General features: G+C 44.5%; 4 protein-coding genes across 5 annotated transcripts; all 4 read left to right on the top strand.

Moving 5' to 3' along the window:
* The first annotated feature begins 35,382 nt into the window (after positions 1-35,382).
* LOC109759767 (aquaporin PIP2-5) lies at positions 35,383-38,059 on the top strand. 2 transcript variants are annotated; one of them, XM_045233190.2, is made up of 4 exons: positions 35,417-36,225; positions 36,735-36,875; positions 37,395-37,481; positions 37,617-38,059. In XM_045233190.2, exons 1-3 carry the CDS (start codon positions 35,611-35,613, stop codon positions 37,470-37,472), a joined length of 834 nt encoding a protein of 277 aa, XP_045089125.1. In that variant the 5' UTR covers positions 35,417-35,610; the 3' UTR covers positions 37,473-37,481; positions 37,617-38,059. The 2 variants fall into 2 exon arrangements, with proteins under 2 accessions (XP_020174194.1, XP_045089125.1); XM_020318605.4 differs by lacking the exon at positions 37,395-37,481 and having other exon boundaries at positions 35,383-36,225.
* Positions 38,060-43,722: 5,663 nt separating this feature from the next.
* Positions 43,723-46,960, top strand: LOC109759768 (uncharacterized). The gene is made up of 2 exons (XM_020318606.4): positions 43,723-44,269; positions 46,636-46,960. Exons 1-2 carry the CDS (start codon positions 44,020-44,022, stop codon positions 46,674-46,676), a joined length of 291 nt encoding a protein of 96 aa, XP_020174195.1. The 5' UTR covers positions 43,723-44,019; the 3' UTR covers positions 46,677-46,960.
* Positions 46,961-51,390: 4,430 nt separating this feature from the next.
* LOC109759766 (uncharacterized) lies at positions 51,391-53,538 on the top strand. The gene is made up of 2 exons (XM_020318604.3): positions 51,391-51,946; positions 53,205-53,538. Exon 1 carries the CDS (start codon positions 51,502-51,504, stop codon positions 51,937-51,939), a length of 438 nt encoding a protein of 145 aa, XP_020174193.1. The 5' UTR covers positions 51,391-51,501; the 3' UTR covers positions 51,940-51,946; positions 53,205-53,538.
* Positions 53,539-53,906: 368 nt separating this feature from the next.
* On the top strand, positions 53,907-56,851 carry LOC109759765 (IAA-amino acid hydrolase ILR1-like 5). Its single transcript, XM_020318602.4, has 5 exons — positions 53,907-54,311; positions 54,587-54,712; positions 55,130-55,444; positions 55,688-55,816; positions 56,305-56,851. The coding sequence occupies exons 1-5, from the start codon at positions 54,003-54,005 to the stop codon at positions 56,674-56,676; spliced, it is 1,251 nt and encodes a 416-aa protein (XP_020174191.1). The 5' UTR covers positions 53,907-54,002; the 3' UTR covers positions 56,677-56,851.
* Positions 56,852-71,872: the final 15,021 nt, after the last annotated feature.

Below are 71,872 nucleotides of genomic sequence, written 5' to 3'. Positions count from 1 at the left end.
TCTTCTTAACTCCATCCTTTGATAAAGCTGTAAGCTTAAACAATCCACAAATTTCATTTATATAAATTAAGTGCATATCAGGATGTATTGTTTCATCTCCTAGGTAGGGATTAACAAGTAGTTCTTCCATAATACCCGAAGGAATTTCATAATAAATATTTTCAGTAGCTTCAGTTGGTTGAGGAGCGGCTCTTACCACTTCCGTTCGAGGTGAAGATACCCCGAACAAGCCCCTCAAAGGATTACTTTTCATAGTGACAACTAACAGTAAATTTCAGCATGTAATAAAAATGTATCCTTACCAAAGGCGCTTCACTCCCTGGCAACGGTACCTGATACGTCTCCAGTGTATCTACTTTTTCTCATGTTGTTCCTCTTGTTTTGGACTCTAATTTGCATGTTATGAATGAAACTAACCCCGGACTGACGTTGTTTTCAGCAGAACTACCATGGTGTTGTTTTTGTGCAGAAATAAAAGTTCTTGGAATGGAACGAAACTTTGCGAGGATCTTTTATATCAATAATAAGAATTTCTAGAGCCAAGACCCACCGGCGAGGGGCCCCTGGGTGGGCACAACCCATCAGGGCGCGCCCCCCTCTCCTGGCGCGCCCAGGTGGGTTGTACCCACCTGGTGGCACAGTAGACGATCCCCCCTGATACTATAAAATCACATATTTCCAGAAAAAAATCAGGGAGAAAGAATTATCACGATCCACGAGACAGAGCCGCCGCCAAGCCCTGTTCTTCCTTGGGAGGGCAGATCAGGAGTCCGTTTGGGACTCCAGAGAGGGGGATCTTCGTTCTTCGTCATCACCAACCCATCTCCATCGCCAATTCCATGATGCTCCCCACCGGGAGTGAGTAATTCCTTCGTAGGCTCGCTGGTCGGTGAGGACTTGGATGGGATTCATCATGTAATCGAGTTAGTTTTGTTAGGGCTTGATCCCTAGTATCCACTATGTTCTTAGATTGATGTTGCTATGACTTTGCTATGCTTAATGCTTGTCACTTTGGGCCCGGATGCCATGAACTCAGATCTGAACCGTTTATGAATTCATCATTATATCCATGTTTTAGATCCGATCTTGCAAGTTATAGTCACCTACTACGTGTTATGATGCGGTAACCCCGGAGTGACAATAACCGGGACTTCTTCCGGTGATTATCGTAGTTTGAGGAGTTCATGTATTCACTATGTGTTAATGCTTTGTTTCGGTTCTCTATTAAAAGGAGGCCTTAATATCCCTTAGTTTCCAATATGGACCCCGTTGCCACGGGAGGGTAGGACAAAAGATGTCATGCACGTTCTTTTAATAAAGCACGTATGACTATTTACGGAATACATGCCTACATTATATCGATGAACTGGAGCTAGTGCCGTATTGCCCTAGGTTATAACTATCACATGATGAATATCATCCAACAAGTCACCAATCCAATGCCTACGAATTTATCCTATATTGTTTCTGCTAAGTTATTATTGCTATCGTCACTGTTACACTTGTTACCAAATTACTGCTATCATTGTTACCATTACCGTTACTACTATCAAAACTATCAAACTACTTTGCTACTCATCACTTTGCTGCAGATAATTAATCTCCAGGTGTGGTTGAATTGACAACTCAACTGCTAATACCTTCAAATATTATTTGGCTCCCCTTGTGTCGAATCTATAAATTTGGGTTGAATACTCTACCCTCGAAAACTATTGCGATCCCCTATACTTGTGGGTTATCAAGACCTTTTTCTGGTGTCGTTGCCGGGCAAGCATAGCTATATTTGTTGAGTCACTTGAGATTATTATCATATTATCACTATGAAGAATCTGAAGGATCCAAAGACTAAGATATTTCCCTCAAAGACGAGGGGAGGTAAGGAACTGTCATCCAGGTCTGCTTTAGATTCACCTTCTGTTTTGAGTAAACTTGCAACACCACCACATGCTATTAATTCTAATATGTCACATGTTATTGATGATTCTACTTCTACTATGAATGATGCTTATGATGATGCTAGTACCTTGCTTGATAATGATGATGTGCCACTTAGTGAATTCCTTGATAAACAAATTGCTAGAGTAATACAACATGATGTTGTTGAATCTGATGATGAGCTTGAAACTAAATCTCCTGAAACACCTGCTAGAACTAGCCTTCCTAGATATGAATTGCCTAAGGTACCGGAAGGTTATGTTATGAATGAGGAGACAACTAGAGATATTCTTGCTTGTAAGGATAGAGATGATCTAGAGAGTTACTATGTAAGTATAAAGAAAAATCTCTGAATGCTAGAATGAAATGTGATCCTAAGTTTGCTACTTCACCTATCTTTATTGATGATAAGAATTATGAATTCTCTGTCGACCCAGAGTTAATTACTTTGGTTGAATATGATCCTTTCTATGGTTATGAAACTGAAACTGTTGTGGCACATCTTACTAAGTTGAATGACATAGCCACCCTTTTTACTCATGATGAGAAAACTCGCTATTACTTTATTCTCAAATTATTTCCTTTCTCATTAAAGGGTGATGCTAAAGCTTGGTACAATACTCTTGCTCCTGGTTGTGTGCGTAGTCCCCAGGATATGATTTACTACTTCTCTGAAAAATATTTCCCTGCTCATAAGAAACAAGCTGCATTGCAGGAAATATTTAACTTTGTGCAAACTAAAGAGAGAGTCTCCCACAAGCTTGGGGGAGGCTTTGACAGTTACTTAATGCTTTGCCTGATCATCCTCTTAAGAAAAATGAAATACTTGATATCTTCTATAATGGACTAACTGATGCTTCTAGGGACTTCCTAGATAGTTGTGCTGGTTGTGTTTTCAGGGAACGAACTGTTGGGCAAGCTGAAGAATTATTGAATAACATATTGAAAAATTATGATGATTGGACTCTCCCTGAAACACTGTCTAAACTCACTCCAAAGAAGAGGGGTATATTATATCTTAGTCCTGAAGATATGCAAGAGGCAAAGAAATCTATGAAGGAAAAAGGTATTAAAGCAGAGGATGTTAAAAATTTACCTCCTATAGAAGAAATACATGGGCTTAATAAACCACCAATGCCTAAGGTGGTAGAGGTAAATTCTCTTATGAAGTTCAATGAAAATGATAATCCTCACAATATGCATCTTAGTCAATGCCTTTATGAGTTTGAACACTATATTAGAAAACAAGATCACTTCAATGCAAATGTTATGAAACAATTGAAATATAATTCTGATATGATTGCTCGCTTGAGTGACTTGTTATTTAGAATTTCAAATGATGTTAGAGGTGTTGGAAAACATGCTTCTATGGTTCAAACTCAGTTAGAACAAGTTGTTAAATCACAAAGAGAATTGCTTGATGAAATGAATCATAATATGCATGACTTTGCTGTTAGAGTTGCAACTAGAGGAGTTTACTCAGGAACCACTTTATCCTAAGGGACACCCAAAAAGAATTGGACAAGACTCACAACGAGTTAACAATAATGCACCTAGTCCTTCTATAAAGAAAAAGAAGAAGAAAAATGATAGGACTTTGCATGCTGCTAGTGAATCTGAAATAGAAAAACCTCCTGATAATGATAATGAAACTTCTATCTCTCATGCGGAAACTCAATCTGGTAATGAACACCCACCTAGTGATAATGAAAAAATAATAATGATGAGGTTCATGATGATACTCAACCAAATAATAATAAAGAACCAGATAATGATGTTGAGATAGAACCACCTGTGGATCTTGATAACCCACAACCTAAGAATAAAAGATATGATAAAAGAGACTTTGTGGCTAGAACACGGTAAAGAAAGAGAACCTTGGTTCAAAAACCTATGCCTTTTCCACCCAAGTCAACTAAAAAGAATGATGATGAAGAATTTGAACGCTTTGCTGAGATGCTGAGGCCAGTCTTTTTGCGTACCCGCTTGACTGCTTGAAAATGCCTCCTTATGCGAAGTATATGAAAGACATCATCACTAATAAGAGGAAAATAGCGGAAGCTGAAATCTCCACTATGCTTGCTAATTATACTTTTAAAGATGGAGTACCTAAAAACTTGGAGATCCGAGAATACCAACTATACCTTGCTTTATCAAAAAGAATTATGTGAAAACTGCTTTGTGTGATTTAGGAGCTCGTGTTAGTGTTATGCCCTTCTCTTTATATAAAACTTGACTTGAATAAACTCACACCTACTGAAATATCTTGACTTGAATAAACTCACACCTACTGAAAATACCGGAAGCTGAAATCTCCACTATGCTTGCTAATTATACTTTTAAAGATGGAGTACCTAAAAAACTTGGAGATCCGAGAATACCAACTATACCTTGCTTTATCAAAAAGAATTATGTGAAAACTGCTTTGTGTGATTTAGGAGCTCGTGTTAGTGTTATGCCCTTCTCTTTATATAAAACTTGACTTGAATAAACTCACACCTACTGAAATATCTTTGCAATGGCTGACAAGTCAACTGCCATACCTATCGGTATCTGTGAGGATGTGCCCGTTGTTGTTGCTAATGTTACTATTTTGACTGACTTTGTTATACTTGAGATGCCCGAGGACGACAACATGTCGATTATCCTTGGTGGACCCTTCTTGAATACTGCAGGGCCTATTATTGATTGCAACAAAAGCAATGTCACTTTTCATATTAATGGTAATGAGCATACGGTGCACTTTCCGAAGAAACAATTCCAAGTGAATGGTATTAATGTTATTAAAAAATCTCCGACAATCACTATAGGAAGTTTTCAAATACCTCTACCTACTATCAAAAAGAAATATGAAATGCTTATTGTTGGGGACATTCATATCCCCATTGAGGTAACTTAGTGATTTACGAAAGTTCTTCGGTTTCATGCTAATCGAAAGTGGTTGTTAATAAGACCTGATCAACCTTATTAATGAATCATTTTTGAGCGGTATGAAGTTGATGAATTTAGTAAGTACTACCTTCTGTCCCTACATTTTATTCTCTGTTTTTGTTAGTTAAATAAAATAAAATGCCATGTTTTGTCTGTTTTCTGAATTTCCAGTGCAATAAAAATGACCCAAAAATAAAAGTTCTCACAATGCCTTGAAAATTGAACATGATTTTTTCTGAATATTTATGAATTTTTGGTGCAAATAATACCAGAGGGAGGTGCACCAGGTGGGCACAACCCACCTGGGGGCGCCAGGTCCCCCAAGCGCGCCCTGGTGGGTTGTGGTCCCCACGTGGGCCCCTCACTTATCTCTTTAGCCCACATCATCACTTACCTCCAGAAAAATCTCCATTGCTCTCTCTCCCGTGATCTTGAGCTCAAACCCGCGGATTTTGATCTCTTTGCTCGAAGCCCCGTTTCTGAAACTGTTTCGAGGGATTGTTGTTTGGTATGTGACTCCACCGTTTGTCCAATTAGTTTTTGTTTTAATGGTTTATACTTTGAATAATTAGCTACTCTTGGTGTTGCTGTAGATGTGCTTGCATGTTGAATTCCTAGTGTTCTAAGAAGTTTGAATGCTTGCTATGGCCTCTATGTATCCCTATGACTAGTTGCTATCAATTTCATAAAGTTTCGCCAAATTTTTGTCACCCCAAAAATTTTATTTTCAGAAAATTGTACGCGGACATGAATATCTTCAGGAAGTTTGGCTCTAAGAAGAACTCCAAGGGTGTTATTGGGGAGTCTTCTGACAGCGATCTCCACCCTCGGAGGTTGGCGGAGGTACGGCCGTGCGAATGGCCGCACACCCCATTCCTGGAAGAGGTTGGAATTCTTCAGGAGTTCACGCAATACATTGCCAATGCCGGTCTCACCAACTTCATCGCAGATGAGTGTGACCAACACCAAATCCTCACAAACATCTTTGTTTAGAGCTTTACTTTCTTGCCTAGAAATAATCCTCCTAAAGTGAGCTTTGATTTATATGCTGAAAACCATCACATACCACTTACTGAGTTTTGTGACATATGCATGATCCCTTCTGATGGGAGCTTGGCTGAGCCTAGGCCGACTGGGTTTGAGGATTTTTATCGCACTCTGACAATGGGGGATGAGAGAGGGGTGTCAGCCACCACGGCTATTAGCTTACACTTTCCTGTTGTACATTATTTTGCTTTATTTGTTGCTAAGTGTCTGCTTGCTAGAAAGAAAGTAGGTGCGCTCAGCGCACCAGACTTCCCTGTTTTGCGCTGGGCACTGGAAGGTGACAACACTTATAGCTTGGGAGCTATTGTGACCCGTCGCTTGCATCTTAATAAATCCCAGGGGGAAATACATGGTGGGATTTTCGCTATTCGTTTGGCGGCTCGCTTCAATGTTGAGATACGCCCTCATGATTACCCTTTGACCAAGGTTTATCTAGACCGTGCAGCCATGGAACACCATCACTTTCTTGCACATGATCGTCCTAATATTTCCATTCCTTATAACCTGGTCTTTAGCGTTAAAACTCGTGATGTTATTCCCTTGCCTGCACCTGCTTTGTTTGATCCTTTTGCCAGGGGCGGATATAGGATTATGTCTGCAGACATTATCGCCTACGGGAACACTCACGCTGCTGCGGAGGCAGCACAGGAGGAGCCTCAGCAGTGGGATGAGTGGATGCCAGCTCCTCAGGATCCCTACTACCCTCCAGGCTACTGATTGATTACCAACTTAGGCCAAAAGCCTAAGCTTGGGGGAGTACGTGTTTCTCACCGACATTACATTTATGTCTACATATCATTCTATTTGTCGGTGTTCACACTTTTTCATTGTATCATCCATGCTTAGATTTATTTTCTTGCTTTCATCTTGTGTGTTTGAAAAACTTTAGAAAAAACCAAAGAAATTAGTTGTAGTAGTTTTACTTTCTATGTATGCTTAGTAATAGTATTAAAAAGAAAACCCAAAAAGATTTCCTTGTTCTTCTTTTGCTTGTTGGGAGCTTTCCCGTGTAAATAGTTTTTCTTATTTTTGCTTTTTATTTGCTTGTTCAAGAAAACCAAGAACTCCAAAAATATTTTAGTGTGTTTCTCTGAATTTCTTTTCTTTTATTCGAGTCTTACCGAGGAGAAGACCACGATGAAAATGTTGAGTGGCTCTCATAGGAATAGCTGTTGAACTAATAAGAGCACATTTTACCTTGTCTTCTCCTGTTGAATAAAATGTTTGCAGATTCCAGCTTAGTCCAAGGCACTCTTGCATTATCATTATTTTCATATCGTTCGATCGTGCAAGTGAAAGGCAATAATGACGACATTCGATGAACTGGCCGTGGCAGAGAGAAACTGGTATGAACTCGACTTCTTCTGTTTGTGTAAATATGTTTAACCTAGTATCCATGATTTAGCCCATTATGATTAAACATGTTTGCAATGACAATTAGAGATTATAGTTTCTCATGCCATGCATAAGTAGTTGGGAGTTGATAATGATTTATCTTGGATATCAACATAGCGTTAAAATGATTGTGATGTAGTATGATGATATGGTATCCTCCTCTGAATGTTCGAGTGGCTTGACTTGGCACATGTTCATGCATGTAGTTGAATCAAAACCAACATAGCCTCTATGATATTTATGTTCATGGTGTCCATGTCCTACTCATGCTAGTGTCCAATGTTACTTATGCATAATGCATGGTTATGATCGTTGTTGCTCTCTAGCTGGCCGCTTCTCAATCTAAATTGCTAGCCTTCGCCTGTACTAAGTGGGAATTCTGCTTGTACATCAAAAACCTTGAACCCAAAGTTATTCCAGATGAGTCCACCATACCTAACTATCTGCGGTATTACCCTGCCGTCCTAAGTAAATTTGCATGTGCCACCTCTAAAAACTTCTAAAAATTATCCTTTTTGTGTGCCTGGATCGTTCATGGAACGACAGGAGGTGGTCGATATCTTCCATGCTAAGCGGGTTATTCTCAGGTTGAGTGTTTATTCACTCGCCATTGCACGAGAAAATGGGCGGTAATAGGGATGCCCAGTCCCAAACTGCAAACATGAAAAAGAGTTCATCTCTTAAATAATCAAACAAAAACTCCCAATGGAGTCAAAACCTTTACTTTTATCGCTTGGGAACCGCCACTAGCGTGCTTAGCATGGAAGATGTTGATAACTGATGGTCGTGAAGTGAATAAGAAGGGTGCATGTCTCAAAATATCATTTATCTCTGTTTTAAAAAACTAAGCTCTGGCACCTCTGCAAATCACTGCTTCCTCTGCGAAGGGACTTTCTATTTACTTTTATGTTGTGTCACCACCTTCTAAAACAAGCGCCAGAAACTGAGTAGAGCACAACTGTCATGATTTATGCATTGTGTATAGCTAATGTTGGGTGCATCATGACTCGATCTTTTCTACCATGAATTACAATGTTTAGTCGCTGCTTGAACTTTGGAGGTGCTCTGCATTTATGTTTTGCGGTCTCAAAAAGGGCTAGCAAGATACCACTATTGTCATATTATATCATGATTGTTTTGACAACGTGTTGCCATTTGAGATATCTTATTATTGCTCGCTAGCTGACTATGTTATTGATATGAGTCATTATAATCTTTAAGAGTTATTGTCGACATGGTTAGTTATAATGATTGGCTGAAAACCTGGGTGCTGTTTAAGCTTATTTATGCAAACAAGAGCAAAAGAGTTCATAGAAGTTTTTCTTTCTCACTTTCAGTTTATCAACTGAATTGCTTGAGGACAAGCAAAGGTTTAAGCTTGGGGGAGTTGATATGTCTCCAACGTATCTACTTTTTCTCACGCTTTTCCTCTTGTTTTGGACTCTAATTTGCATGATTTGAATTAAACTAACCCCGGAGTCTCCAACGTATCTACTTTTTCTCACGCTTTTCCTCTTGTTTTGGACTCTAATTTGCATGATTTGAATTAAACTAACCCCGGCTGACGCTATTTTCAGCGAACTACCATGGTATTGTTTTTGTGCAGAAATAAAAGTTCTTCGAATGGAACGAAACTTTGCGAGGATTTTTATATCAATAATAAGAATTTTTTGAGCCAAGATCCACTGGAGAGGGGCCCCTGGGGAGGCACAACCCACCAGGGCGCGCCCCCTCTCCTGGCGCGCCCAGGTGGGTTGTGCCCACCTGGTGGCCCTGCAGACGATCCCCCTGATACTATAAAATCACATATTTCCAGAAAAAATCAGGGAGAAAGAATTATCGCGATCCACGAGACGAAGCCGCCGCCAAGCCCCGTTCTTCCTTGGGAGGGCAGATCTGGAGTCCGTTTGGGACTTCGGAGAGGGGGATCTTCGTTCTTCGTCATCACCAACCCATCTCCATCGCCATTTCCATGATGCTCCCCACCGGGAGTGAGTAATTCCTTCGTAGGCTCGCTAGTCGGTGAGGAGTTGGATGAGATTCATCATCTAATCGAGTTAGTTTTGTTAGGGCTTGATCCCTAGTATCCACTATGTTCTTAGATTGATGTTGCTATGACTTTGCTATGCTTAATGCTTGTTACTTTGGGCCCGGGTGCCATGAACTCAAATCTGAACCGTTTATGAATTCATCATTATATCCATGTTTTAGATCCGATCTTGCAAGTTATAGTCACCTACTACGTGTTATGATCCGGTAACCCCAGAGTGACAATAACCGGGACTTCTTCCGGTGATTACCGTAGTTTGAGGAGTTCATGTATTCACTATGTGTTAATGCTTTGTTCCGGTTCTCTATTAAAAGGGGGCCTTAATATCCCTTAGTTTCCAATATGGACCCTGCTGCCACGGGAGGGTAGGACAAAAGATGTCTTGCAAGTTCTTTTAATAAAGCACGTATGACTATTTACGGAATACATGCCTACATTATATCGATGAACTGGAGCTAGTGTCGTATCACCCTAGGATATAACTGTCACATGATGAATATCATCCAACAAGTCACCGATCCAATGCCTATGAATTTATCCTATATTGTTTCTGCTAAGTTACTATTGCTATCGTCATTGTTACACTTGTTACCAAATTACTGCTATCATTGTTACCGTTACCGTTACTGCTGTCACTACTATCAAGACTATCAAACTACTTTGCTACTGATCACTTTGTTGCAGATACTTAATCTCCAGGTGTGGTTGAATTGACAACTCAGCTGCTAATACCTTTAAATATTCTTTGGCTCCCCTTGTGTCGAATCTATAAATTTGGGTTGAATACTCTACCCTCGAAAACTATTATGATCCCCTATACTTGTGAGTTATCAGTACCAGAAAAGAGTCTTGATGATCCAAAAGTAGAGAGGATCAATCGTAGTCCTTTTGATAAGTAAGAGTGTCGAACCCAACGAAGAGCAGAAGGAAATGACAAGCGGTTTTCAGCAAGGTATTCTCTGTAAGTGTTGTAAGTAGTGATAATAGATATTGTAGTAAGGTGAACACTAACAAGTGACAATAGTTACAAGAGTGCAACAAGGTGGCCCAATCCTTTTTATAGAAAATGACAAGCCGAAAGTACTTCTTATAATGAGCAAAGTGTTCTCGAGGACACATGAGAATTCTCATCTAGTCACAGTTCATCATGTTTAGTTGATTCACGCTCACTACTTTGATAATTTGATCTGTGGGTGGACCGGTCCTGGAGTGCTATTCTTACTTGAACATGCAACCCTCTTATGATTACCCCCTCCCGCAAGCATCTGCAACTATGAAAGAAGAAACAAGATAAATCTAACAATAACATGAAACATATGGATCCAAATCAGCCCCTTACGAAATAACGTGTAAACAAGGGTTTAAGCTTCTATCACTCTCGCAACCCATCATCTACTTACTTCTCCATAATGCCTTCCCTTGGGCCCAAGTATGGTGAAGTGTCATGTAGTCGACGTTGTAGGATCGGTCTAGAGGGGGTGATTAGACTACTTGACCAAATAAAAATCTAGCCGTTTCCCAATTTTAAGTTTTCAAGATTTTAGCAACTTAGCACAAGTCAATTAATCAACCTACACATGAAAATCTAAGAGTATAGAAGAGGAATGTAAATCATTGCATATGAAGGTAAAGGGAGGAGTTTGGAGGGAGCAAACGCAATGTAGACACGAAGATTTTTTCCTGGTTCCGATACGTGGTGCTATCGTACATCCATGTTGATGGAGACTTCAACCCACGGAGGGTAACGGTTGCGCGAGTCCACGGAGGGCTCCACCCACGAAGGGTCCACGAAGAAGCAATCTTGTCTATCCCACCATGGCCATCGCCCACAAAGGACTTGCCTCACTAGGGTAGATCTTCATGAAGTAGGCGATCTCCTTGCCCGTACAAACTCCTTGGTTCAACTCCACAATCTTGACGGAGGCTCCCAAGTGACACCTAACCAATCTAGGAGACACCACTCTCCAAAAGGTAATAGATGGTGTGTTGATGATGAACTCCTTGCTCTTGTGCTTCAAATGATAGTCTCCCCAACAATCAACTCTCTCTCACACAGATTTGGATTTGGTGGAAAGATGATTTGAGTGGAAAGCAACTTGGGGAAGGCTATAGATCAAGATTCATGTGGTTGAATTGGAATATCTTGGTCTCAACACATGAGTAGGTGGTTCTCTCTCAGAAAATGAATGCTGGAAGTCTAGGCAAGTTCTGATGGCTCTCTCCATGACTGAAGAGTGGGTGGAGGGGTATATATAGCCTCCACACAAAATCTAACCGTTACACACAATTCACCAAACTCGGTGGGACCGAATCATGAAACTCAGTCAGACCGATTTAGATCAAAATTTAAACGTTAGGCTTTTTGGTGCGACCGACATGTCAACTCGGTGGGACCGATTTCATTAGGGTTAGGGCCTAACGTAATCTCGATAGGACCGATCACATAAACTCAGTGAGACCGATTTCTGTAATAGGCAAACAGAGAATTGGTCAGGCAAACTCGGTGGGACCGAATCGCTCATTTCAGTGAGACCGAAATGTTACGAAAGGGAAACAGAGAGTTTGCATTGCGAACTCGGTGGGACCGGTCGCTCATCTCGGTTAGACCGAAACGTTACGAAGGGAAACAGAGAGTTTGCAATCCCATCTCGGTGAGACCGAGATCCCTATCGGTGAGACCGAGCTGATTAGGGTTTCTGGCAGTGGCTATGTCAAATGAACTTGGTGGCGCCGGATAGATCAAATCGGTGGGGCCGAGTTCGACTTTTGGTTTGGGACATATGTGGAAATGAGAAAGTGGTTGAGGGCTTTTGGAGCATATCACTAAGCATTTTGAGCAAGCAAGCCATTAAGCAACACCTCATCCCCTTTAATAGTATTGGCTTTTCCTATGGACTCAATGTGATCTTGGATCACTAAAATGAAAAAGGTAGAGTCTTGAGCTTGAGCCAATATGTGTCCTTAGCATTTTGAGGGGTCCACATTACTAGTCCATGCCATGCCAATCATTGAACTTTCTGAAATGATCATCTTGAAAGAGCATTAGTTTAATGAGCTATATGTTGTTAGGAATTACCAAAACCACCCAGGGATAGTTGCACTTTCAATCTCCCCCTTTTTGGTAATTGATGACAACATATAGATCAAAGCTTCGACAAATGATAATAAGATTGAAATACATTGTCACTTTGAGAAGTATGTGATAAGCAAGAGCTCCCCCTAAATTTGTGCATTATTTAAAATTTGCTTTTGAATGCAAATGCATAATCGATTAGGATCATGTGTTACTCTTCCATGTCACATACATCTTGGTGGAGCGCTCAAAATGATAGAAAGTAAAATATGCACTCATCACCAAGGCAAAGTGAATGATCATATAAGAGAGATAAGAGATAACATCATTCAAGCATAAGCATTAAGGTAGGATATGATCAAACACGTGATCATACAAGTAGCTTACACACATAAACATAGAGTATCAAGCAAGCACACAAAGAAGTATCAACCAAATGACAAAGAAGACAAAAAGAAGCAAAGCTCTCTCTCTCAAAGCCTATGATCTATACACTTTCTCCCCTTTGGCAACAAGTTACCAAAAAGCTTGAAAATGCATAGTGCTATGCGTCTCTAGGCTTGATCTTCAGCAGGAGGCATTGAGAGGACTCCAAGGATGAATGCATCTGCGGAAGTTGTTGGAGCTGGTGGAGTGGCAACTGGAGGCGGCACTGATGCTGTGGCTGCAGGTGCTGATGTAGTTGCTCTTGTGTCAGCCATTGGTACTGCAGCAGATCTCTGACCTCTCGGCACTCTTTGAAAGGCATATGTGGTAGCCTGCCCTTTCCTCTCCTCAGCTTCTTCTTGGAGCTGCTCAACTGTTGTCTGCATCTCTGTCACCTTTAAATCAAGATCATAAAATTTAGTCTCAATGATCCTTTCCAGGCTCTCTTGGTTCTGAGTCAGGGTGGTCAAGCCCTTCTCAATCCTCAAGTTGGCTTGAATCAGATATCCAAGTTGATCTTGCTTAGTCTTTAGAAACACTTGAGATGCCTCTTCAGCACTTGGCATCTTTGCAGTTTTCTCAGCCTTAGCTTTCTCTCTCTCTTCTCTTGGGCTTCTACAGATGTGGGATCATCTTCATTCATAACAACAGTGTTATACTCAAAATTTGGTCTCAAGGGTAGATATTCCTTGTCCAAAAGATATGTGCATGTGCCCATCTTATAGTTGATGAGAATTTGAATGTGTGGAGCATACCCACATGACCTCTTCTGATCTGCAGCTGTCCTCTTGATTGTCTCTACAATCAGACTCATGACTTTGAACTTTTGGGGCACATCAAACAACTACAGCAAGTTGATGGAGTGGCCTCTGATCATTCTTTTTTTTTAGAACCGGGCTTTACCCCTTTCCATTGCATAGAACGGAAATACAACCAGTTCCGAACATAGAAAACAGGATGAGGGAAAGAGGTAGAGCGAGTTCCCGCACTACCAGGAAACCCACCGCACTCACTCGCCATCGAAACGAGTGCTGCGGGGCAAAAACTGAGTAGCACAAATATAGAGTCTATCCTATTACAAGCTCAAAAGATCAAGCTAGATCGATCATAGAGTTTTTGCCAGCCTGGTAGGAAACATCTCCAGGTAGAAACGCCAACAGGTAAACGGCTCGAGCCATCCATCTTCTTCAACCGCAGCACCTTGAAAGCATCAGGCGCCCTAGATTGTTTGCTTGGTGGCGTCGCACATCTTCATCAGCTGCATTGTGCTAGCCCTGATCATCTCTACACCCGTACGCAGCTCCCTGGCGGCATCCCCTTGTTGTAGACCTGTCCAGTATAACAGAAAGGAGCACAGAGAAAACACAATCTCAAAAGGAGTCTTGATTTGTTTTTTTCAAAAGTGGCCCGATTGCGCGCCAACCATATAGCCCAACAGGTGGCCGCCAGGCCCACCGTGTAAAAAGACTTCTTCCCAGGAAGAAATTTGTGACTCCACACGAAATAATTCCAGTAGTTTTTGGGGCACTTGTCAGTGCCCAGCACCACCCCGATGGATCGCCATACTACCCTGGCCACAGGGCAAGTAAAAAAGATATGTTGGGATGTCTCCAGCCCTTTACAGAAGGAGCAACACGGTTTTCCTGGCCATTTTCTCTTTTACATGACTTGCCTCGTAAGCACCGCGTCTTGTGATAATTGCCAGAGAAAGATTTTCATTTTCAGAGGGATTTTGGCTCTCCAAATCCACTTGTAATGGCATCCACTAAGAGGTCTCTCCAGCATCTTGTAGACTGATTTGGTCGTGAACTTGCCGTTTTGGTTTAGGCTCCACAAAACTCGATCACTATTCTCAGTCAGAGGAATGTTTTTAATAGCAGTGCGCAGGGCTTCCCACTGTTCAGACATTTCAGGGGTAAGCCTACGCCTGAAAATAGAGGTGGACTCAAGCTCATTTCTCTTGTCCAGGGTGCTATCCGGACGGTTGCAGATCTCAAACAAGCGTGGGTATTGATCCTGCAATGGGGTCAGCCCATTCATTGGATCTTTCCACATTCTAGTTAAGTTTCCAGCCCCAATCTCAATTTTCCTGCCCATCATATAGATGTCTTTCACTTTAAGCAGGTTTTTCCAGCAAGGCGAATCAGAGAACCTGGGGGTAACGTCAGCAACAGATTTGTTGCGGAGATATCTGGCACGGACAATTTCTTGCCACAACCCATTCTGGGTCTCTAGCTTCCACCACCATTTAACCATGAGACTAATATTTTGTTTCCGGAGGTCTTTTATACCTAAACCCCCTTTGTCTCTGGATCTACAAATCCTACTCCACTTGACAAGATAGTATCTCTTCTTTTTGTTACACCCTTGCCAAAAGAAACGGCGTCTGTGTTTGTCTAGCCTTTCAATGAAGGTTTTATTCATTAGCCACATCGACATGTGGTAAAGGGAGAGTTGTGTGACAACCGAATCAAGCAGGGTATGTCTCCCCCCATCGAGGCAGCATTGCCAATCCAGGCATTGAACTTTTTCAGGTACTTGCTAACGATGAATTCCCAATCAGAGGTTTTCAGGTTAGCATAGCTGACAGGCATGCTGAGGTATTTAAGTGGGAAACTGCCAACCTCACAGTCAAATATCTCAGCATATTTATTGACAACAGTCTCATCTCCACCTACAGTAAGAATTTCGCTCTTCTGAAAGTTAACTTTCAGGCCAGACATCATCTCAAACATGTACAGCAACCTCTGATCATTCTATGATCTCCAGACTTGGGCAACAAGGTGTGCCTCAAGATAGTATTGATTTTGATCAAACCCAGACAACAAATAGTAGACAGAGCCCATCTTGTGAGTTTCCAAGGCTTTGTCAGGAATCTCCTTATACATATTTGCCATGGAGTTGTGATCCTTCTTCTTCTTTGAATAGACATCTATGTCATCCTCTTGCTCTTCATGGGCATTGATCAACTTGACCCATTCATCAACTGTAGACTGGTACCTAGTACCTTCAGACATCCAGACAATTTTCCCATTAGGATAAAAATGTGTTGTGGAGTAGAATTGCATGATTAGTTCATCATTCCACTTGGTCAACTTCTGACCCACAAATTTGTCCACTCCACATAGCCTGAAGCTCTCATGCACTCCTGGAAAATGGTCTTCATTGTTGTCAATGTATTTCCAATCTGCCCACTTCATATCACAAACAATTGGCTTCTTATCAAGCAAGATGGTCTCATAGAAATCCTGCTGCTCTTTGGTGTGAAACCTGTAATCCACAGCAGTCCTTCTCCTCACAGCATATGGATCAGATTATCTCCATAATTTGAGACCTGCATCCTTTCTGATCTTCATATTTTCTGCCACTGGATGATTGTCATCATGGTCTGGAATCTTGGGTTTGAGTTTCCTAAGCACTTGGGCTTCAGCATCTTCTTCATCAATCTCAGTTTCAGACACTGGGGCCTTGTTCTTCTCAACAGCTGGAATATTTCTTGTGCTCCTCTTTGGTGCAGTCTTTTGAGCTGGAGCAGAAGCTTCGGGGGCTGTCTTGGGCTTAGAAGGGGCAGCCCGAGACTTGATGGCATCCCCCATTAGATTTTGAGACTTTGATGCTGGTGTAGCATCCTCTTCCTCTTCTTCTTCTTCATCAGATGAGTGTCTCTCAAATTCTGCCATGGGATCTACTTTCTTGCCCATCTTCCTCTCTTCCTTTCCTTCTTCTTCTTGCCCTCACCAGCAGCCTCTCCACCAGTTGATTTGGAAGTTTCAAGAGTGGAGGCTCTGTCCTTAGACATGGGAATTCTCTTGGCAGGTGTCTTCTTGTGCAGTCCTGGCTTAGTTGCAGCAGCAGCATATTCCTTTTTTGCACCTTCTTCTTGGAGCTAACTTCTTCCTCAGCAGCAACATAATCCTCATCTTCTGAGTCAGAATTTCTCTTCCTCCTTGTCCTTGTAGCTGCTTTGGGCAAGTTGCCTGGGGTGCTTCTGCTACCCTCATCATAGCTGCTAGAGGGACTAGTGCCCTCACTCATGTTCACCTGCTCTTCTGACTTGTTTTGGCTATCACTCTGATCTGACATGTCTGACACTGCAAGCTGACAGCTGACCCTGTGAATAGTTATGGATGAGATAGAGTGGATGAGCACCACAAAGTGCAGAGATTTTGCAAAACAAATGAGTCAAAAACTTAGTTTTAGTTTTCCATAGAAAGCATTACGGAGCCACCGATTTGTTAAACTCGGTGACACCGAAGCAACTTTTGGAGTCTAAACTAGTGAAATCGGTCAGACCGAGACACAGTTCGGTGACTCCAAGATTGCTAGGGTTTCACTGAGAGTTGAACTCGGCCGCACCGATTTGCAAGTTTCGGTCAGACCGAAAAGTGCAAGTGCAATGGCCTAAGCCAAATCGGTGAGACCGATTTCCACAACTCGGTCGGTCCAAGATGAGTTCAGCGGAAACCTAACCATACATTTTCGAATCGAATCTAATCTAAAGGATGTTTTTGCTGGACAGGAAGATTTCATACATGGTAAGGAACATGGCATTTGCTTTGTGCTAAGAATCGGAGTAAACAACAGCACAAAGATTCAAACTCATACCCTAGTTCGGTGATGAGCTCGCTACGGCGGCAACGGCGGGGTTGAATTCCGTTGACGGCGACGGAGACCAGCGGCGGGAGGTCGCTGGCGATGAGAGGACGATCCGGAGACCCGAGGCGGTAGAGCAGGACACGCGCGAGCTGAGGTTTTGGAGGAATTTCCAAATTTTGACCCGACGGTATATATATCATGGCCCTGTCGGTGTGACCGAGTGGAACAACTCGGTGGCACCGAGATGCAAAATCGCAAGCGGTTACTGCAACTCGGTGTGACCGAAAAGTTCTAATCGGTTGCATCGAGATTGAAAACCTAGATCAACTCAGTGAACTCGGTCAGACCGAAAAGGATGAATCGGTCAGACCGAAATGCACAGAGAGGTTTTGGAATTTTAAGTCTATGACGAATCGGGGACTCCGAGTGCTCCTCACACGGAGTGTTCAAATCTAACTTGATCAAACTTTGTGATGTAGCATGAATAGAGTTTGAGACGAGGAAAGCATAGATAGCTAGAGGAAGTTCTTAGGCATTCTTGTCCATCCATTTGGCAAAAGAAGAAGAGCCAAACAAGCAAAGCAACAAATGGATGTCCTCGAATGAGAAAAATATGCAACCAACAAGCTCACACAATAAAATGGAAAATGAAATATGTGACAAAGCATGCACAAACACTCTAGCATCTATCAAGCAATTGGCGATGACTAGGTCATCTATATATGAGTATATTGACTTAGGAGTCAAATGAGAACATTTGATCATAGGTCATACTCATCGTTTAAGCACAAGTGGGGTTACCACTTTTACATAAACCATTATTGTGTTCACACCATTGGAGTTGCTTTAGCTCAATTTTTAGAGTAAAGCTCCCCTAGATGTGATATCCCCCCAAAGAGGGATGAACTAACCTTGGGTTTTGTCGATGATGACTTCATGTAGATGTTGAAGATGTGGATGCTCAATATTGATGTAGATCATTTTGAGCAATCCATTGGAGTGAGTTGTACTTTCAATACCTACACGGATTAGTCCCACAAGGAACAAACAAGGATATCCATAGACATAGAGTGAAGTACACACAAGATGATGTCCATGAAAGCATTAGGTTACCTTGTCCCTTGTCTTACCAACAAGAGGGTTTGTGACTCCTTGAACTAGTGCAAGATGTGGAAGTTGTTTGCACTTGTCCTCGCCAAGATGATATGAGTGAAATATGTTGGCGGAGTCACCCTCAAGAACTCTCTAGTTCTTCTTCTTCGGGATCCACATCATCTTGATGGGAATCCTTGGAGTTGTAGTCGTACTTGATGAAGTAGAACTTGATGTAGTCTTGGGAACCCACTTGACCAAGGCCTTGGGAGCTTCTTCAAATGCATCAATCTCCTCTTGAAGCTTGTCCTTGCCTTTTTGATTGTGGTCTTGTGGTGGAAGATCATCTTGAGCTTGTGTCCCCTTGAAAGAAGTAGGATCATACTTCTCTTGTTGAGGAACAAACTTTGTCTTGGGGTATTGATCTTCTTCCCACTCAACTCCATTGGCATTTAACTTCCGTTCAAAACCAACACCTTGATTCTTCTGGTGCCTTCCTTGCTTGCGTGCAATTTCCTCAAATTGCTTACTTCCGGCAAGGCTCTTGTAGACACCTTTCTCTATAATTCCCTTCAATAAGCTATTTTCTTGCTCAAGTGTAACTTGGCTAAGAGAATCATTAGTGGAATCAAGAGAACTACTAGAAGCAACAATATTGGATTTAACAACTTCCGGCAAGGCTCTTGTAAACACCTTTCTCTATAATTCCCTTCAATAAGCTATTTTCTTGCTCAAGTGTAACTTGGCTAAGAGAATCATTAGTGGAATAAAGAGAACTACTAAAAGCAACAATATTGGATTTAACATGATTATTGTTACTACTAGAAGAAGAATCTTTCTTGTTCTTGTTGCTAGACTTTACTTGTGGCATGTAAGTAGACAAGAGTAAACGCTTGGCAATGTAAGAAGAACTTTTCTTGCGAAGATCATCATTGATTGCTTTTAACAACCCATGCTCTTGCTCAAGGTTGAGCTTTTCAAAGTGTAGCTTCTCATGAGTCTTTAAAAGCTCTCGATGATCTTCCAAGGTAGTTTCATGAGCTAACTTAAGAGTGTTTAGTTCTTTAGTTAGACGCTCAACCTCCTTCTTATCATCATCATTCATTTTATCTTGATTAGCATGATTAATAGCAAGTTCATCATAGTTTTCATCACTAGAGTTGTCAACAAGTAAATCATCATCACCTAGCAACTCATCTTCATCACTATTGAATTCAACATACTCGGGGTGTGATACCTTTGGGCCTTTAGCCATGAAGCATCTTCCAATTCCTTCATTTGGTGAGTCAAATATGTCGTAGGAGTTGGTTGACACAAGTGCTAGACCGGCAACACCTTCATCTTGAGTATATTCGGAGTCGGAGTGCTAACTTCTCTCGGAGTGATGGTCGGAGTCGGAGCCGGATATCCATTCACCAACATGAGCTTGATGTCTTCGTTTTGTGTAGCTCCTTGAGGACTTGTCCTTCCTTTCCGAATCCTTGCTTCTGCTAGAGGTTCTTCGTTCATAACGATCATCTCTACTCCTTCTCTCTTTTGGAGGTGATTCCTCTCTTCTACTTCTCCTTTTAGGTGAGTCTTCTCTTGTTTTGTAGGGAGCCGTACACTCATTGGAGTAGTGTCCGGGTCTTCCACAATTGTAACAATTACGCCCACGACTCGAAGATCTTTTGTCATTGTAGGACCTTGACTTGGAACTTATTTCTTTGCTTCTACTCTTGTAGAACTTGTTGAAGTTTTTCACCATTAGGCTCAATTCCTCATTGAAGGCTTGTTTCTCACTTGATGATGCAGGAGCATCACATGAGGATTTGTAAGCACCACTTGACTTGTTGTGAAGCTCTTCTTTATCCTTGAGTGACAACTCATGAGCAACAATTATTCCAATGACTTCCGTTGGCTTGAGATCTTTGTAATTGGGCATCATTTGGATCAATGTGCACACGATATCATATTTTCCATCCAAGGCTCTTAGGATCTTCTTGATGATGAATCTATCGGTCATCTCTTCACTTCCTAAGCTGGCAATCTCATTTGTGATGAGAGCAAGCCTAGAGTACATTTCAGCGACACCATCACCATCCTTCATTTTGAACTTGTCAAGCTGACTTTGAAGCACATCCAATTTGGATTCCTTGACGGAGTCGGTACCCTCATGCATATCAATCAAAGTATCCCAAATTTCCTTTGCATTCTCAAGACGGCTTATTTTGTTGAATTCTTCGGGGCACAATCCGTTGAAGAGGATATTGCAAGCTTGAGCTTTGTATTGCAGCATCTTCAACTCTTTCGCGCTAGCTTCACGGTTTGATTCTCTCCCATAAATAATTCACCTTGCAAGCCAATACACACAATAGCCCAAACGGCGGGGTTATGTCCAAGATTATGCATTTTCATCTTATGCTTCCAACTAGCAAAATTAGTACCATCAAAGTAAGGACCTCTACGGTGTTAATTTCCCTCGCTAGACGCTATACTCTGCTTGGTTGTGAAACCAAGGCTATGATCACCAAAACTATGGAAATAAGGCAAATGGAGACCAAAGCTCGGATACCACTTGTAGGATCGAAAGTATGTCTAGAGGGGGGTGATTAGACTACTTGACCAAATAAAAATCTAGCCTTTTCCCAATTTTAAGTTTTGGTAGATTTTAGCAACTTAGCACAAGTCAAGTAATCAACCTACACATGCAAATCTAAGAGTATAGCAGCAGAATGTAAATCATTGCATATGAAGGTAAAGGGAGGAGTTTGGAGGGAGCAAACGCAATGTAGACACGAAGATTTTTCCCATGGTTCCGATAGGTGGTGCTATCGTACATCCATGTTGATGAAGACTTCAACCCACGAAGGGTAACGGTTGCGCGAGTCCACGGAGGTCTCCACCCACGAAGGGTCCACGAAGAAGCAACCTTGTCTATCCCACCATGGCCATCGCCCACGAAGAACTTGCCTCAATAGGGTAGATCTTCACGAAGTAGGCGATCTCCTTGCCCGTACAAACTCCTTGGTTCAACTCCACAATCTTGACGGAGGCTCCCAAGTGACACGTAACCAATCTAGGAGACACCACTCTCCAAAAGGTAATAGATGGTGTGTTGATGATGAACTCCTTGCTCTTGTGCTTCAAATGATAGTCTCCCCAATACTCATCTCTCTCACACAGATTTGGATTTGGTGGAAAGATTATTTGAGTGGAAACCAACTTGGGGAAGGCTAGAGATCAAGATTCATGTGGTTGGATTGGAATATCTTGGTCTCAACACATGAGTAGGTGGTTCTCTCTCAGAAAATGAATGTTGGAAGTGTAGGCACGTTCTGATGGCTCTCTCCACGACTGAAGAATGGGTGGAGGGGTATATATAGCCTCCACACAAAATCTAACCGTTACACACAATTCACCAAAATCGGCGGGACCGAATCATGAAACTCGATCAGACCGACTTAGTTCAAAATGTGAACGTTAGGCTTTTCAGTGGGACCGACATGTCAACTCAGTGGGACCGATTTCATTAGGGTTAGGGCATAACGTAATCTCGGTGAGACCGATCACATAAACTCGATGAGACCGATTTCTATAATAGGCAAACAAAGAGTTGGTTAGGCAAACTCGGTGGGACCGAATCGCTCATTTCAGTGAGACCGAAACGTTACGAACGGGAAACAGAGAGTTTGCATTGCAAACTCGGTGGGACCGATCGCTCATCTCGGTTAGACCGAAACGTTACAAAGGGAAACAGAGAGTTTGCAATCCCATCTCGGTGAGACCGAGATCCCTATCGGTGAGACCGAACTGATTAGGGTTTCTAGCAGTGGCTATGTCAAATGAACTCGGTGGCGCCGGATAGATCAAATCGGTGGGGCCAACTTTGACTTTTGGTTTGGGACATATGTGGAAATGAGAGAGTGGTTCAGGGATTTTGGAGCATATCACTAAGCATTTTGAGCAAGCAAGCCATTAAGCAACACCTCATTCCCTTTTAATAGTATTGGCTTTTCCTATGGACTCAATGTGATCTTGGATCACTAAAATGAAAAAGGTAGAGTCTTGAGCTTGAGCCAATATGTGTCCTTAGCATTTTGAGGGGTCCACATTCCTAGTCCATGCCATGCCAATCATTGAACTTTCTAAAATGATCATCTTGAAAGAGCATTAGTTCAATGAGCTATATGTTGTTAGGAATTACCAAAACCACCCAGGGATAGTTGCACTTTCAGACGTTCACATAACACCACTAAAGGAAGAACACCATGCATATCATCAAAATAATGAACGAATACCAACTTCACATGATTACTTGTAATAAGACTTATCCCATGTCCTCAAGAACAAAAGTAACTACTCACAAATCATATTCATGTTCAAGATCAGATAAGTATTGAATAGTCTTAAGGATCTGAACATATAATCTTCCATCAAATAAACCAACTAGTGTCAACTACAAGGTGTAATCAACACTACTAGCAACTCACACGTACCAATCTGAGGTTTTGGGACAAAAATTGAATACAAGAGATGAACTAGGGTTTGAGAGGAGATGGTGCTGGTGAATATGTTGATGAAGATTGGGCCTCTCACGATGAGAGGATCGTTGGTGATGTCAATGACTTCGATTTTCCCCTCCCGGAGGGAAGTATCCTCGGCGGAATCACTCCGTCAGAGAGCAAAAGTGCTCCTGCCCAGGTTCCACCTCGAGACGGTGGTGCTTCATTCCGAAAGTATTCTCTTATTTTTTTTTAGGGCAAAAGGCCTCATATAGCAGAAGGAGGGGACTAGAGGGCTGTTATGGGCCTCACAAGGCATTAGGGCGCACCCTGGGGGGGTAGGCGTGCCCTGTTGCCTTGTTAGCAACATCTGGCCCCCCTCTGGTGGTTCTTCGTTCCAGTATTCTTTATATATTCAACAAAAAAATCTCCGTGAATTTTCAGGTCATTTGGAGCTTCGTAGAATAGCTATCTTTGTTGTATCTCTTTTAGGTCCAGAATTCCAGTTGCTGGTAATTTTCCTCTTCATGTAAACCTTGCAAATTAAGAGAGAAAAGGCATTAGAATTGCATCATAAAGTGAAATAAAATGACCAAAAACATTACAAATAAGAGTAGGAAAACATGATGCAAAATGGATATATCAGCTATATGGCTAGTTATATTGAATTCAAACAATGTTGTTTCCTTTGCTGGGCCATCCTTCCATGTACATATAAATGCTACATGCTTGGCCCCCATGTCGCTATTCTCGGGGCGGCTTGGGTAGATCCAGGTCCCGCCACCATCGAGCCCAAGTCCTCGCACGACTCCGCTTGCCACCGCACGCCGCTGCAAGGTCCCAGGAGGCAATGTTGGGGATCGTAGCAGAAATTAAAAAAATTCAACGCATCACCAAGATCAATCTATGGAGTAACTAGCAACGAGAGAGAGGAGAGTGCATCTTCATACCGTTGAAGATCGCGAGACGGAAGCGTTGCAAGAACGCGGATGAGGGAGTCGTACACGTAGCGATTCAGATCGCGGCAGAATCCGATCCAAGCACCGAACAACGGTGCCTCCGTGTTCAACACACGTGCAGCCCGGTGACGTCTCCCACGCCTTGATCCAGCAAGGAGGAGGGAGAGGTTGAGGAAGAAGGCTCCAACAGCAGCACGACGGCGTGGTGGTGGTGGAGTGACAGTTCTCCGGCAGGGCTTCGCCAAGCACACACGGAGGAGGAGAGGTGTTGGGGAGGGGAGGGGCTGCGCCTTGGATGTGGTGCTGCAGCCTTCCCCTCACCCCTCTATTTACAGGGAGAAGGGGGAAGGGGGCCGGCCCCTCTAGATGAGATCTAGAGGGGGGCGGCGGCCAAGGGGGAGGGAGCTTGCCCCCCAAGCAAGGGGGCGCCCCCCCTTTAGGGTTCCCCCCAAACCCTAGGCGCATGGGCCCTAGGGGGGTTGGCGCCCAGCCCACTTAGGGCTGGTTCCCTTCCACCTATAGCCCATAAGGCCCTCCGGGGCAGGTGGACCCTCCCGGTGGACCCCCGGAACCCCTCCGGTGGTCCCGGTCCAATACTGGTATACCCCCGAATATTTCTGGTGACCATATGATGACTTCCCATATATAAATCTTCACCTCCGGACCATTCCGGAACTCCTCGTGACGTCCGGGATCTCATCCGGGACTCCGAACAACATTCGGTAATCACATACAAACCTTCCTTATAACCCTAGTGTCATCGAACCTTCAGTGTGTAAACCCTACGGGTTCGGGAATCATGCAGACATGACCGAGACACCTCTCTAGCCAATAACCAACAGCGGGATCTGGATACCCATGTTGGCTCCCACATGTTCCATGATGATCTCATCGGATGAACCACGATGTCGAGGATTCAAGCAATCTCGTATACAATTCCCTTTGTCAATCGATACGTTACTTGCCCGAGATTCGATCGTCGGTATCCCAATACCTCGTTCAATCTCGTTACCGGCAAGTCACTTTACTCGTTCCGTAATGCATGATCCCGTGACTAACTACTTAGTCACATTGATCTCATTATGATGATGCATTACCGAGTGGGCCCAGAGATACCTCTCCGTCATACGGAGTGACAAATCCCAATCTTGATCCGAGCCAGCCCAACAGACACTTTCGGAGATACCTATAGTGCACCTTTATAGCCACCCAATTACGTTGTGACGTTTGGTACACCCAAAGCATTCCTACGGTATCCGGGAGTTGCACGATCTCATGGTCTAAGGAAATGATACTTGACATTAGAAAAGCTTTAGCAAACGAACTACACGATCTAGTGCTATGCTTAGGATTGGGTCTTGTCCATCACATCATTCTCCTAATGATGTGATCCCGTTATCAGTGACATCCAATATCCATGGTCAGGAAACCGTAACCATCTATTGATCAACGAGCTAGTCAACTAGAGGCTCACTAGGGACATGTTATGGTCTATGTGTTCACGCATGTATTACGATTTCCGGATAACACAATTATAGCATGAACAATAGACAATTATCATGAACAAGGAAATATAATAATAACCATTTTATTATTGCCTCTAGGGCATATTTCCAACAGTCTCCCACTTGCACTAGAGTCAATAATCTAGTTACATTGTGATGAATCGTACACCCATAGAGTTCTGGTGTTGATGATGTTTCACTCGTGGAAGAGGTTTAGTCAATGGATCTGCGACATTCAAATCCGTATGCACTTTACAAATATCTATGTCTCCATTTTGAACATTTTCACGAATGGAGTTGAAGCGACGCTTGATGTGCCTGGTCTTCTTGTGAAACCTGGGCTCCTTGGCAAGGGCAATAGCTCCAGTGTTGTCACAGAAGAGAGTCATCGGCCCCGATGCATTGGGAATAATTCCTAGGTCGGCAATGAACTCCTTCATCCAGATTGCTTCATGTGCTGCCTCCGAGGCTTCCATGTACTCCGCTTCACATGTAGATCCCGCCACGACGCTTTGCTTGCAACTGCACCAGCTGACTGCCCCACCATTCAAAATATACACGTATTCGGTTTGTGACTTAGAGTCATCCAGATCTGTGTCGAAGCTAGCATCGACGTAACCCTTTACGACGAGCTCTTCGTCACCTCCATAAACGAGAAACATATCCTTAGTCCTTTTCAGGTACTTCAGGATGTTCTTGACCGCTGTCCAGTGTTCCATGCCGGGATTACTTTGGTACCTTCCTACCAAACTTACGGCAAGGTTTACATCAGGTCTGGTACACAGCATGGCATACATAATAGACCCTATGGCCGAGGCATAGGGGACGACACTCATCTTTTCTCTATCTTCTGCCGTGGTCGGGCATTGAGCCGTGCTCAATCTCACACCTTGCAATACAGGCAAGAACCCCTTCTTGGACTGATCCATATTGAACTTCGTCAATATCTTGTCAAGGTATGTGCTTTGTGAAAGACCTATGAGGCGTCTCGATCTATCTCTATAGATCTTGATGCCTAATATGTAAGCAGCTTCTCCAAGGTCCTTCATTGAAAAACACTTATTCAAGTAGGCCTTTATACTTTCCAAGAATTCTATATCATTTCCCATCAATAGTATGTCATCCACATATAATATGAGAAATGCTACAGAGCTCCCACTCACTTTCTTGTAAACACAGGCTTCTCCATAAGTCTGTGTAAACCCAAACGCTTTGATCATCTCATCAAAGCGAATGTTCCAACTCCGAGATGCCTGCACCAGCCCATAGATTGAGCGATGGAGCTTGCATACTTTGTCAGCATTCTTAGGATCGACAAAACCTTCCGGCTGCATCATATACAATTCTTCCTTAAGGAAGCCGTTAAGGAATGCCGTTTTGACGTCCATTTGCCATATTTCATAATCGTAGAATGCGGCAACTGCTAACATGATTCGGACGGACTTCAGCTTCGCTACGGGTGAGAAGGTCTCATCGTAGTCAACTCCTTGAACTTGTTGATAACCCTTAGCGACAAGTCGAGATTTATAGATGGTAACATTTCCATCCGCGTCCGTCTTCTTCTTAAAGATCCATTTATTTTCTATCGCTCGCCGATCATCGGGCAAGTCTGTCAAAGTCCATACTTTGTTTTCATACATGGATCCTATCTCGGATTGCATGGCTTCAAGCCATTTGTTGGAATTTGGGCCCGCCATTGCTTCTTCATAGTTCGAAGGTTCACCGTTGTCCAACAACATGATTTCCAGGACAGGGTTGCCGTACCACTCTGGTGAGGAACGTGTCCTTGTGGACCTACGAAGTTCAGTAACTTGATCATGATCGTCATCATTAACTTCCTCTCCAGTCGGTGCAGGCACCACAAAAACATTTTTCTTGTGATGTGCTACTTTCTGGTTCGAGAGGGGTCATCTCATCAAGTTCCACTTTCCTCCCACTTACTTCTTTCGAGAGAAACTCTTTCTCCAGAAAGGACCCGTTCTTGGCAACGAAGATCTTTCCTTCGGATCTGAGGTAGAAGGTATACCCAATGGTTTCCTTAGGGTATCCTATGAAGACGCATTTTTTCGACTTGGGTTCGAGCTTTTCAGGTTGAAGTTTTTGACATAAGCATCGCATCCCCAAACTTTAAGAAACGACAGCTTAGGTTTCTTTCCAAACCATAATTCATATGGTGTCGTCTCAACGGATTTCGACGGAGCCCTATTTAAAGTGAATGCGGCAGTCTCTAAAGCATAACCCCAAAATGATAGCGGTAGATCGGTAAGAGACATCATAGATCGCACCATATCCAATAGAGTGCGATTACGACGTTCGGACACACCATTACGCTGAGGTGTTCCAGGCGGCGTGAGTTGTGAAACAATTCCACATTTCCTTAAGTGTGTGCCAAATTCGTGACTCAAATATTCCCCTCCACAATCTGATCGTAAGAACTTTATTTTCCTGTCACGTTGATTCTCAACCTCACTCTGAAATTCCTTGAACTTTTCAAAGGTCTCAGACTTGTGTTTCATTAAGTAGACATACCCATATCTACTCAAGTCATCAGTGAGGGTGAGAACATAACGATAGCCACCATGAGCCTCAACGCTCATTGGACCGCACACATCAGTATGTATGATTTCCAATAAGTTGGTTTCTCGCTCCATTGTTCCGGAGAACGGAGTCTTGGTCATTTTGCCCATGAGGCATGATTCGCACGTGTCAAATGATTCATAATCAAGAGATTCCAAAAGTCCATCTGCATGGAGTTTCTTCATGCGTTTGACACCAATGTGACCAAGGCGGCAGTGCCACAAGTATGTGGGACTATCATTATCAACCTTACATTTCTTGGCATTCACACTATGAACATGTGTAACATCACGTTCGAGATTCATTAAGAATAAACCATTGACCAGCGGGGCATGACCATAAAACATATCTCTCATATAAATAGAACAATCATTATTCTCGGATTTAAATGAGTAGCCATCTCGCATTAAACGAGATCCAGATACAATGTTCATTCTCAAAGCTGGCACCAAATAACAATTATTGAGGTTTAAAACTAATCCCGTAGGTAAATGTAGAGGTAGCGTGCCGACGGCGATCACATCGACCTTGGAACCATTCCCGACGCGCATCGTCACCTCGTCCTTTGCCAGTCTCCGCTTATTCCGCAGCTCCTGCTTTGAGTTACAAATATGAGCAACCGCACCGGTATCAAATACCCAAGAGCTACTACGAGCACTGGTTAGGTACACATCAATAACATGTATATCACATATACCTTTGGTATTGCCGGCCTTCTTATCCGCTAAGTACTTGGGGCAGTTCCGCTTCCAGTGACCGTTTCCCTTGCAATAAAAGCACTCAGTCTCAGGCTTGGGTCCATTCTTTGTCTTCTTCCTGGCAGCTTGCTTACCGGGCGCGGTAACTCCCTTGCCGTCTTTCTTGAAGTTCTTCTTACCCTTGCCTTTCTTGAACTTAGTGGTTTTATTCACCATCAACACTTGATGTTCCTTTTTGATCTCCACCTCCGCTGATTTCAGCATTGAATATACCTCAGGAATGGTCTTTTCCATCCCCTGCATATTGAAGTTCATCACAAAGCTCTTGTAGCTAGGTGGGAGCGACTGAAGGATTCTGTCAACGACCGCGTCATCCGGGAGATTAACTCCCAGCTGAGACAAGCGGTTGTGCAACCCAGACATTTTGAGTATGTGTTCGCTGACGGAACTATTCTCCTCCATCTTACAACTGTAGAACTTGTCGGAGCCTTCATATCTTTCGACCCGGGCATGAGCTTGGAAAACCATTTTCAGCTCTTGGAACATCTCATATGCTCCGTGCTGCTCGAAACGCTTTTGGAGCCCCGGTTCTAAGCTGTAAAGCATGCCGCACTGAACCAGGGAGTAATCATCAACACGTGTTTGCCAGGCGTTCATAACGTCTTGGTTTGCCGGGACGGGTGCTTCACCTAGCGGTGCTTCAAGGACATATGCTTTCTTGGCAGCTATGAGGATGATCCTCAAGTTCTGGACCCAGTCCGTATAGTTGCTACCATCGTCTTTCAGCTTGGTTTTCTCTAGGAACTCGTTGAAGTTGAGGTTGACATTAGCGTGGGCCATTTGATCTACAAGACATATTGTAAAGATTTTAGACTAAGTTCATGATAATTAAGTTCATCTAATAAAATTATTAATGAACTCCCACTCAGACAGACATCCCTCTAGTCATCTAAGTGATACATGATCCGAGTCAACTAGGCCGTGGCCGATCATCACGTGAGACGGACTAGTCATCATCGGTGAACATCTTCATGTTGATCGTATCTGCTATACTACTCATGTTCGACCTTTCGGTCTCTTGTGTTCCGAGGCCATGTTTGTACATGCTAGGCTCGTCAAGTCAACCTAAGTGTATTGCGTGTGTAAATCTGGCTTACACCCGTTGTATGCGAACGTTAGAACCTATCACACCCGATCATCACGTGGTGCTTCGTAACAACGAACCTTCACAACGGTGCACAGTTAGGGGAAACACTTTCTTGAAATTTTAGCGAGGGATCATCTTATTTATGCTACCGTCGTTCTAAGCAAATAAGATGTAAAACATGATAAACATCACATGCAATCAAATAGTGACATGATATGGCCAATATCATTTTGCTCCTTTTGATCTCCATCTTCGGGGCGCCATGTTCATCATCGTCACCGGCGTGACACCATGATCTCCATCATCATGATCTCCATCATCGTGTCTTCATGAAGTTGTCTCGCCAACTATTACTTCTACTACTATGGCTAACGTTTAGCAATAAAGTAAAGTAATTACATGACGTTCCAGTTGACACGCAGGTCATAAATAAATTAAGACAACTCCTATGGCTCCTGCCGGTTGTCATACTCACCGACATGCAAGTCGTGATTCCTATTACAAGAACATGATCAATCTCATACATCACATATATCATTCATCACATCCTTCTGGCCGTATCACATCACATGACACTTGCTGCAAAAACAAGTTAGACGTCCTCTAATTGTTGTTGCAATTTTTACGTGGCTGCTATAGGTTTCTAGCAAGAACGTTTCTTACCTACGCCAAAACCACAACGTGATATGCCAATTTCTATTTACCCTTCATAAGGACCCTTTTCATCGAATCCGATCCGACTAAAGTGGGAGAGACAGAAACCCGCTAGCCACCTTATGCAACTAGTGCATGTCAGTCGGTGGAACCTGTCTCATGTAAGCGTACGTGTAAGGTCGGTCCGGGCCGCTTCATCCCACGATGCCGCCGAATCAAGATAAGCCTAGTAACGGCAAGTGAATTGACAAAATCGACGCCCACAACAACTTGTGTTCTACTCGTGCATAGAAACTACGCATAGACCTAGCTCATGATGCCACTATCGGGGATCGTAGCAGAAATTAAAAAAATTCTACGCATCACCAAGATCAATCTATGGAGTAACTAGCAACGAGAGAGAGGAGAGTGCATCTTCATACCGTTGAAGATCGCGAGACGGAAGCGTTGCAAGAACGCGGATGAGGGAGTCATACACGTAGCGATTCAGATCGCGGCAGAATCCGATCCAAGCACCGAACAACGGTGCCTCCGCGTTCAACACACGTGCAGCCCGGTGACGTCTCCCGCGCCTTGATCCAGCAAGGAGGAGGGAGAGGTTGAGGAAGAAGGCTCCAACAGCAGCACGACGGTGTGGTGGTGGTGGAGTGACAGTTCTCCGGCAGGGCTTCGCCAAGCACACGCGGAGGAGGAGAGGTGTTGGGGAGGGGAGGGGCTGCGCCTTGGATGTGGTGTTGCAGCCCTCCCCTCACCCCTCTATTTACAGGGAGAAGGGGGAAGGGGGCCGGCCCCTCTAGATGAGATCTAGAGGGGGGCGGCGGCCAAGGGGGAGGGAGCTTGCCCCCCAAGCAAGGGGGGCGCCCCCCTTTAGGGTTCCCCCCAAAACCTAGGCGCATGGGCCCTAGGGGGGTTGGCGCCCAGCCCACTTAGGGCTGGTTCCCTTCCACCTACAGCCCATAAGGCCCTCCGGGGCAGGTGGACCCTCCCGGTGGACCCCCGGAACCCCTCCGGTGGTCCCGGTACAATACCGGTATACCCCCGAATATTTTCGGTGACCGTATGATGACTTCCCATATATAAATCTTCACCTCCGGACCATTCCGGAACTCCTCGTGACGTCCGGGATCTCATCCGGGACTTCGAACAACATTCGGTAATCACATACAAACCTTCCTTATAACCCTAGCGTTCGGGAATCATGCAGACATGACCGAGACACCTCTCTAGCCAATAACCAACAGCGGGATCTGGATACCCATGTTGGCTCCCACATGTTCCACGATGATCTCATCGGATGAACCATGATGTCGAGGATTCAAGCAATCCCGTATACAATTCCCTTTGTCAATCGATACGTTACTTGCCCGAGATTCGATCGTCGGTATCCCAATACCTCGTTCAATCTCGTTACCGGCAAGTCACTTTACTCGTTTCGTAATGCATGATCCCGTGACTAACTACTTAGTCACATTGAGCTCATTATGATGATGCATTACCGAGTGGGCCCAGAGATACCTCTCCGTCATACGGAGTGACAAATCCCAGTCTCGATCCGAGCCAACCCAACAGACACTTTCGGAGATACCTGTAGTGCACCTTTATAGCCACCCAATTACATTGTGACGTTTGGTACACCCAAAGCATTCCTACGGTATCCGGGAGTTGCACGATCTCATGGTCTAAGGAAATGATACTTGACATTAGAAAAAGTTTTAGCAAACGAACTACACGATCTAGTGCTATGCTTAGGATTAGGTCTTGTCCATCACATCATTCTCCTAATGATGTGATCCCGTTATCAATGACATCCAATGTCCATGGTCAGGAAACCGTAACCATCTATTGATCAACGAGCTAGTCAACTAGAGACTCACTAGGGACATGTTATGGTCTATGTGTTCACACATGTATTACGATTTCCGGATAACACAATTATAGCATGAACAATAGACAATTATCATGAACAAGGAAATATAATAATAACCATTTTATTATTGCCTCTAGGGCATATTTCCAACAGGCAAAGCCTGTGTTGTGGCACGTTCCCTTATTGTGGCGTCCGGTGGTGGCTGACACGGCAACTAAGGCGGGGTCTGGCTTCGTCCTTTTGAAAATAGTTAGTGCTACTGTGGCGGCCAATGTGGCTAGTGGCGGTGGTTCCGGGGGCCTTAGCCCAGATTTTTCCGGCATGGGAGCTAGTGCAGTGGTCCTTCGTCCTCTACCTACGACGGCGGACAGTGTGGCCAGCACAGGTTGTCAGTTGTGGGCCCTTGTCCAGATCTGGCTGCAACATGTGGAGGTGGCCCCGAGCCATAGCGGCTTCATGTCGAGGAGGCCGTTGATGTTGCGAGTGTGGGAAGTATTGGTGCTTCCCAAAGATGGTATTGATGACAATGGTGGCCAGTTGTGTCCGATGACCTGAGTGCGCTCGACCGTAGGGGTCTACGTGGTTCCCGAATTTGAGGGCGGCCATCTAACGGCTGCTCTCCATGTGAGGGACTATGGGATGGCCATTTCTATTGGTGGTGAAGCCAACAGTGCGAGCCTTCTCTCCAACGATGAGTTGGCATCGACGGTGATTGTAGCGGGTCAACCGGATTGAGGTTTGGGTGGTGAGACTACCAATGAAAGCCGATGATGACTGTGCATATGAGCATCGTCACCTTCAAAGGTGTCACAGATGCAATTCTCTCTTTCTGGCTCCGATGGCTCCAGGGGAAACCCTAGGTCCAGTTGCCTAAGACTAGACGATGACATCTCCTGTTTCGTGTACCCTCTTGGGGGGCAATGTTTGGGAGGTTTGTGTTGCAGTTGCCACACTTCCATGCCTCTGGTGTCATGATTTGGTTAGTTGAGGCCTGGAGACGGTATGTGGCGGAGAGTAGAGGCAATCCTTCATTACGGCCTCACATCATGGAGATGGTGCGTGGCGACATTGACGATGTTGTTGGCCGACCGTGTGAATTATCGGGCCGTGTTTGTTTGATGGTGCTGGTAGCAGCTTATCGCGGTCATGGCGTGGTAGCAATAGCTCGTGATGTATTGTCTAGGGCCATGGTCAGATTTACCACCGACATACACTTGCATCGGGGGCATGAGATCGTCATAGTGTCTCCAATGTGTGATTTCGGCGGTGTCATCATATTTCACCCCCTGCAATTTGCATCATACATGTGTCAATCGATATTCTTCATTCTGCGGACGACTCTTGGTGACTAGCTGCTTGTCTAGTGTGTGCACGATTTTCAATTGGCATGGGCAACATCAGGATCATGTGTGCTTGCATCATCAACTTCTTCACAAGGATAAATGTTGCTATCTTTTATTTTTCTTTTACTTTCTTCTTTGCTTAGGCATAATTTTGATTTTGTATGGCTTTGTTCATTAACGGCGTGATCATTTCATGCATATACATGGATGTTGTTTACGTACATCCTAGCGGTGCAGAGGACATATATGTGTTTTTTTTTTAAACAAGGACATATATGTGTTCGTTGTGTTTTGTATCTCATCGATGCTTCATCATGAGAAAATAAAACATTGCCATTTCCTATTAAAAACAATGCTGCATGCCTGATTGCTGCGGGTTGGTCGAATAATGGACCGCCCATTCGATCTGTTTATTTGTTTGTCCATGGAAGCGAATTCCCGCTTTGTTTTGTACCAAATCAACCTGAGTTGTTGAAAACTCGGAACACACCAAATAATTCGGCCCGAATAGGACTCAAGAGCCGCCCAGCTCATCCCATCCATTCCCCTTCAAAAATCATATACGCGTCAGTGTCACCGGTGGATTGGTCGGTCCTTCTTGTTCTTTCGCGCATGGTGCCACTGCCAGGGTAACCCATGGCCAGGGTGCGCGCACTCGCTAACCACCACCACCACGAGTCCCTCATGGGCGTCCCGTCCCGTGAATGGAAACCTGGAGAAGACGGGGGAGGCGATGGGTCATTGATGAGGCGTCCTCGCTTTCGGTTCCGTGCTGTTGCGGCCCGCCCGCCGTCATGGATGGATGGAAAGCGAGCTGAGCCGGAAGCCATACTCGTGCACGGAACAACGGGCACGCTGGAAAAGAGTGCCGCGCGCCCATCATGCGGACGGTTCGAGTCTCCCGGCATGCAAATCCGGGAGGGATATCGGGTCGCGATCCGGTCGAACCCTCGCGCATCTTCTGGAGTCTGGACCAGCCGCGTACAGCTTGTTACACACAGCCGATGCTGGCGCATCATGCAACATTTTGCTAGGATTAATCAAGGTTTCGGATAGAAACTTTGATTAGAGGGTGGTTCTTTGCGACGTGCCTGCGCATGATTAGCAACCAAACTGTTGATTAAGCAGGTGTTCGTTAGTGGAGAGCCCGGACAAATGTCAACAATGCAAAATTTGGCGCCAAGTGCTCGTAGCAAACCATGACTGCTGACTTGGTGCCTACATTTCGATTGCTACACAGCTCACTCAGCAGGCAAAGCTGACGACGTATCTGCCATCACCTTAAATCATAAAAAAAAAATAAGACCAACCCAAGAACTAATCCTGAGCCAGGACTCGAGCTCGGGTGGGCTCATAGCAACCTCAGCTGCCCAGTTAACGCATCAACGCCCCGTCCTCCATTACGTGGATTCTGTACGTGGATTCTGTACGTGCATTCACCCGTCGCCAGACGAAACTGGGCCACTAATTAAAACTACAAAGTAAGCTCCACCGTATTAGGCGCAGCCAGCAGTGAGCCATCTGCTCTGGAGTGATGCAATGATGAGGGCGGTGGGCGGCAAAGTTTATAACCTAGAAACAAGACACCAACGGGAGACGCCCTTATCTTCCACTAATAAACCCAGCCACTAAACAAAACTAGTTAATCGCAAAGGGAGCGCCCTGCGCCGGCCTTTCGCCGAGAGCCAGTAGCCGCCCGGCGCCTCGCCGCCATAAATACCAGCCCGTGCCCTCGTCGTCTCACACCACCACACAGAGCTTCAGCGCACTCGCACCTCGGGCACCACCACACACACCCACCCTAGCTTGTCGATCGGCTGAGGAGGCGGCGATGGCCAAGGACATCGAGGCGGCTCCACCCGGCGGGGGGTACGCGGCCAAGGACTACTCCGACCCGCCGCCGGCGCCGCTCTTCGACGCCGAGGAGCTGACCAAGTGGTCACTCTACCGCGCGGTCATCGCCGAGTTCGTGGCCACGCTGCTCTTCCTCTACATCACCGTGGCCACCGTCATCGGGTACAAGCACCAGGCGGACCCCGCCGGCCCCAACGCCGCCGACGCGGCCTGCAGCGGCGTCGGCATCCTGGGCATCGCCTGGGCGTTCGGCGGCATGATCTTCGTGCTCGTCTACTGCACCGCCGGTGTCTCGGGCGGACACATCAACCCGGCGGTGACCTTCGGGCTGTTCCTGGCGCGCAAGGTGTCCCTGGTGCGCGCGCTGCTCTACATCATCGCGCAGTGCCTGGGCGCCATCTGCGGCGTGGGGCTCGTCAAGGGGTTCCAGAGCGCCTTCTACGTGCGCTACGGCGGCGGCGCCAACGAGCTCAGCTCCGGCTTCTCCAAGGGCACCGGCCTCGCCGCGGAGATCATCGGCACCTTCGTGCTCGTCTACACCGTCTTCTCCGCCACCGACCCCAAGCGCAGCGCCCGTGACTCCCACGTCCCGGTAAGTTATCACCCTCCTACTCCTCAGCATGCGTCCAACTGATTTCATATTCTTTGGTCCACGAACTAGTGATCGATGCTGCATGGAAATAGCTAGGCATGATAAAAGGAGCTCTCCGGATATTCTCTACCGGTACTGAAGTAGTTCATCAGTACCCACTAGTACCACTCACTAGTTCAGTCCCTAGCTAGAGCTAGTTAATCTGATTCATTATATGCAGCAACTGGGAGGTGGCAAACCGCTCGTGATTAGCATTAGACAAGCACTTCCGATTCTAGATAGGGACATGGTGCGAAAGTCCAACATGAATTTTCGTTGATATGATTGTTTAGATTTGGTGAACCGTCCTTTTCAAGGCGGCATATCAACATATATGAAAACATTCACGTCTTCTTCCTAGCCAGCTCTCCTTTTTCTTGCATACATAATTTGTAGATGGTGTTGAATTAAGCTAGAGTTAAATCATTGAGAAGTGGCTAAATAGATGGAAGTTGTGATGAATTGTTCAGGTGCTGGCTCCTCTGCCAATCGGCTTCGCGGTGTTCATGGTGCACCTGGCCACTATCCCCATCACCGGCACCGGCATCAACCCGGCAAGGAGCTTGGGAGCTGCTGTGATCTACAACAACGAGAAGGCCTGGGATGACCACGTATGTACCGCCATTTGCCCCCATGCATGCATCTCTCTGCTAATTATTAATATTGTTCTCACAGTTACTATTTCAGTAAGCAGTGGTCACAATCACCTCGAAGACTATTAAGTAAAAATAAAAGAAAACAAAGAGAACTTGTGTGGTGTTCCTCATCCACAAGAACAGATAGAATATACTGTATATCTTATCGAACGGCGCAAGATAGCCAGGATAACTTTATTAAACCCATGCTGCACTATGTCATCCCAAATGACTGGTTCTAGATCACTTGTGTGGTATTCCTCGTCCATAAGTTCTTCTTCTTTTTCTTTTTTTGCGGGGACCTCGTCCATAAGTTCAAAAGTAGCAATCAAACCGCTGAGCAGGTCGATTATTTTGGGCAAGGACCCGGGATAAGGATCACTTAATAAACTCAAGCGATGTCACTCCCCACTGATTAGCCTTGAAGTTTTTATTTTTGCACACTCTTGTAGCTTATGTGTGACATGACATATGCAAACAAAACTAATTTTGCAGCAGTACACGCTGCCTAATCTCGTCCTGCTCCCACTCCCACCTACCATCCAACCACGCCAGAAACTTTGCTACCACTAATGTACCTGAGTAAGTTAGTCACTATCTAGTTCTACATACACATGCCCACAGTTTTTGTTGAGAGTGCAATTAGGTGGGAATTAATACTAATTCAAATTCCTCTGAGACATGTTATGCTTACATTTGTGGCCATTGTGGTTGCAGTGGATCTTCTGGGTGGGGCCATTCATCGGCGCCGCCATCGCCGCCTTGTACCACCAGTACGTACTGAGGGCCAGCGCCACCAAGTTCGGCTCGTCGGCCTCCTTCGGCAGTCGCTAGATCGACGGCCGGCCGCCGTCTCGGTGATGGTCGGAGGCACTGAACTGTAGATATATCAGAGGACAGAGGGGCCTCCAGTGTGTGCTGCTGTTCGGGTCCTGGATTCTGCTGGTCTTTGCACGCGTCTCTGTTTTCCTCAGCTCGCCGCCGCGTTTGCTGCTTGTTTTTCTCTACCGATCGAGTGTGCGTCTGTCTTCGTTAGTGTTTGCTTCCATTCCATGTACTATCTGTGAACGATGAGGATGATGTACTGTCAATCTGTCATGTATGCATCCAGGTAATTTGGGGGAAATTTGAAATGCAATGTGTACGTACGATTCGGGTTGTGAGCTGCTTGCATGTTTCGTCGAAATCACTAATTAGGGAGTACTCGTTGCAAAGAACACTCTATCTTCCCAGGTCACGACAAGTGGCGCACATGCAGCGCGTCACTTGTCGCAACCTGGGAGTTTTCCCTTTTTTTCGTAGATTTGTTTATTCAAAACGTTTTATCTCTTAAACTGTGCGTCCAAATCTCAAACCGTTTTCACCATTGGATTCCTCGCGTCGAGATCTTCAAAACTAGATCCCATATTGATAGGTTTTGACGAACTTTTTTTCACGAAAAAAACCGGACGAAAAAACCAAACCGGGAGCACGATTTTTTCCCTTTCCGAAAGAGGCACGCCCGTGCCTCTCCCGAAATCACAACCGTGCCTCTCGTGGAAGCAAAACCGTGAGTCTCGTGGAAAGAAAAAAAAACAGAAAACGCGTTTTTTCCCTTTCCGAAAGAGGCACGCCCGTGACTCTCGCGAAAGCACAACCGTGCCTCTGGCAAAAGCAAAACCGTAACTCTCGCGAAAGAAAAAAAACAGAAAACGCGTATTTTTTCCCTTTCCGAGAGGCACGGCCGTGACTCTCGCAAAAGCACAACCGTGCCTCTCGCGAAAGCAAAACCGTGACTCTCGCGAAAGAAAAAAAAAACAGAAAACGAGTTTTCTTTTTCCCTTTCCAAGAGGCACGGCCGTGACTCTCACGAAAGCACAACCGTGCCTCTCGCGAAAGTAAAACCGTGACTCTCGCGAAAGAAAAAAAATAGAAAACGCGTTTTTTTCGTTTTTGAAAGGCACGGCCGTGACTCTCGCTAAAGCACAACCGTGCCTCTCGCAAAAAAACGTGACTTTTCATGAAAGAAAAAAAAGTAAACGCGTTTTTTCGCGCAAAAAGATTTTTTTGTTTCAAAAAATAATTTTTGGTCGAAATGCTAAGGAAGACCGGGGAAAAACCAAAACGTCGAAAAAATGGGGAAAAAGCCGAAAATGCGTGCGGAAAAATAGAAAAAAACAAAATCTGGAGGGAGCGTCCAGAGCGTGACACGTGGCGAATGGCTGAGAGCGCGCCAAGTGGCGCTGATCGTTGCGAGGCTCCCGAAGGAGCGCTCGTTAACTAGTTGCTCCCATGTTTCGTACTCGTCCCTATACCAGCAAATCTGATCAGATCTGTACGGTCCACGGGGGGGAGCTCCTATGCAGCACTGCAGGCGCCAGCTCCTCTAGGTGGCGCTCACAGCCGCCTGCTCGTGGGCCGGCCCACGTGGCGAGCGCTCGATCGCTTCATCGATCGCCACGCCTGGTCGCTCGCTCGAGCGTTGTTTCACCTGTTGCTAAAAAAGAGCGTTATTTCACCTCCGTTGAATTTAAAAAACAAAATAATAATAATATTTCACAAAAATGAAAAATTCGAGAAATAATAAATGTTTATGAATTTGAAAAGATTCATCGAGTTTCAAACAAGTTCATCGAATTTGGAAGAAAACTCCTCGAATTTGAATAAAGTTCATTGAATTTAAAAAGAGTTCATCGATTCTAAAAAAAGTTCATTGAATTTGAAAAAAAACATCGGTTTTGAAAACAAGTTCAGAAATCTAGAAAAAAAATCATGAATTTTGAAAAAGGTTCATCGGATTTGAAAACAGTTCATCAATTTTTTTAAAAATCATTGGATTTTGTTTTTTTCATCTATTTTTATCTATTATCCAATAATCACCTAAAACCCCTCAAAAAAATCACCTAAAGCAGCATGGCTCAATTTCATCATTTTAAATATGGAGTTGCTTACCACACACCATGTGGTGCCTTTATGGTCGTTGATTAATAAAGCTCAGGTGTCTTCACTCCAAAAACTCCAATAGTTCATCAAAAAAATTCCCAAAGGGTCTAAGGCCAAATATGAAGCATCGTATGTCCTTACAAATACGTTCATTAAGAAAAATAACATTATATTCAAATCTTGGGGTGCCAAGTCTTCTTCCTCTTGCATATCGACGGCACATCGTGAGCATAACTCGATGCCGCATGTCGGCCTTTGTCTCAACGTGGCAAACTTTTTTAAAACCTAGGTATTTGTGGAAGCAGCGGTCTAGAAGTCATTGATGCAAACCAGGAGGTGCCAGCAACCACAATCTACGAAGAAAATTACCGCCCGGAGGAGAAAACGTCGACAAGGGCCCGTAGAAACTCTGAAGACCATGAAGGGCAACCGAATCTAAACGGATCCACCGGAAACCTAAACCGACCAGATCCCGAAAGGCCCGCCGAAAACATGGCTCCACACGCCCCTCCTCCGGAGATAAGCATGCCAACGGAATGGGGAAATAGCGGGCAGAACATTATTCCTACACTGAAACAGTTTCACTGTCTCACCGCCCCAAAACAAACTCGAAGACTTCCTAACGTAAACCTAAAAAAACACCAATGCCGTTGCACGTCAGGTATGTGACTGATGTCGAGCTCGCCACTGTCGAGGACCATGCACTGACTTTCTCTTCTCCGGTAACCTTGCCAGGCCGGGGCGCCGTTGAAGATCGATGCACTAGATCACTAAGACTGTCGTCGAGCACCACCTGACGAAGACCGCAACTCCAGCACACATCTCCTTCGCCTTCAACTCCTCCATGAGTAGGCCACTAGGAGGCAGCAACACATGGAGTAGATGGGACAACGGCTTGGGTTTTGGTTGTCCACCTGAACCTCTCACAAAACGATCTCTGCCCCGCTTAATTCATCAATTAACTCATAAACTAACTAAATGATCATGTGTTGCCACAGAAATACAAAGTACTTTAAAACACAATAAGTAAAACAATTTTGTTTAATGCGACCTAGAGTATCAACATAGTAGATCTAGGAAAAGGCAACCACCATGCGTCTTTGATGTACAAAGTTTTCGGTGGAGCAAGCGGGGTCATTATTATAAAAGGCATTCTCCTCCCAATTAGCGTGAGAAATCCAAAACCGATCTATTGAGTCGTAATCTAAAGGATGCACACGTACGAATATAATCCCATAAAACGAGCACCAATACCCGAAAGTACCTTGTGTTGTTTGAAGAGTTACTGAGAAGTAGTATTTGCAAGTGCCACCATCACCCTTATCACCATGAAAAAAATGGAGGACAACTAAAATAAAACTTATCTCACACAAAGAAGTATCGTAAAAAAAAGGAAAAGTTGCCCCATTTTAAGGATTCCAACTAGTAGCCCAGGTTCCCCACCTCTCCTAAAGTTGTTGCGCCCCCCCCCCCCCCCCCTCCTTCTCGGATAGAGGAAAGTTGAGGACATTATCATCTTTCGACTAGGATCACACAAGGGGGTGTAAGTGGGAAAGCATAGTCTGATCGACACAATATATGACTTGGTAAAAGCAACTCTAGCAGATTCCCAGAAAAGAGCGTTCCGAAAATGATCTTAGTGGAGCCCCTAAAAATCATCTTTTCAGGGAGCGGTCATTTGACAATTCCTAGTAATTTAGAGCATATATTGCATTATCTTACATTTATCTCCTCTTCATGCATATGAACTTCATTTAACTCCATTTTTACATGTAAAAATTCAAACTTGTATGTTTCTACAACACATAATTGAACAACTTTTCAAATTCATAATTTTGAGATTTTCAAATTCAAATATACCATAAGCTCCAAAATGTACTAGATAATCTAAATAAAAATGATGAAACGTCACAAAACTGTTGCACATGTTACTATCACGTATGCATATATGTTCAACAAGGTTATCGTGGAGATACTCATCTAATGACATGTCTTCTATCCTTCAGTTGATCTCAAGAAATTTGTGGTGTCAGTTAGTAACTTTCTCATGGATCACAGTTGTTCCCACAAAACCTTGCATTATGGATTCTATTGTTACCTTGAGGGTTTGATATTGTTTCGAAAAAGATCCATCAAGCGAAATAGTTGGCATCTTAGTATCCCACATTATAGTCATGACCATCGACTTTGTAGTTGTATGGTGGAGTTTCCACTGCAACCACCCTTGCAAATAGATGATATATTTACAATACATTGGTCTAGTTGCTTGAGCTAGGCATCCCAAAGGAGAAAGTCTAAATCGATATATCTTTGGATGAAACCGCTTTTGAGTATGATGGTTGGATCATGTCAATGACTAATGAATTGCCATATTCTGTTGCGGGTAACTCTTCAATTTCCCGTGCATATACCCGATGGATCCAAGCATCCCAGGGAACCCTCTTGCTTCACTCATCGTCGACGTCTCTCAAGTACTCACATCTCGACCCTTGACTCACAATATTATGCTTTTTCCCACTCTTGTGCTTATTTTTTTATAACATTCAGCAACCGCAAACTGAGGCTAAGAATATCACTAATTGAAATGTCACTAGAAGATTTATAAAAAAATAAATACAATATTATATCCTCATCATGAGCTGATGTCCTAGCCGTCCAATTTCCTCCCGTCACAGTCCCACCAAACCTGGTCATATGGGTCGGCACACCCAAAGGCCTGGCAACCCAGATAAAAAACCCAGCCCGACACGAAACAGTTGCAGGCAGGAAATTGTTGCGTTTCGGTCTAAAAAGCTAAGGAAAATACAAAAAAACTTTAAAAAACTAAAAAATTAAGGGGGAAAAAACTAAAATGGTCGTGTCGTCTGGCCTTAAGGCTTGGCTTCGAAGATCGGCCTTGTTCCATGGCCAGGCGAAGGTCGGCCGGTCCGGCCCTTTTACTCGCATGACATGCCCGACCAACGCCAGACCAAAAATTCGTGCCCGCAAGCCGGTCCGGGAGGCATGGCCCATATGGCTAGGTTTGTGTTCCACGTTGTCAGCACATATTTTGAAGTGATCAGTGCAGATTCCGCCAAATCCTATTTGACGCCTTATGCACCCATTATTGGTTATTTGGTACGCAATGCCCCCCCCTCTCTCTCTCTCTCTCTCTCTCTCTCTCTCTCTCTCTTCTCTTGATTTATGGGCCAACCCATCTTAATGCACTAGAGGAATCTCCCAGAAGCTTCCTAGGCCGGATTCGGGAAGCTTCCGACCGGTTTTTTCTTTTTTGTTATTTGGTTTCTTGACCGGGTTTCTTCTGTTTTATTTTCCCTTTTTCTTTTATTTTTATTTTTCTCTTCTCTTTTTAAAATTTGTGTTTTTTTCAAATTCGTGAGCCTTTCTACAAAACTTGTGTTTTTTTTCAAATCCATGATTTTTTTTGAATTCACGAACTCTTTTCAATTTTTATGAACTTTTTCCAAAATCCGCAAACTTTTATCAAATTCATGAATCTTGTTTTTCAAAATTGTTTTTTAAAATTGATGAACTTTGTTCATATTTATGAACTTTTCAAAAAAATGAACTTTATCCAAAATCAAGGAAAAAATTCAAATTTGTGATTTTTTCCCAAAAAATCTAGGAACCTTTTTGAAATTTCATAAACTTTTTCAAATACTCCCTCCGTCCCATAATATAAGAACGTTTTTGACACTAGACTAGTGTCAAAAATGCTCTTATATTATGGGACAGAGGGAGTATATTTTTTCCCATACTCGTGAACTTTTTATTGCAAATCTATGATTTTTTTTTTTTTAATTTTCCCCGAATTTTTTAGATTTGTTTTTTACAAAAGTCAAAACGGTGGACTGGTCACAGGTGACCGGTTAACGCTGACCGATGAACCATCGACCCGAGCGAGCGACGCGAGGGACCGTCCGCCTTTGTTGGGCCAGGCAGGCACAGGCGAGCAGCGCGTGAGCGCGAAGAGGAGGTCTCGCTCTCGCAGATTCCACCCCACCCCGCCGCGCATGCTCGCCATCGGCGTGCCGTGCCGTCCCGTCATCCGATCCCAAATCCGCAACCCGCACCGTCCGAAGCCAAAATCTCACGCTTCTCCTCCGCCTTCCTCCGAGCCGACCCCCGTGATCCCTAAGATCAAGACAATCCCCGGCCCGGCCAGCCCCCGCCGCCGCCCCCTCCTCGCCCGGCGAAGATGCACCTGTGGCCGTCGCTCCGGATCCGGGACTCGTTCAAGCACGCCTACCTGGAGAAGCTGGAGTTCAACCTCGCCAACAAGAAGCGCGCGCAGGGGCAGGGGCAGGGGCGGCAGGGCCAGGACGGGGACGAACAGCAGGCGCCGCTGCTCGAGGGCCGCTCGTCGTCGATGGTGGCCACCGCGGTCGAGCTCGCCTGCGACGCCGCCATGCTACTTTCGTGCTGCTGTTGCTGCTTCTGCTGCGGCGGTACGCCCTGCTGATTCCATTTCTAACTTTTTCGTTTGCTGTTTCGCATTTCATTGCCAAATTATGCATGCTGTTGTCCTCGCAGACAAATTAAAAAAACAGTAAAGAATTAAAGGAAAACTCACATGTGACTGATGATGGAATCGCTTAGGATTGAGATGGTACTGGAATGTGCAATCTGATGCCTTAATACCATGATTTGGTATCGCCCTGGGTTCACCTTATATCCTTGTGGAGACAATCTATACTGAAGAGCAGCATATTATTTTGGCCCTGATTGTAGTTAACTTTCCTAGCTACATTTACGTTGATACTGAAACTGTAAAAGTAGGCTATTAGAACCACCTGAGTTTGTGCTCTTACTTTTTTGGAAGTAGGGCATGCGACGTTTTTGGATTGGATGCATGATTTGATCATTGCATTGTTCACTCACCAGCTTTGATGGTCCTCCCTTAATATGTTAATGTGGGTCAGGCCATTTTCAGGATACAATTAGTGAACTTGTCAAATTTCTAGTTTAACATAATGAATTAATATGTTGAGGATAAAATCATCATTTTCAAATCATCATGTGGTTATCCATTTTTTGTTGAAATCCTTATAGCCAGATTACATCCTAGACTAAAAAATTGATGACTATACATCTCATGTCCGGCATGTTCCTCTGAAACCTGGATACTTCTCATGAAGAATCTGAATACTTTTGATACGAGATGGATATCCGCAACCCATCCAGGGATACCCCCCTAACCAAGCACCCTTAGCACCTCCTGATTCTGGCCAGTGGCATTGGAAACGTATATAGTTTTCTCCCATGCCTGTTGAAATTGTACATGGACTGGATTGAAGGCTAATTTCTGGAGGACAGAGGATACTCTTGGTTGCTCGGTAGGAAAATCATAAGTTGCTACAGGTCATAGGCTTGCCTCGTTCATCCTGAAATGCTTACAATGAAGAGTTTCAACAACTCGATTTCAGATCCTAGCCAGGCATGAGTAGTGACATAGACCCTGCAAATAGCTTTCAAATATGCATATGCATAATGGACACTCATCCTAAAAACTATGTGCATAACATCAATTGAACACTTAGCATCTGGTTCCACGATGAGTTGATTGTCACATGCAGCGAAGGTTCAAAATTTTGGTGTTCATAACGTGTTGTCCAGGTGACACTTACGTGGCTTAGTGGTATCGTAAAGGATCTTGGTGGTCAAGTCCACGCTCTTCTATAAGTCCAAGATAGGCTCCACGCAAAAAAAAATGGTCCAAGATAGGCAGTTCGCCCTACCTATTCTCGTTTCAAAATCAGTATGCTGTCCAATGTGAAGTTGTTTTGTGGAGTAATAAACTTCTAAGCAAGACCTGTGGAAAGAATTGCCACACCCTGGATATGTAAATTGCAAGGGCTATCTTGGTATACTGCTATGAGCTTTAGGTCAAACACACCCCTTTATCTGTACAAAAATTATGGCTGGTTGGTCGGCCATACAAAAACAAGCAGGAGGAACACCTAAGTTATTCGTGAATATCAAGGAGATTAGGACAGGTGGAGGATAGTCATTAGGAGATGAGATGTTTAGGAACTGAAGAGTTGTATCCTTGTATGACGGGATAATAGCAGGTCTATGTATCTAGATAGACAGACAGGTTAGAGACAGAGAAGATAGTTTGAATTGTTTTAGGTAAGACATAATTTGAGTCGGTTGGTTACTCCATATGCATCCAGTGAGCTAGAACCCAGTTTGTCTGTTCAGGTAGTTTAGGCTGTGCTGTATAAACAAGCTAGCATTTTAACCTTTTTTGCATGCAATCATTGAACAAAATTTTGAATAAGCCTCAGAATTTCTCTTCCGCATTAGGGATGAGCCCTGCCGCCGAATTGAAGAGGGCGAGTGCCCAATCCCCTGTCCTCTGATCATTATCCTATCCCAAATACTCGCTGTGGACTAAGGTCCATAAATATACATGAATAGTGTAATCTGGTCACCGAACCTTTGGTTTGTCTCTGTCTGTTCAGAATATTTAAAAAAATATATTATCTTCTTCTTTTCAACTTTTTTATGTTATCTACTTATCTTCTTTTGCACAAGATACGAGCTGTAGCTAATTGCCATCCTGTCTTCAAATTATGCAATTTGTTTTTGTTACAAATAAGTTGGAGCTGCAGCTGATATTCCTTGCCCCTTTCCACATATCTTCAGCACTTCAGGAGATCACAAATTTACATCCTCTATGCTGTTCCATGTCATCACCATGTTCTTTTTCACCTAAAAAAAGCTGCGACGTCTGCTCTCTGATTCATGATCTTTATATTGTCTAGAGATTTGTGTAACTTCACTCTAACCAATCTGTATGATGTATCAGCTTGTGGTGGTGAGGAGGACGATCCTCTAACAGCTCGCTGATGCCTGACGCTGAGCGCCACCTCCAGAAACCAGAGAACTCAATAGATCAGGGAAAGCATATAATGCATGCAGCTGTAACGGGTCGTAATCAAATTAATTGTACATATGGAGTTTCGATCTTCTGCTGTTGTGGCCCGGATTAAAATGCCACTGACAAGTAGTCTTATTGGATCATTTCCTATTTCGCAGTAGGAAATTTCTGCAGTGCAGGCTCCATAATTTATCTGTATACTCCATAGCCGTATGTAATTCAGTTTCAGGGTATGTGCAACTGCCATTTCCCATTGCTGTGCTGTCTCGTGCTTCCCACATTGATCTTTGATCCAGACTCCGGAGGCAGCTGATTACGCGTCATTGCATTGGTAGTTTGCCTATCCATCTCTTAAGAGAACTGAGAATTTGAACCAGGATGTTTCGGTTCGGGTGGGCCTTGTTTACCTGATTATACTCTTCCTATGCAAGCAGATGTGCATGTAGCATATGAGACACATTTGTCAGGAAGAACAAAGGCTGAAGGCTCATGAACAAGGATGATCACGACTTCACGAGCCATGAATCTGCTGGAGCACACATGTCCAGTTGCCCTGATTCACCCACCATATATTGGAAAATGCATCAAGAGCATACAGATGTCCCCCAGCAAAATCATTAGAGGTCAAAGGATTCTTACAATGTTAAGAAACTCTCGTAATAGGCTTTCACCCCGCTTTAGAAAAGTCATCAACGCATCCATACAAAAGGTTTAAGTACCCGGGGCATTAGCACAAACACGTCCAAGAAAAACATAAAAGAAAGAGAGAGAAAAAAACCACTGTTGGAATAGAGAAATAGTGGGATTCAAATTTCATGTCTATTCATGATCCTACAAGGTTTTGGTTTGTATGATTACATCGCAAGGAAAATAAAAGATTTCTGTGCAAGGGAATACTTAGGAATAATTTCTACAGAACTCAAACGACATATATGAAAAATTCCTAAGATTGTATTCCTCCATTCCTTTAAATGTCCTTTTTGAATCAAGTCATGTTTAGCTCTCCACACACACAAGGGGATCTGATAAAACCCAAACACAAACTTAAGGGACCGTCTATTCCTTAAGCATCTGAAAAAAAATAAACTTAGCGCCAGTTGATTTTCTTCATCCTCTAGACACCTCACCCACGGACTGCCGGCCGGGTCGCCTGCTACCGCCACCCGTGATCGGCAGTGCTCTAGCGCGCCTCGCCGCCATGCTGTTGTGGTCCTCAGTCATCCCTCTAAACATTATTCTTGGAATCGGATTTTCTCTAACTAGCTCGCACCCCCTCACCCGAAGCAGTTAAACCTCTGCCCTTCCACACAACGGTATCGCCATCTCGGAATCTTTCTGTCCGAGGCCTCATCGATGTTCTCGCTCATAGCTACGCTCGTCGTGGCACCGTCGTCTTTGAAAGTGCAACTAATCCCCGGATGGTTTTGGTAATTCATAACAATATATACATCATTGAACTAATGCCTATACAAAGAATATTTCATGAAAGTTCATTTAGGTATGATAATGAGATGTGAATGTGGACCCCTCAAATGCAAAGGACAAAGCATTGGCAAAAGCTCCAACACTCTGCATTTTTGGTTAAGTGCTCAAAGATCACACTGGGTCCGTAGGAAAGTCAATACTATTAGAAAGGGATGAGGTTTTGATCATAAGTCATTTGCTCAAAGTGCTTAGAGATATTGCTCCAAAAATCCTCAACCACACCCTCATAATCCTATCTGTCCAAAACCCTAAAGCCTATCTCGGTCCCACCGATTCATTCCTACCCGGCCTCATTGAGATACACTTGACAGAGGCACTACCTAAACCCTAGAAACTCGGTTTCACCGGGATGACATCCGGTCCCACCGAAGTGCGCGTGCCAACCTTCTATATAACCATTGTTTTCATTTCGAAATTTCCGAGGGAAATCGATCTGTGTCACTGAAGCGTGGAAAGTGCTTATGTCATCATTAATCGGTCCCACCGAGTGGATTCATTCGGTCTCATGGGAAAGTCTAAAGTTCAAATCTTTTGCACTGGTCGGTCTCACCGAGTTGTGCATAAAGGTGTGAATGGTTAGATTTTTTATGAAGGCTATATATACCCACCCACACCACCTACTCCCAGAGAGAGCAACCAGGACGAAACTACCACTTCCCATATCCATTTTCTAAGAGATGACCACTTACACTTGTGTTGAGATCAAGAGATTCCACTCCAACCATTTGATCCTTGATTTTCTAGTCCCCTCAAATTGTTTTTCACTCCAATCCTTCTCCTGGTACCATGCCAAATCTGCTGGAGAGTGATTGAGTGTTGAGGAGACTATTTTTGAAGCACAAGAGCAAGGAGTTCATCATCAACAACAACATCTATTATCTTTTGAAGAGTCGTGTCTCCTAGGTTGGTTAGGTGTCATTTGGGATCCTCCAAATCATGTGGAATTGAACCAAGGAGTTTGTAAGGGCAAGGAGATTATTGCCTACTTCGTGAAGATCTACCCTGAGTGAGGCTAGTCCTTCGTGGACGGAAGCCATGATGACATAGACAAGGTTGCTTCTTCATGGACCCTTCGTGAATGGAGCCCTCCATGGACTCTCACAGCCGTTACCCTCCTGCGGGTTGAAGTCACCATCAACGTGAACGTACAATAGCACCACCTATCGGAACCTCGCCAAAAATCACCATGCCTTCAGTGCGTTTGATTTCGCTGATCCCTCATTTACGTTCATATGCAAAGTCTTTACTTTCTGCTACATACTCTTTAGACTTGCATGTGTAGGGTGTTGCTTGACTTGTGAGAAATGCTAAAACTCGCCTACAATTAAAATTGGGAAATGTTAAGTTTTTATTTGATCAAGTAGTCTAATCACCCTCCTATAGACCTACATGTGATCCTACAGTCTTCGGTCTCAGCGCTTTGCAGAAAATGGACTGACAGAAAAACAATTTTAGGCATAAGAGAATTATAAAAAACGCAAATTTAAAGAATAGTCAAAAGGAACTAAATTGCGCAGGTCATCAACTATCACAAACTCAACTTTTAGTATTAAGATCAACAACACGAAGGAAGGCAAAACAACGTTATATTCAGATGGATGTGTTTTTAACACGGTACAGATGCATACGCTCATACATACGCACATACGCTCACCTCTATGAACGATTGCAGGCACATCCTATCTCTATGAGCATCTTTGAGAGACTAAGTCTACACATCATCTTGAGATTGATGAAGTCACCGTAGACACCTTCATAGTCGACGGGGACGTCTCCTCCCGCTGAACATCCTCTCCTGAAGGCCTGAAATAAAAATAAAAGAAAAATGCGAGCAGCCGAGCAAGTCTATGACTTTTTTCGAGAAAGTATAGACATAATACAAAGTTCTTAACCCGAACAAGCACATCCTAACACATGCATAAGAAAACCAAAATAACAAAGAGCACCCTAAAACAACCAGCAAAACACGAAGCCATTCAAAGCTCTGTGTCATCATCCTTAAACCTTGCGAGGAGACCCCTGTAACACAATAATATGTATCCAGACCCAAGTAGGTCCTCATCTTCAACCACGACATAATCACCGCCATGTTACTCCCCCACTCCTACGCTCCGACGCCGAAAAGACAAGGACACACATGTGCATCCAACATGCCTGCACTAGTCTTCACCATCTGTGGCTTTGAGTACCGCTATATGTGCCCCTTCCAGATGGAAGAGAACTAGGATCCGGTTCCAGCACCGCGGCCGGGCCAACCGCCCGAGCAAAGCAGACATCCCTCCAACAGCAGCACAAAGAAGGGGGAAGGACAACATCAGGAAATCATACCGACAAGGAAGAAGAATCTTCGTCTCCACAAAACCACCACCCATCCGTGGACCGAACCGGTTGGTGTCGGTCGACCTCCAGATACCATAGCCCGCACCTCAACGAGATCCAGGGACCCCCCTGGCTCCTAGACGAAGGCAAGAACCCCGTCTGACCGTAAACGAACCTTGGAGAAACTTATTCAGACGCGCCGCTCCCACGACAGCCTCGGCAGCGACTCCCTCAACCCTAATCCTACTGAGAACACATCGGACACATAGATCTGAGGTCACCCCCCCTCCCGCTGCTGGAGCGGTTGACGTAGGGAGAGGGAAGCAGCGGCGGCGCCGACGGCGCACAAAGGGACCCGTTGCTCGCCTTGAGATCATCTGGCTAACCACCTCCGCTCGAAGCGTTATTGTCTACGGCAGAACTGTGCGTAAGTTTAGGACTTGAATTCTGATGGACTGAAAATACCACTGTCCTCATAACAATTCAACTATATTGATTCGCCATGAATGTTGTTGACAACCCATACCCAAAAGGAATTTTAAGTGACAAGAAGGAACGTTTTGATTTGCTAGCACACGTTTCATTTGTTACTATATTTGTGTACACGTAAGCACCACGTAACTGATCATTATGTCGACCCTTCTGAAAGTTTGTGAATTAACCTGTGGTTGAGATGGTTAGATGGACAGTGGTATCCCCAACCCACCAGGGTTCAAATCCTGGTGCTCGCATTATTCTTGGATTTATTTTAGGATTTCCGGCGATGCGCTTTCAGTGGGAGGAGACGTTCCCATCGACGACGAGGCGCCGCGTTCATAGGGGTGAGTGTATGCGCGTATTACTGGTGCTAAAAAAAAAGACCCTTCTGGAAGTTTTATCCCCGCCGCTACAACGCCACACCTGGCCAGCGCGACGATTCTTTCCTCCATCTGTTCGCATCGGCCGGGCCGCCGCCGCCGTCACGACTCGCCACACCTCGCTGGGCCAGCCATGGAGCTCGATCTCCCGCCGCTGACCGACCTGGCCGCCGCCATCCGCCTGGCCGCCGAGGCCGCGGCCGCGCTCTCCGCGCCATCATCCTCCTCGGCCGCAGCCGCCGCGGCCGCCACCCTCCGAGACGCTCACGCCGCCATCGGCAGCTTCCTCTCCCGCCTCGACGCGCCTGCCGCTGTCCCGTGCGACAACGATCAGCCCATGGCGGATGGCGGTGAGGCGGGGGAGCCGATGATCGGGGAGGTGGAGGACGGGCTCCGGGAGTGCGCCCTGCAGGGAAACAAGCGCCGGAAGCGGCCCGTCCCGCCTTCGTGGCCCCTCGGGCCCCGTTCGAGTGGCGCTTGCGTGGCGCCGGAGGCCACCACCGAGCCGGTGCTGGACGTGCAACGGCGGCGGGGCGCCACCATGGATCTCTTGCTGCAGTTCCATGCGTAGGATGAAGGTGACTCTTGGTGCTTTGGCGTGGTGATGGGAATATAATTGATTTACTACTAGGCTACTTTGGATTAGCCATGGATGCAGAAACCATGCGAACAATTGCGTGCTTGGGCTGTGTCGATGAGAGGGGAATGGCCGAATGAGCATGGTGACAGAATGACTGCGTTAGTGTTGTGCCCCCCAGATAAACCAAAATTTCTCTTTATAAAATTATGACGCAATCAAACATGGACGACTAAAGATACTGAAATTACCCTAGTAGTCTATACTGGGTTTCATTGCTGATTTTTGTACTTGATATTTTATTTCCTAGTTACTTCAGTTCAGAAGAAAAAAAGGTGCATTATGAATTCTCTTATCCCGTTTGTAGGGTACTGACTTGATAAAGTGTGAAGGGAAGTAGGGAAATGTCAGGTTGGATGTCTGCACCGGATAAGTTGATAACATTGAAAAATGCTTGACTTCTTTGCCACTATGGCGGTGACTAGGAATATAAAACTTTATTATGTGTATTGCTTCTTGTTGATAACTACACATAGTCAACCACATTGGAATATAGGAAGTTGAAAGCTGAAATCTGGGAATTGCAGCATTGCAAATTTGCAACATTAATAAGTTGCTATCACTTTGTCCAAAGTTTAGTAGAAAAAGTACTACGACAGAGAAATGCTGCAAAAAAAGAAAGGGCTTGTTAAGTGTCTCAGTTTCTGCTTGTCAGTTGAGACATGATTTGTCAATTAGCACGGAACAATATCAAATGCATCAGTTTTTGCAAGAAATAAATAAATGAAATGGCTTATGTAAGAAGTCCTCTTAGGATGGGGAAGATCTTGAAGTTTCTTTAGAAAAAAATTTAAGGTTAAAAAAAGAACTTAGTTATTAGCCTATTTCTGTTGGAATTCATTTGTGCTAGCAACTAATGCACTACGTATAGGCTGTAGCATGCTATGCTACATAGATCTTCTGAAAGGTGAAAGCTAGTACATTAGATGAGTCCATCTGTATTGGTACTACTGTACCATCCTGTTGATGCATGATCATTATCTTGATCCAAGTTCCTCTAGCATGAATACTGCAAAGTCTCGTACATGTACCATATCTGACAGCAGACAATCAGACTGCACAGCCCCATCCATGGTTGATATTTCCACATTAATAAGCTTGCAGATATACTAATCAGCAAATAATGCTTAACTTCTCTTTCCCATTGAATGAAACCTTCGACGCCTTGTTTAATTTGTTTCGCTCATTTTCCGCTGCAGGGTTCATGAATCATGAGTACTTGAGTAGCATAGGAACAAAGTGATGAGCACCGGCAGCGGCACCTTTGGTCATCTTGTTCTTCAAACAGATTGCACAGCCAGAGCAAACAACATTCCACACCGAGGCAGCTAGGATGAACACAGTAGTAGTCGAGCATAAATATATGAATACAGCGAGAACCTGAGACACTTGAGATCAGAGTGGGATGTTGGTGGAATGCTTCGGGCCTTCAGTAGTTTTGTTTCTGGACAAACGGGCTAAATCCTCCTGTACTTCGTTTCCTTCTGTCATTTGACATCAGAATGATAAACAGACAGACTGGTGCTTGCTCAACATGTTCTTATGTCCAGCATATTACTTACTCCCTCCGCTTCCTAAATATAAGTCTTTTTAGAGATTTCACTTATAGAGACTACATTTGGATGTATATAGACGACTTTTAGAGTATAAGTTCACTCATTTTGCTCCATATATAGTCTATAGTGGAATCTCTTAAAACACTTATATTTAGGAACAGAGGGAGTACTTTTTTTACCTTTGTTTTAAATTAGTACTGTCATTAGCTGTGAGTGATTTTCAGTTTTTCACTCCCAGATATGAAGTATAGTGGTTCATTCAGCTCACTCGCAGCTGTACATGGTTTTGAACGTTCTCCCGCAAAAATATAAAAAAGTCTCTTTGTCCGTTCTACAGGCTGCTCCTTTTCTTGCTCTCGGGGTGATTCATTCGTCTTAGTTTTAGAGTCTGTTGTAGCATTCGCTCCGTCAACGAGAGCTTCTCCCACCCTTCACTTGACCATGGCCACTCCTCTCCTCTGCCTCTTGGCCGTCGTCCTCCTCTCCACAGCATCGGCGGAGTACGCGCAGGAGCTGCTTCGGCGCGCCGAGGGGGAGCGAGACTGGATTGTCGGCCTGCGGCGGCGCATCCACGCCCACCCGGAGCTCGCGTTCGGGGAGCACCGCACCAGCGCACTCGTCCGCGAGGAGCTCGAGGGGCTAGGGATCACCGCCCGCGCCGTTGCCGGCACCGGCGTCGTCGCCGACGTCGGCTCGGGCATGCCCCCGATCGTCGCCCTCCGCGCCGACATGGACGCCCTGCCCATCCAGGTCCGTTCCCCTCTCTTCCCGTCCGATGCTGCACTTGTGGTCTGGCGCAGGGCGCTCTTTCCCTCCGATGCTACTCCGGTAGTCTGGCGCGGTGTGTGTGACCGGTGGTTGGTGCTGAACGGCAGAACTGTATCTTCTCGGTACTGTACTACTGCTGATCGTGCTTGCTTGATTCGTGTGCTCTCAATCTTGTGACTGTCTCTTGCTGTCGGATAGCATGACATTGTTTGCTGGAGGGATCACATTTTGTTGGTTGTGCGCACTTGGGATGCCAGGAATTGGTAGAGTGGGAGCATAAGAGCAGAGTTGATGGCGTAATGCACGCGTGTGGTCATGATGCGCACACAGCGATGCTCCTGGGAGCAGCAAAGCTGCTGCATGAGGGCAAGGATCAGCTTAAGGTGAGTGATTGCCTATGGTTCTGCTCTAAGTTTGACACAATTCAGTAGTACTTCAGTTGTGTTTGGGCAAGGTCGCTGGACAAAATACTTTACACCCCTGGTGTCTGTTCTTCAGTGTCATGTTAACACATGCCATTTACTAATTCTCTTGTTCTTTGTCCAGAGAGAATACAACCCCAATGCATTTCCTTTGAATTGTGTGAGTTTTTAGCATGAGTAGTCAGATATCATGGCTTGACTCAGCAAAGTAGGATGACCATTCCCTCAAAAAGTAGACTGGCCACTAAATCAGAATTTTTGTGTCGATTTCATATTTAAATTGCTGGTTTGCTGTCAGTTTTGCGAATAAACTCTTTTCAGAAGTCACAAAGATTAACGTATATACGCTTTATGTAACATTCGTCTTGTATGATGAAGGGAACGGTGAGACTCCTTTTTCAACCCGCTGAGGAGGGCGGTGCTGGTGCATCTCATATGGTAAAAGAAGGTGTTCTGAATGGTGTTGAAGCTATTTTTGCCATGCACGTCGATTGTCAGAAGCCGACGGGTTCAATAGCTGCTCATGCAGGACCGACACATGCAGCCGTGTGTTTCTATGTAGTGAAAATAGAAGGTAAAACTGGGAATGCTGAAACACCACACTTGAATGTGGATCCTGTTGTTGCTGCAGCATTTACCATCCTGGCCCTGCAACAGCTCACTTCGAGAGAAGACGATCCTCTTCACAGCCAAGTACGACATTGCCCTATAGCGATACTACTTTGCTCAACTGGTTTTCTTCAAACATGTCATACAAAAAGAAAACGTAGCGGATCATGCCAACAAACGGAAGTCTTTTTCTCACAATAAATTCGGGCATATGGAACACATGGAAGTGGCACCTGAAATGCTACTCCAGTGATGATTTCATATGGGGAAATAACATCTTCGCTAAAATGTGATACTCGGGTTGATCTGTCTATTTATTGTGTTCAGGTGCTCTCTGTTACCTATATTAAAGCTGGGAATTCTACTGATACCACACCTCCAGTTGTTGAATTCGGAGGTACTTTGAGGAGCCTCACTACTGAAGGACTTTATCGACTAGAGAAAAGGCTTAAGGAGGTTAGCATTATTATGGCACAAATTAATTCACTAAGAGGTACTCCCTCCGTTCCAAAATAGATGTTAGTACAAAGTTGAGTCATCTATTTTAGAATGGAGGGAGTAGTAGCATTTGATGATAATATTGGTATGCTGCAATCACCACTTCACCAGTACCTTCGTAATTTATTTTTCTGTGAGCAAAGAGCTTTATATCACTGAGAGCACCTTCTATGCATTCTCTCAAAAGTTGATTGTGCTTTCAATTTTTAACTACACAACTTGCAATTGTAACACATTTATGCCATGATCTATTGGTCCTGTTTCCATAGTTAGCAATTCATGTTTCTATTCTTTTTGTACGGCAAACAGGACGGAGTTAACACTGTCTGTATGTATATGGCTAATTCTTTGTGTCCCAGTTATAACTTCAAACTATTAAATAGCTTTACCCTGGGTGTAATAATACAAATTAAAGGGTCCTGAATAAATGTTCTTGATTTTTCCAGGTAGTAGAAGGGCAGGCAGCTGTACATCGATGCAAGGGAGTTGCGGAGATATTGGGGGCTCCCTCCTACCCAATGTATCCCGCAGTCGTGAATGATGAGAGGCTGCATCGCCATGTAGAGAATGTGGGCAGAAGTTTGCTTGGTCCAGACAATGTGAAGCCCGGGGAGAAGATCATGGCAGGGGAAGACTTTGCTTTCTACCAACAGTTAGTTCCTGGCGTCATCTTTGGTATCGGTATTAGAAACGAGAAAGTTGGTTCAGTGCACTGTTATCACAACCCGCATTTCTTCGTTGACGAGGATGTCCTTCCAATTGGAGCTGCATTGCATACTGCTACTGCAGAAACGTATCTCTCTGGGTGTTCCACTTGAAATGAAGTTGGAACCTAGCATTCGCGGTAAGAGCAACTCTAGCAGATTCCATAAGAAAAGAGTCAGCAAAACAGTCTTAAAGGGGCTTTTATTTTCTTAGAGTCTCCAGAGCAACCTTGCAGTGTCAGATTCCACAAACTGCAGCCTTTATAGTTTTTCATCCGAATTCGTCCTATGCGGGTGCATATATTTGAACTTCAGTTTGGCATAGATATTAACCAAAGAATAAATAAATCATTGTTCAACATCACACACTTCAACAACATTACAACATTGCAAATTTGGAATATGAAATTTGTCTATATGTAGATAAGGTGATTTAGACGAGAAACTTAAGCATACTTACTAATGTCAAAAAGCAACATAGGGCGGCCAATTTTGGTGTTTTGACCCTTTTGTGAAAGTTACGCCAAATCTGACCCTGGTTAAAAAAAATCGGGATCTGACCATTTTCCTACAGCCGGGGTCAATGGCGGTAGGGTATACCAGCCTACCGCCAAGGTCCCTGGTGGCAGGCAACTTATCCACGTCAGCGCAGTGCAACCCTACCTCCACACAGGCTAGCGGTAGCCTATGCAACCCTACCGCCGAGGTGCCCGGCGGTAGGCGGGTACAACGTTGTATTTGATACTTAGAACTTTTTGACAGTAGGGCATGCGACCCTACTGCCAAGGGCCTCGGCGGTAGGCAGTTATACCCTACTGCCGGCAACCCTGTTGGTAGGAAAAGGGTCAGATCTTGAAAAAAAAAATGAACCAGGGCCAGATGTTGCTTAACTTTCGCAAAAGGGTCAAAACACCAAATTTGCCCACATAGGGCTGCTAGATTGGTGTTGGTGACGACAGCGCCGACGTCCCACTCTCACTACTACACGAACCCCTCTACTTATGGACGAAAACCCCGTCCAGTTTCTCGCTCCAGCCTCTTTTGACCGCTGGGTTACCAAGGTCATGCAACTGGTTTCTAGTGGGCGCACCACTGTTAATATTACTGGTGAAGTGGGTCTGTTTTTCCCCACATTTTGTGGGGTTCGGTAGGGGATCCCTTCTTCCCATTCCTCTTCAACATGGTGGTCGACACCCTCGTCGCCATCCTGGATGCGGCCAAGGGGGCCGGCCACATCCGGGGTGTGGCTCCCCACGTAGTGAATGGGGTCTCCCTTCTCCAATATGTTGACGACATGATTACATGGTCGAAGGCTCGGAGTGGGATATTGTGAACCTCAAGTTTCTCTTTTCTGCTTCCAACAAATGTCGGGACTAACCATCAACTTCCCCAAGAGTGAAGTGATGTTCTTCGGTTATTCCGGAAGACGAGCGACAAAGCATCGCCGACCGCCTCAATTGCAGACTTGGGACTTTGCCCACCTCATACTTGGGGATTCCTGACTGGAGACTATCTATGGCAGACCGGTCGTGGTTGAGATCCAACATAGGGTTGAGTCTTGGCAAGGCCGATGGCTTTCCAAGGCAGCTTGGACAGTGTTGATTAACTCGTCCCTGTCGAGCCTTCTTATGTTTATCATGAGCTTTTATAGCCTCCACAAAACCCTTCATCGCGTGATTATGAAGTTCCAATCCAAATTCTTCTAGGCCGGCGAGGGGGATAAGCAAAAACACCATATGATCCATTGGATTGATATTTGCAAGCCTAAGGACCGGGGTGGTCTTGGAATCATGTTGTCATCCAAGCGCGTGAGCATCGCACTCCTAACCAAATGGTTGTAGCGAATTGCTAATAACGAAGGTGGATTATGGTCGGATATTATCCGAGCGAAATATCTCAGGGGTCAACCTCTTGCGTTTTACCAACGTTCGGGAGGGTCCCAATTCTGGCAATGCATAATCCAACTTCTCCCTGTCCTTCCTATTGGTTCCTCGATCTTAGTGAGGTCGGGTTCTTCAACCCTATTTTGGCTCCCGTGTTGGGCGGGGGAAAACCCCTTCGTGGCTCGATTCCCGGAGTTATTCCCTATTAGCGTCGTGCCCTATATTTCATAATACATAGACCACAACATGTCCCTAGTAAGCCTCTAGTTGACTAGCTCGTTGATCAATAGATGGTTATGGTTTCCTGACCATGGACATCATGTCATTGATAACGGGATCACATCATTAGGAGAATGATGTGATGGACAAGACCCAATCCTAAGCATAGCACAAGATCGTGTAGTTCGTTTGCTAAGAGCTTTTCTAATGTCAAGTATCGTTTCCTTAGACCATGAGATTGTGCAACTCCCGGATACTGTAGGAATGCTTTGGGTGTACCAAACGTCACAACGTAACTGGGTGGCTATAAAGGTACACTACAGGTATCTCCGAAAGTGTCTGTTGGGTTGGCACGAATCGAGACTGGGATTTCTCACTCCGTATGAGGGAGAGGTATCTCTGGGCCCACTCGGTAATGCATCATCATAATGAGCTCAACGTGACTAAGTAGTTAGTCACGGGATCATGCATTACGGAATGAGTAAAGTGACTTGCCGGTAACGAGATTGAACGAGGTATTGGGATACCGACGATCGAATCTCGGGCGAGTAACATACCGATTGACAAAGGGAATTGCATACAGGATTGATTGAATCCCCGACATCGTGGTTCATCCGATGAGATCATCGTGGAACATGTGGGAGCCGATATGGGTATCCAGATCCCGCTATTGGTTATTGGCCGGAGAGGTGTCTCGGTCATGTCTGCATGGTTCCCGAACCCGTAGGGTCTACACACTTAAGGTTCGGTGACGCTAGAGTTGTTATGGGAAATAGTATGTGGTTACCGAAGGTAGTTCGGAGTCCCGGATGTGATCCCGGATGTCACGAGGAGTTCCGGAATGGTCCGGCGGTGAAGATCGATATATTGGACGAAGGGTATTGGAGTCCGGAAGTGTTCCGGGGGTACCAGGCTATGGCCAGCATGACCGAAAGGTGTTTCGGGAGCCCCGGCAAGTGTTGGAGGGCCTCATGGGCCAAAGGGGAAGGGGCAAACCAGCCCCTAAGGGGTGGTGCGCCCCCCACAGCCTTTTCCACGTTACTTGGGGAGGTGGGGCGCCTCCACCTGGCTTGGGAGGAAAGCCTCCACCTGCTTGGCTTGGGGGGCAAGTCTCCCTAGGGAGACCCAATCTGCTTGGCCGCCGCCCCCTAGGGGAAACCCTAGGGCGCCTCCCCCCTCTCCCCTTGCCCCTATATATAGTGGAGGGGTGGGAGGGCAGCCGGACCTCTTCCCTGGCGCAGCCCTCCCTCCTCATACACCTCCTCCTCCTCCTCCGTAGTGCTTAGCGAAGCTCTGCCGGAGAACCACGAGCTCCATTGCCACCACGCCGTTGTGCTGCTGGAGTTCTCCCTCAACTTCTCCTCTCCCCTTGCTGGATCAAGAAGGAGGAGACGTCCCCGGGCTGTACGTGTGTTGAACGCGGAGGCGCCGTCCGTTCGGCGCTAGATCGGATCTTCCGCGATTTGAATCGCCGCGAGTACGACTCCATCAACCGCGTTCTTGTAACGCTTCCGCTTAGCGATCTTCAAGGGTATGAAGATGCACTCCCTCTCTCTCGTTGCTAGCATCTCCTAGATTGATCTTGGTGACACGTAGAATTTTTTTGAATTATTGCTACGTTCCCAACACTGGCATCATGAGCTAGGTCTATGCGTAGATTCTATGCACGAGTAGAACACAAAGTAGTTGTGGGCGATGATTTGTTCAATTTGCTTGCCGTTACTAGTCTTATCTTGATTCGGCGGCATTGTGGGATGAAGCGGCCCGGACCGACCTTACACGTACTCTTACGTGAGACAGGTTCCACCGACTGACATGCACTTGATGCATAAGGTGTCTAGCGGGTGTCTGTCTCTCCCACTTTAGTTGGATCAGATTCGATGAAAAGGGTCCTTATGAAGGGTAAATAGCAATTGGCATATCACCGTTGTGGCTTTTGCGTAGGTAAGAAACGTTCTTGCTAGAAACCCATAGTAGCCACGTAAAACATGCAACAACAATTAGAGGACGTCTAACTTGTTTTTGCAGGGTATGCTATGTGATGTGATATGGCCAAAAGGATGTGATGAATTATATATATGTGATGTATGAGATTGATCATGTTCTTGTAATAGGAATCACGACTTGCATGTCGATGAGTATGACAACCGGCAGGAGCCATAGGAGTTGTCTTAATTTATTGTATGACCTGCGTGTCAATGAAAACACCATGTAATTACTTTACTTTATTGCTAACCGTTAGCCATAGTAGTAGAAGTAATAGTTGGCGAGACAACTTCATGAAGACACGATGATGGAGATCATGATGATGGAGATCATGGTGTCATGCCGGTGACGAAGGTGATCATGTCACGCCTCGAAGATGGAGATCAAAGGCGCAAGATGATATTGGCCATATCATGTCACTTTATGATTTGCATGTGATGTTTGTCATGTTTACATCTTATTTGCTTAGAACGACGGTAGCATAAATAAGATGATCCCTCACTAAAATTTCAAGAGATGTGTTCCCCCTAACTGTGCACCGTTGCGAAGGTTCGTTGTTTCGAAGCACCACGTGATGATCGGGTGTGATAGATTCTAACGTTCGCATACAACGGGTGTAAGCCAGATTTACACATGCGAAACACTTAGGTTGACTTGACGAGCCTAGCATGTACAGACATGGCCTCGGAACACAAGAGACCGAAATGTCGAACATGAGTCATATAGTAGATACGATCAACATGGAGATGTTCACCGATGATGACTAGTCCGTCTCACGTGATGATCGGACACGACCTAGTTGACTCGGATCATGTATCACTTAGATGACTAGAGGGATGTCTATCTGAGTGGGAGTTCATTAAATAATTTGATTAGATGAACTTAATTATCATGAACATAGTCAAAAGGTCTTTGCAAATTATGTCATAACTTACGCTTTGGTTCTACTGTTTAAGATATGTTCCTAGAGAAAATTTAGTTGAAAGTTGATAGTAGCAATTATGCGGACTGGGTCCGTAAACTGAGGATTGTCCTCATTGCTGCACAGAAGGCTTATGTCCTTAATGCACCGCTCGGTGTGCTGAACCTCGAGCGTGGTTTGTGGATGTTGCGAACATCTGACATACACGTTTTGATGACTACGTGATAGTTCAGTACGTAATGCTAACGGTTTAGAATTGAGGCGCCGAAAACGTTTTTGAAACATCGCAGAACATATGAGATGTTCCAAAGACTGAAATTGGAATTTCAGACTAGTGCCCATGTCAAGAGGTATGAGACCTCTGACAAGTTTCTTAAGCCTACAAACTAAGGGAGAAAAAAACTCAATCGTTGAGCATGTGCTCAGATTGTCTGAGTACTACAATCGCTTGAATCGAGTGGGAGTTGTCTTCCAGATGAGATAGTGATGGTTCTCCAAAGTCACTGCCACCAAGCTACTAGAGCTTCGTGATGAACTATAACATATCAGGGATAGATATGATGATCCTTGAGCTATTCGCGATGTTTGACACCGCGAAAGTAGAAATCAAGTAGGAGCATCAATTGTTGATGGTTAGTAAAACCACTAGTTTCAAGAAGGGCAAGGGCAAGAAGGGATACTTCATGAAACGGCAAATCAGTTGCTGCTCTAGTGAAGAAACCCAAGGTTGAACCCAAACCCGAGACTAAGTGCTTCTGAAATGAGGGGAACGGTCACTGAAGCAGAACTACCCTAAATACTTCGTAGATGAGAAGGCTGGCAAAGTTGACAGAAGTATATTGGATATACATTATATTAATGTGTACTTTACTAGTACTCCTAGTAGCACCAGGGTATTAGATACCGGTTCGGTTACTAAGTGTTAGTAACTCGAAATAAAGCTGCGGAATAAACGGAGACTAGATGAAGGTGAGATGACGATATGTGTTGGAAGTGTTTCCAAGGTTGATGTGATCAAGCATCGCATGCTCCCTCTACCATCGAGATTGGTGTTAAACCTAAATAATTGTTATTTGGTGTTTGCGTTGAGCGTAGACATGATTGGATTATGTTTATCGCAATACGGTTATTCATTTAAGGAGAATAATGGTTACTCTTTGAATAATACCTTCAATGGTCTTGCACCTAAAATGAATGGTTTATTGAATCTCGATCGTAGTGATATACATGTTCATGCCAAAAGATATAAGATAGTAATGATAGCACCACATACTTGTGGCACTGCTATTTGAGTCATATTGGGATAAAACGCATGAAGAAGCTCCATGTTGATGGTTCTTTGGACTCACTCGTTTTGAAAAGATTGAGACATGTGAACCATGTCTATTGGTATATATGCATGAAGAAACTCCATACAGATGGATCATTTGGACTCACTTGATTTTGAATCACTTGAGACATGCAAATCATACCACATGGGCAAGATGACTGAAAGGCCTCGTTTTCAGTGAGATGGAACAAGAGAGCAACTTGTTGGAAAGTAATACATTTTGATGTGTGCAGTCCAATGAGTGCCGAGGCACGCAGTGGATATCATTATGTTCTTACTTCACAGATGATTTGAGTAGATGCTAAGTATATTTACTTGATGAAACACAAGTCTGAATTATTGAAAGGTTCAAGTAATTTCAGAGTGAAGTAGAAGATCGTCGTGACAAGAGGATAAGATGTCTATGATATGATCATAGAGATGAACATCTGAGTTACGAGTTTGGCACACAATTACGAAATTGTGGAAATTGTTTCACGACTAATACCGCCTGGAACACCATAGTGAGATGGTGTGTCCGAACATCATAACTGCACCCTATTGGATATGGTGCATACCATGATGTGTCTTATCGAATTACCACTATCGTTTATGGGTTAGGCATTGGAGACAACCGCATTCACTGTAAATAGGGCACCACGTAATTCCGTTGAGATGACACCGTATGAAATATGGTTTAGAGAAACCTAAGCTGTCGTTTCTTAATAGTTTGGGGCTGCGACGCTTATGTGGAAAAGTTTCAGGCTGATAAAGCTCGAACCCAAAGCGGATAAATGCATCTTCATAGAATACCCAAAATAGTTGGGTATACCTCCTATTTCAGATTCGAAAGCAAGGTGATTGTTTCTAGAAACAGATCCTTTCTTGAGGAAAAGTTTCTCTCAAAAGAATTGAGTGGGAGGATGGTGGAGACTTGATGAGGTTAATGAACCGTCACTTCAACTAGTGTGTAGCAGGGCATAGGAAGTTGTTCCTGTGGCACCTATTTTTGGGGAACGTAGTAATTTCAAAAATTTCCTACGCACACGCAAGATCATGGTGATGCATAGCAACGAGAGGGGAGAGTGTTGTCCACGTACCCTCGTAGATCGACAGCGGAAGCGTTATCACAACGCGGTTGATGTAGTCGTACGTCTTCACGATCCGACCGATCAAGTACCGAACGCACGGCACCTCCGAGTTCTACACACGTTCAGCTCGATGACGTCCCTTGAACTCCGATCCAGCCGAGTGTTGAGGGAGAGTTTCGTCAGCACGACGGCGTGGTGACGATGATGATGTTCCACTGACGCAGGGCTTCGCCTAAGCTCCGCAACGGTATTATCGAGGTGTAATTTGGTGGAGGGGGCACCGCACACGGCTAAGAGATCTCAAGGATCAATTGTTGTGTCTATGGGGTGCCCCCTGCCCCCGTATATAAAGGAGCAAGGAGGAGGCAGCCGGCCAAGGGAAGAGGCGCGCCAAAGGGGGGAGTCCTACTCCCACCGGGAGTAGGACTCATCCTTTCCTTGTGGGAGTAGGAGAAGGGAAGGGGGAAGGAGAAAGAAGGAAGGGGGCGCCCCCCTTCCCTAGTCCAATTCGGACCAGATCATGGGGAGGGGCGCGTCCACCTTTTGAGGCCTTTCTCTCCTTTCCTGTATGGCCCATTAAGGCCCAATACGAATTCCCGTAACTCTCCGGTACTCCGAAAAATACCCGAATCACTCGGAACATTTCCGAAGTCCGAATATAGTCGTCCAATATATCGATCTTTATGTATCGGCCATTTTGAGACTCCTCGTCATGTCCCCGATCTCATCCGGAACTCCGAACTCCTTCGGTACATCAAAACTCAATAAAACTGTCATCATAACGTTAAGCGTGCGGACCCTTCGGGTTCGAGAACTATGTAGACATGACCGAGACACCTCTCCGGTCAATAACCAATAGCGGGACCTGGATGCCCATATTGGCTCCCACGTATTCTACGAAGATCTTTATCGGTCAGACCGCATAACAACATACGTTGTTCCCTTTGTCATCGGTATGTTACTTGCCCGAGATTCGATCGTCGGTATCTCGATACCTAGTTCAATCTCGTTACCAGCAAGTCTCTTTACTCGTTCCGTAATACATCATCCCGCAACTAACTCATTAGTCACAATGCTTGCAAGGCTTATAGTGATGTGTATTACCGAGTGGGCCCAGAGATACCTCTCCGACAATCGGAATGACAAATCCTAATCTCGAAATACGCCAACCCAACAAGTAACTTTGGAGACACCTGTAGAGCACCTTTATAATCACCCATTTACGTTGTGACGTTTGGTAGCACACAAAGTGTTCCTCCGGTAAACGGGAGTTGCATAATCTCATAGTCATAGGAACATGTATAAGTCATGAAGAAAGCAATAGCAACATACTAAACGATCGGGTGCTAAGCTAACGGAATGGGTCAAGTCAATCACGTCATTCTCCTAATGAGGTGATCCCGTTAATCAAATGACAACTCATGTCTATGGCTAGGAAACATAACCATCTTTGATTAACGAGCTAGTCAAGTAGAGGCATACTAGTGACACTCTGTTTGTCTATGTATTCCCACATGTATTATGTTTCCGGTTAATACAATTCTAGCATGAATAATAAACATTTTTCATGATATAAGGAAATATATAATACTTTATTATTGCCTCTAGGGCATATTTCCTTCAGTCTCCCACTTGCACTAGAGTCAATAATCTAGTTCACATCGCCATGTGATTTAACATCAATAATTCACATCACCATGTGATTAACACCCATAGTTCACATCTCTATGTGACCAACACTCAAAAGGGTCTACTAGAGTCAATAATCTAGTTCACATCGCTATGTGATTAACACCCAAAGAGTACTAAGGTGTGATCATGTTTTGATTGTGAGATAATTTTAGTCAACGGGTCTGTCACATTCAGATCCGTAAGTATTTTGCAAATTTCTATGTCTACAATGCTCTGCATGGAGCTACTCTTAGCTAATTGCTCCCACTTTCAATATGTATCTAGACCGAGACTTAGAGTCATCTAGATTAGTGTCAAAACTTGCATCGACGTAACCCTTTACGACGAACCTTTTGTCACTTCCATAATCGAGAAACATATCCTCATTCCACCAAGGATAATTTTGATCGCTGTCCAGTGATCTACTCCTAGATCACTATTGTACTCCCTTGCCAAAATCAGTGTAGGGTATATAATAGATCTGGTACACAGCATGACATACTTTATAGAACCTATGGCCAAGGCATAGGGAATGACTTTCATTCTCTTTCTATCTTCTGCCGTGGTCGGGCTTTGAGTCTTACTCAATTTCATACCTTGTAACACAGGCAAGAACTCTTTCTTTGACTGTTGTATTTTGAACTACTTCAAAATCTTGTTAAGGTATGTACTCATTGAAAAAACTTATCAAGCGTCTTGATCTATCTCTATAGATCTTGATGCTCAATATGTAAGCAGCTTCACCGAGGTCTTTCTTTGAAAAACTCCTTTCAAACACTCCTTTATGCTTTGCAGAATAATTCTACATTATTTCTGATCAACAATATGTCATTCACATATACTTATCAGAAATGCTGTAGTGCTCCCACTCACTTTCTTGTAAATACAGGCTTCACCGCAAGTCTGTATAAAACTATATCCTTTGATCAACTTATCAAAGCGTATATTCCAACTCCGAGATGCTTGCACCAGTCCACAGATGGATCACTGGAGCTTGCATATTTTGTTAGCACCTTTAGGATTGACAAAACCTTCTGGTTGCATCATATACAACTCTTCTTTAATAAATCCATTAAGGAATGCAGTTTTGTTTATCCATTTGCCAGATTTCATAAAATGCGGCAATTGCTAACATGATTCGGACAGACTTAAGCATAGATACGAGTGAGAAACTCTCATCATAGTCAACATCTTGAACTTGTCGAAAAACCCTTTTTGCGACAATTCTAGCTTTGTAGATAGTAACACTACAATCAGCGGCCGTCTTCCTCTTGAAGATCCATTTATTCTCAATTGCTTGCCGATCATCGGGCAAGTCAACCAAAGTCCACACTTTGTTCTCATACATGGATCTCATCTCAGATTTCATGACCTCAAGCCATTTTGCGGAATCTGGGCTCACCATCGCTTCTTCATAGTTCGTAGGTTCGTTATGGTCTAGTAACATAACCTCCAGAACAGGATTACCATACCACTCTGGTGCGGATCTTACTCTGGTTTACCTACGAGGTTTGGTAGTAACTTGATCTGAAGTTACATGATCATCATCATTAACTTCCTCACTAATTGGTGTAGGAGTCACAGGAACAAATTTCTGTGATGAACTACTTTCCAATAAGGGAGCAGGTACAATTACCTCATCAAGTTCTACTTTCCTCCCACTCACTTCTTTCTAGAGAAACTCCTTCTCTAGAAAGGATCCATACTAAGCAACGAATGTCTTGCCTTCGGATCTGTGATAGAAGGTGTACCCAACTGTCTCCTTTGGGTATCCTATGAAGACACATTTCTCTGATTTGGGTTTGAGCTTATCAAGATGAAACTTTTTCACATAAGCATCGCAACCCCAAACTTTAAGAAACGACAACTTTGGTTTCTTGCTAAACCTCAGTTCATAAGGCGTCGTCTCAACGGATTTTCATGGTGCCCTATTTAACGTGAATGCAGCTGTCTCTAATGCATAACCCCAAAACGATAGTGGTAAATTGGTAAGAGACATCATAGATTGCACTATATCCAATAAAGTACGTTTATGACGTTCGGATACACCATTATGCTGTGGTGTTCCAGGTGGCGTGAGTAGTGAAACTATTTCACATTGTTTTAACTGAAGGCCAAACTCGTAACTAAAATACTCTTCTCCACGATCAAATCGTAGAAACTTTATTTTCTTGTTACGATGATTTTCGCTTCACTTTGAAATTATATGAACTTTTCAAATGTTTCAGACTTCTGTTTCATTAAATAGATATGCCCATATCTGCTCAAATCATCTGTGAAGATCAGAAAATAATGATACCTGCTACGAGCCACAATATTCATCGGACCACATACATCTGTATGTATGATTTCCAACAAATCTGTTGCTCTCTCCATAGTTCCGAAGAACGGCGTTTTAGTCATCTTGCCCATGAGGCACGGTTCGCAAGCATCAAGCGATTCCAAAATCCCATCAGTATGGAGTTTCTTCATGCGCTTTACACCAATATGACCTAAACGGCAGTGCCACAAATAAGTTGCACTATCATTATTAACTTTGCATCTTTTGGCTTCATTATTATGAATATGTGTATCACTACGATCGAGATCCAACAAACCATTTTCGTTGGTGTGTATGACCATAGAAGGTTTTTATTCATGTAAACAGAACAACAATTGTTCTCTAACTTAAATGAATAACCGTATTGCAATAAACATGATCAAATCATATTCATGCTCAACGCAAACACCAAATAACACTTATTTAGTTTCAACACTAATCCCGAAAGTACAGGGAGTGTGCGATGATGATCATATCAATCTTGGAACTACTTCCAACACACATCGTCACCTCGCCTTTTTACTAGTCTCTGTTTATTCTGCAACTCCCGTTTCGAGTTACTACTCTTAGCAACTGAACCAGTATCAAATACCGAGGGGTTGCTATAAACACTAGTAAAGTACACATCAATAACATGTATATCCAATATACCTTTGTTCACTTTGCCATCCTTCTTATCCACCAAATAGTTGGGGTAGTTCCGCTTCCAGTGACCAGTCCCTTTGCAGTAGAAGAACTTAGTCTCAGGCTTAGGACCAGACTTAGGCTTCTTCACTTGAGCAGCAACTTGCTTGCCGTTCTTCTTGAAGTTCCCCTTCTTCCCTTTGCCCTTTTCTTGAAACTAGTGGTCTCGTCAACCATCAACACTTGATGTTTTTCTTGATTTCTACCTTCGTCGATTTTAGCATCACGAAGAGCTCGGGAATTACTTTCGTCATCCCTTGCATACTGTAGTTCATCACGAAGTTCTACTAACTTTGGTGATGGTGACTAGAGAATTCTGTCAATCACTATTTTATCTGGAAGATAAACTCCCACTTGATTCAAGCGATTGTAGTACCCAGACAATCTGAGCACATGCTCACTAGTTGAGCGATTCTCCTCCATCTTTTAGCTATAGAACTTGTTGGAGATTTCATATCTCTCAACTCGGGTATTTGCTTGAAATATTAACTTCAACTCCTGGAACATCTCATATGGTCCATGACGTTCAAAACGTCTTTGAAGTCCCGATTCTAAGCCGTTAAGCATGGTGCACTAAACTATCAAGTAGTCATCATATTGAGCTAGCCAAACGTTCATAACGTCTGCATCTGCTCCTGCAATAGGCCTGTCACCTAGCGGTGCATCAAGGACATAATTCTTCTGTGCAGCAATGAGGATAATCCTCAGATCACGGATCCAATCCGCATCTTTGCTACTAACATCTTTCAACATAATTTTTCTCTAGGAACATATCAAAAAAATAAACACAGGGAAGCAACAACGCGAGTTATTGATCTACAACATAATTTGCAAAATACTATCAGGACTAAGTTCATGATAAATTTAAGTTCAATTAATCATATTACTTAAGAACTCCCACTTAGATAGACATCCCTCTAATCATCTAAGTGATTACGTGATCCAAAGCAACTAAACCATGTCCGATTAACACGTGAGATGGAGTAGTTTCAATGGTGAACATCACTATGTTGATCATATCTACTATATGATTCACGCTCGACCTTTCGGTCTCTGTGTTCCGAGGCCATATCTGTATATATGCTAGGCTCGTCAAGTTTAACCTGAGTATTCCGCGTGTGCAACTGTTTTGCACCCGTTGTATTTGAACATAGAGCCTATCACACCCGATTAACACGTGGTGTCTCAGCACGAAGAACTTTCGCAACGGTGCATACTCAGGGAGAACACTTTTGTCTTGAAATTTTAGTGAGAGATCATCTTATAATGCTACCGTCAATCAAAGCAAGATAAGATGCATAAAGGATTAACATCACATGCAATCAATATAAGTGATATGATATGGCCATCATCATCTTGTGCTTGTGATCTCCATCTCCGAAGCACCGTGCTCGTGGTCTCCATCTCCGAAGCACCGTCATGATCACCATCGTCACCGGCTCGACACCTTGATCTCCATCGTAGTATCGTTGTCGTCTTGCCAACTTATTGCTTTTACGACTATCGCTACCGCTTAGTGATAAAGTAAAACTATTACATGGCGATTGCATCTCATACAATAAAGCGACAACCATATGGCTCCTGCCAGTTGCCGATAACTCGGTTACAAAACATGATCATCTCATACAACACATTATATCACATCATGTCTTGACCATATCACATCACAACATGCCCTGCAAAAACAAGTTAGACGTCCTCTACTTTGTTGTTGCATGTTTTACGTGGCTGCTACGGGCTTAGCAAGAACCGTTCTTACCTACGCATCAAAACCACAACGATAGTTTGTCAAGTTGGTGCTGTTTTAACCTTCGCAAGGACCGGGCGTAGCCACACTCGGTTCAACTAAAGTGAGAGAGACAGACACCCGCCAGTCACCTTTAAGCAACGAGTGCTCCGAACGGTGAAACCAGTCTCGCGTAAGCGTACGCGTAATGTCGGTCCGGGCCGCTTCATCTCACAATACCGCTGAACCAAAGTATGACATGCTGGTAAGCAGTATGACTTATATCGCCCACAACTCACTTGTGTTCTACTCGTGCATAGCATCAACGCATAAAACCAGGCTCTGATGCCACTGTTGGGGAACGTAGTAATTTCAAAAATTTCCTACGCACACGCAAGATCATGGTGATGAATAGCAACGAGAGGGGAGAGTGTTGTCCACGTACCCTCGTAGACCGACAGCGGAAGCGTTATCACAACGCGGTTGATGTAGTCATACGTCTTCACGATCCGACCGGCACCTCCGAATTCTACACACGTTCAGCTCGATGACGTCCCTTGAACTCCGATCTAGCCGAGTGTTGAGGGAGAGTTTCGCCAGCACGACGGCGTGGTGACGATGATGATGTTCCACCGACGCAGGGCTTCGCCTAAGCTCCGCAACGGTATTATCGAGGTGTAATTTGGTGGAGGGGGCACCGCACACGGCTAAGAGATCTCAAGGATCAATTGTTGTGTCTATGGGGTGCCCCCTGCCCCCGTATATAAAGAAGCAAGGAGGAGGCAGCCGGCCAAGGGAAGAGGCGCGCCAAAGGGGGGAGTCCTACTCCCACCGGGAGTAGGACTCATCCTTTCCTTGTGGGAGTAGGAGAAGGGAAGGGGGAAGGAGAAAGAAGGAAGGGGGCGCCCCCCTTCCCTAGTCCAATTCAGACCAGATCATGGGGAGGGGCGCGGCCACCTTTTGAGGCCTTTCTCTCCTTTCCCGTATGGCCCATTAAGGCCCAATACGAATTCCCGTAACTCTCCGGTACTCCGAAAAATACCCGAATCACTCGGAACCTTTCCGAAGTCCGAATATAGTCGTCCAATATATCGATCTTTACGTCTCAGCCATTTTGAGACTCCTCGTCATGTCCCCGATCTCATCCGGAACTCCGAACTCCTTCGGTACATCAAAACTCAATAAAACTGTCATCGTAACGTTAAGCGTGCGGACCCTTCGGGTTCGAGAACTATATAGACATGACCGAGACACCTCTCCGGTCAATAACCAATAGCGGGACCTGGATGCCCATATTGGCTCCCACGTATTCTACGAAGATCTTTATCGGTCAGACCGCATAACAACATACATTGTTCCCTTTGTCATCGGTATGTTACTTGCCCGAGATTCGATCGTCGGTATCTCGATACCTAGTTCAATCTCGTTACCAGCAAGTCTCTTTACTCGTTCCGTAATACATCATCCCGCAACTAACTCATTAGTCACAATGCTTGCAA

This window comes from Aegilops tauschii, chromosome 2 (assembly GCF_002575655.3).
Source record: "Aegilops tauschii subsp. strangulata cultivar AL8/78 chromosome 2, Aet v6.0, whole genome shotgun sequence".
Classification (NCBI taxonomy): Eukaryota; Viridiplantae; Streptophyta; class Magnoliopsida; order Poales; family Poaceae; genus Aegilops; species Aegilops tauschii.
This window is presented reverse-complemented; position numbering and strand designations above follow the sequence as displayed.

What these genes read in the sequence shown, in the direction of transcription:
- LOC109759767 (XM_020318605.4), top strand. Translation starts at nt 35,611, where the DNA reads ATGGCCAAGGACATCGAGGCGGCTCCACCCGGCGGGGGGTACGCGGCC. An exon ending in CCCGTGACTCCCACGTCCCG is followed by an intron (nt 36,226 to 36,734) that starts GTAAGTTATCAC and finishes TGAATTGTTCAG; the next exon opens with GTGCTGGCTCCTCTGCCAAT. An exon ending in AGAAGGCCTGGGATGACCAC is followed by an intron (nt 36,876 to 37,616) that starts GTATGTACCGCC and finishes TTGTGGTTGCAG; the next exon opens with TGGATCTTCTGGGTGGGGCC.
- LOC109759768 (XM_020318606.4), top strand. Translation starts at nt 44,020, where the DNA reads ATGCACCTGTGGCCGTCGCTCCGGATCCGGGACTCGTTCAAGCACGCC. An exon ending in TTGCTGCTTCTGCTGCGGCG is followed by an intron (nt 44,270 to 46,635) that starts GTACGCCCTGCT and finishes ATGATGTATCAG; the next exon opens with CTTGTGGTGGTGAGGAGGAC.
- LOC109759766 (XM_020318604.3), top strand. Translation starts at nt 51,502, where the DNA reads ATGGAGCTCGATCTCCCGCCGCTGACCGACCTGGCCGCCGCCATCCGC.
- LOC109759765 (XM_020318602.4), top strand. Translation starts at nt 54,003, where the DNA reads ATGGCCACTCCTCTCCTCTGCCTCTTGGCCGTCGTCCTCCTCTCCACA. An exon ending in TGGACGCCCTGCCCATCCAG is followed by an intron (nt 54,312 to 54,586) that starts GTCCGTTCCCCT and finishes TTGGGATGCCAG; the next exon opens with GAATTGGTAGAGTGGGAGCA. An exon ending in AGGGCAAGGATCAGCTTAAG is followed by an intron (nt 54,713 to 55,129) that starts GTGAGTGATTGC and finishes TGTATGATGAAG; the next exon opens with GGAACGGTGAGACTCCTTTT.